The 72,089-nt window shown below is 45.5% G+C and overlaps 2 pseudogenes; both read right to left on the bottom strand.

The window, feature by feature from the left end:
* Nucleotides 1-36,853: 36,853 nt before the first annotated feature.
* Nucleotides 36,854-64,767, bottom strand: LOC111969826 (inhibitor of nuclear factor kappa-B kinase subunit epsilon-like; annotated as a pseudogene).
* Nucleotides 64,768-71,015: 6,248 nt separating this feature from the next.
* The window catches only part of LOC111970562 (SLIT-ROBO Rho GTPase-activating protein 2-like), a 26,752-nt pseudogene continuing 25,678 nt past the window's right edge, over nt 71,016-72,089 (bottom strand).

The following is a 72,089-nucleotide window of genomic DNA, read 5'->3' as shown; positions in this document are numbered from 1 at the left end:
GTTTAGGGTAAATCGTTTTTTGAATGGTAATCAATTGTTAGGTCCCCACAAGGATAGTAAAACAAATGTGAGTCTGCTGCATTGACTTTCTGTGTGTCATCAGCTCAAGTCCTTCACATCCAACAAGACCAGCAGCAGCCTGTCAAACAGCTCGTGACCTACAACTACCCCCACCACACAGTGCACACCTAATTGATTTAGCTCTAGGTCCAACTTACCTTGTACTGAGGAGGCGTGGAGCTGTGTCTTCTGGGAGATGTAGTTTCCTGTGGGTTGCTGTCTCTCTGGTTGCAGTCCAGCTGGACCCGCCCGCCACACTCCTGGTGACAGGTGTAGTTGCAGTCTGACGGACACACAAACAGACCAATCAATGACTGGGTCCACACACAGGGCACCAATTAGAGAGCAGCAATGATAACGCATTGTTCTTGGAACTGAGAGGATTCCATTAATCTGGCCCAGGTGGTGTAGTTTGCACCAGATGAAAACAGATTGCATTAGTTTTGGAACTGGGCTTCTGGGCTTTAGCTAGGTGGTTAGCTTCTGGGCTTTAGCTAGGTGGTTAGCTAGGTGGTTAGCTAGGTGCCCTGTTCTGGCTGATGGTGAAGTTGGCTCAAAAATAAAAGTGATGTCGGCACAGGAGGTTGCTGGCACCTTAATTGGGGAGGACGGGCTCGTGTTAATGGCTGGAGCGGAATTAGTGGAACGGTATCAAATACATTCTATTGACTCTATTCCAGGGATTATTATTAGCCGTCCTCCCCTCAGCCGCCTGACGTGGAGAGTAATGAGTAGGATGCGTTCTCACATGCAAAAGTGATTGTTTTTTATTTCTTTTTAATCTCTTCATCTGCCTTCCCAATAAACTGTTTATTTATTTATTTTTTAAATGCTTCATCTGCCTTCCCAATGAAAACTGTTTTTAATTTATTTTTAAATGCTTCATCTGCCGTACCCAATGAAAACTGTTCGATATGAACAATATTGCCGATACGATATTGCCCGGTCACGTGATGGACCATAGCCCGGTATAACCATGGCCAGTTGAATCAAATCCCCTCATTCATTGTTTGACCATTTGTATCACCTTTGTCTTTGTATGGCGTACTGTAATGCTGACAGAGTGCACTGCTCTGTGTGTGAGTCTATTGAAGAATCACATACTAGCCATGTAGCCAGCAGGCAGAGACCTCTCTCTCAGAGCAGAGGAATGAGTCAAGGTCTAGGGACGTTTTCCAATACAACACACATGTAACAACATCTAACTACGACAGCACACGCATACAAATCATTTCTCTGGGAATAATGATGAAATAGATTCAATGACTCAGGTCTCCAGCATGTGTATTTTCACCATATTTCAGACAAATCTGCTAACGTGCTCCTGTGTTCAGTTTAGTCTTCTGCCTGAGAAACGTGTTCCTGTGTTCAGTTCAGTCTTCTGCCTGAGAAACGTGTTCCTGTGTTCATCAGTCTTCTCCTGAGAAACGTTTCCTGTGTTCAGTTAGTCTCTGCCTGAGAAACGTGGTCCCTGTGTTCAGTTCATCTTCTGCCGGAGAGAACGTCGTCCTGGTTCAGTTCAGTCTTCTGCTGAGAAACGTGCTCCTGGTTCATTTAGTCTTCTGCCTGAGAAACTGTCCTGTGTTCAGTTTCAGTCTTCTGCCTGAGAAACGTGTCCTTGTTCAGTTCAGTCTTCTGCCTGAGAAACGTGTCCTGTGTTCAGTTCAGTCTTCTGCCTGAGAAACGTGTTCCTGTGTTCAGTTAGTCTTCTGCCTGAGAAACGTGTTCCTGTGTTCAGTTCAGTCTTCTGCCTGAGAAACGTGCTCCTGTTCAGTTCAGTCTTCTGCCTGAGAAACGGTGTTCCTTGGTTCAGTTCAGTCTTCTGCCTGAGAAACGGTTCCTGTGTTCAGTCAGTCTTTCTGCCTGAGAAACTTTCCTGTGTTCAGTTTAGTCTCTCGCCTGAGAAACGTGGTCCTGTGTCAGTTCAGTCTTCGCCTGAGAAACGTTCCTGTTTTTCAGTTCAGTCTTCTGCCTGAGAAACGTGCTCCTGTGTTCAGTTTAGTCTTCTGCCTGAGAAAACGTGGTCCTGTGTTCAGTTCAGTCTTCTGCCTGAGAAACGTGTGTCCTGTGTTCAGTTCGTCTTCTGCCTGAGAAACGTGTCCTGTGTTCAGTTCAGTCTTCTGCCTGAGAAACTGTTTCCTGTGTTCAGTTTAGTCTTCTGCCTGAGAAACGTGTTCCGTGTTCAGTTCAATTCTTCTGCCTGAGAAACGTGCTCCTGTGTTCAGTTCTTCTTCTGCCTGAGAAACGTGTTCCTGTGTTCAGTTCAGTCTTCTGCCTGAAAACGTGTTCCTGTGTTCAGTTCAGTCTTCTGCCTAGGAAACGTGTTCCTGTGTTCATTAGTCTTCTGCCTGAGAAACGTGTTCCTGTGTCAGTTTCAGTCTTCTGCCTGAGAAACGTTGTCCTGTGTTCAGTTCAGTCTCTGGCCTGAGAAAGTCTCCTGTTGTCAGTTCAGCTTCTGCCTGAGAAACCGTGTTCCTGTGTTCAGTTAGTCTTCTGCCTGAGAAACGTGTTCCTGTGTTCAGTAGTCTTCTGCCTGAGAAAACGTTGTTCCTGTGTTCACAATTTAGTCTTCTGCCTGAGAAAACGTCTCCTGTGTTCAGTTCAGTCTTCTGCCGAGAAACAGTGTTCCTGTGTTCAGTTCAGTCTTCTGCCTGAGAAACCATTTCCTGTGTTCAGTTTAGTCTTCTGCCTGAGAAACGTGTTCCTGTGGCGCCACCTAGAAGGCTGCTCTCTGTATGCTTTCTACACAGCACTGATTTTGAGGGGAACTATCCCTTTAAGTACAGTACAGTGATGCTCTATGACAGATGTCACTAGATGGTGCCAAAGAGCTAAAATCTCACCGATAGAGATGAGAGAGTGCGTGGCGCGAACAAAATCAACACGGTACACATAGAAAAGACTGTCACTGCTGAACGTGTTTAGATCTGAGGTCAGGGGGAAAGGAGCAGAGGAAAGGAAGAGATTGATCTGTGAAGGGAAGGCGACAGCCTGCTCTCCCATTAAAGCAAAAAGAAGGGTCAACAGTCAGAAGCGACACACTGACAGCTACACAGAAGCACGGTAACGGTAAGGCAAAACATCCTTTCTGGGGGAACCAGTGGGAGCCACAGGGTGGGATGCCGTGCTGATAGGAGGGAGGAGCCTGGGAAAGAGATTCTCAGTGTTGATGGAACTAGAGGTCAGAGAGAGAGAACGAGAGAGAGAGCGCAAGAGATAGCAGGCCAACCCAAACACTCAGAGAGGGGAAATGCATTTTGGGAGGAGACTCTCCCATCCTGTCCTCCTCTTCACATCTCGCCCCTCAGGTTTAGGTGACACCCTATCTGTCCCACTCACGTCAGACAGAACTCTGCTCGTTCCCCAGGGTAGGTCTGGCGCTGCACCTAATCGTCCCATAATAAGGATCCGCTGAGGCCTGTTTGTTTGAGTGTTGATGTGATTTATAGATCTAAGAGGTGAACAACCCTGGCCTGTCAACAGGCTCGGAGACCGAGGTGCAGGAGGGTGGATCCAGTCTGACAGATAGATGCCCCGTCTTAGAGCACAGCGGGATGGAAAGCTGCCTGGGCGTCTGTCTGTTCCGCCTCTTCCTGCCTCTGATACACTGCTGTCAACAGGGGAGGATAATGTACAGTCTGATAATGGTCACACATACTGTATTCACTCTGCACACACACGCGGCATGTTGATGAAGCATCGCACCCTGAAGAGCTCAGCTGGGAGTGCAGACTAAGCCACGTTAAGAAGAGAATAAAAGACACTCTCATAACTCCAGCCTGAAGAAGAAGAAGAAGAAGACAGCAGAACAGGGCTGAACGCAGATGAACGTGACAGCCTCTGTGTCTCTGCAGCACCGAGGGGGATGCAATTAAATGTCCCAAACAGGCTCAGAGTGGATTAGAGGACTCAAAGCCCCCCAAAGACCCCATGAGGTCCTGGTAAGACCCCCAGAACACACATTAGGACTATTAGTGAGTAAACTCCCTACACCCCATCAGTATTAGGGTCTTTACTGTCTAAACCCCTCTGCCGTTGAAACCACACTGAGTTAACTGTACCACCCTCTCTCCTCGCCGCCTTCCCTCTACCCACGTACACCTAGAAATTCAACTCCCACCCCTGTGACCCCCTTACGAATCCTACAACCTTTGTTAATTTACTCCCCCTATACCCCCCCTATTCTACCCTACAGTCTTGCTTGCTGCGAAAGAGACTACCCCCTACCCAGAGGAGCACAGTAAACATATGTTCCTCCTGCCACCATCACCCAGCCGTCTGTCTGTCTGTCTGTCCCACGTCTCAGTCTGCCCTCCTGCTAATCTGGGCAGGATGCAGACTATCTGTACCCTCCCCTGGCCATCACAAACAACCCCATCCCTTCCTCCCCCCTCTTCCCCTCCGTATCGCCTGGCCCAGCCTTGGTCACACACACAGGGCGTCTCGGGTTACAGACGCAGAGATGAGCTGAGATTTTCCGGCTCCTTGAGCATTGTCTCACAAAACTAGACGCAGGGGAAAAATCTATGGCATAGGAGAGAGGAAGGGAGGGGGAGAGAGGAGATGAGTGGTGATGTGAGGGAGAGAGGAAGAGATGAGGAAGAGAGAGAGAAACAGCAGTGGGTGCAGAGATGTGGTCGACGTCCTCTATCTACAATGAGGACGGAGCCCAAGTGCTGAAGTGAGAAGCCTGATTGGTTTGAGCAGAACAATTGATTGACCTCACACTGACTCAGACACGTCTTCCCTCTCTCTACTTCTCCCCCTCTCCTCCCTCCCCCTCCCTTACCCAGTCCCTCCCTCTCTCTCTCCCTCTGCAGGTAGGACAGTAAGACAGTAAAGCAGGAGATTCCATTTTCTCACAGGATTTACCTGAAAACACCCATATCTAACAAAATAATCAAACCTCAAAGCCAGAGCTGGAGTTTCCAAACGCTCTCTACAGTAGAGACAGTGACAGTTGGAAATCCCCCCAGGGAAAAGCCATCAAACTGAAACGACAGAGAGGATGAAAAGAGAGAGTCAGCACTCCTCTACTTTCCTTTTCTCTGAAAGAGTAAACATTCCCTCTCATCCGTGACGGAAAAGTACGGGTATTAAGAGCTGTTGGGCCAACAGTCACCAAAGACACATACATGCACACCTTTCGGTTATTGGTCCAACGCTCTGAGCCACTAGGTTACCTGCCACACACACACACACACACACACACACAACTTCAGGTTAATGATACTGATGAATTACAGATTTGAGGTCTTCATTAAAGTGTGAAACTTCTGAGAGCCAACAGACTGTGTGTATCTGCTGCTAACTGCTCAGACAGACCTCGTCTCCTGTGTCCATACTGGCACAGATCATTCCGTTCAGGTGGTTCACACAGTTTACGGAGGAACCGGTCAGCATTCCTGAAAGTGTTGCACACACACAGATACAGACACACAAACACACACAGTTAGCATTCCTAAGAGCTCACATACTCTATAACCATCCGCAGGTCTCTACCCACTCAGACACAACCTATGCTGTGGCTAGGATTATTGATTAGCTGTATTACACCATTACGCTGCAGTCCATTGATTATTGATTATTGATTGCCATTAGTATTTATCCTGCTACTGGTCACTAGTACTCCTGTTTACATACAGTGCCTTCAGAAAGTATTCAGACCACTTGACTTTTTCCACATTTTGTTAAGTTACAGCCTTCTTCTAAAATGGATTGCATTTTTTTATTCTCAGCAATCTACAGACAATACCCCATAATGACAAAATGAAAACAGGTTTTTAGATATTTTTGCCAATTTACAGTTGAAATCGGAAGTTTACATACACCTTAGCCAAAGACATTTAAACTCAGTTTTTCACAATTCCTGACATTTAATCATAGTAAAAATTCCCTGCCTTAGGTCAGTTAGGATCACCACTTTATTTTAAGAATGTGAAATGTCAGAATAATAGTAGAGAGAATGATTTATGTCAGCTTTTATTTATTTCATCACATTCCCAGTGGGTCAGAAGTTTACATACACTCAATTAGTATTTCTTAGCATTGCCTTTAAATTGTTTAACTTGGGTCCAACGTTTTGGGTAGCCTTCCACAGCCTTCCCACAATAACTTGGGTGAATTTTGGCCCATTCCTCCTGACAGAGCTGGTGTAACTGAGTCAGGTTTGTAGGCCTCCTTGCTCGCACAAGCTTTTTCAGTTCTGCCCACAAATTTTCTATAGGATCGAGGTCAGGGCTTTGTGATGGCGACTCCAATACCTCGACTTTGTTGTCCTTAAGCCATTTTGCCACAACTTTGGAAGTTTGCTTGGGGTCAATGTCCATTTGGAAGACCCTTTTGCGACCAAGCTTTAACTTCCTGACTGATGTCTTGAGATGTTGCTTCAATATATCTACATCATTTTCCTCCCTCATGATGCTATCTATTTTGTGAAGTGCACCAGACCCTCCTGTAGCAAAGCACCTCCACAACACGATGCTGCCACCCCCGTGGTGCTTCACGGTTGGGATGGTGTTCTTCGGCTTGCAAGCCTCCCCCTTTTTCCTCCAAACATAACAATGATCATTATGGCCAAACAGTTCTACTTTTGTTTCATGAGACCAGAGGACATTTCTCCAAAAAGTACGATCTTTGTCCTCATGTGCAGTTGCAAACCGTAGTCTGGCTTTTTTATGGCAGTTTTGAAGCAGTGGCTTCTTACTTGCTGAGCGGCCTTTCAGGCTATGTCGATATAGGACTTGTTTTACTTTTGTACCTGTTTCCTCCAGAATCTTCACAAGGTCCTTTGCTGTTGTTCTGGGATTGATTTGCACTTTTCGCATCAAAGTACGTTCATCTCGTCAAACCTGAGCGGTTTGACGGCTGCGTGGTCCCATGATGTTTAAAATTGCGTACTATTGTTTGTACAGATGAACGTGGTAACTTCAGGCATTTGGAAATTGCTCCCAAGGATGAACCAGACTTGTGGAGGTCTACAATTTTTTTCTGAGGTCTTGGCTGATTTCTTTTGATTTTCCCATGATGTCAAGCAAAGAGGCACTGCGTTTGAAGGTAGGCCTTGACATACATCCACAGGTACACCTCCAATTGACTCAAATGATGTCAATTAGCCTATCAGAAGCTTCTAAAGCCATGACATCATTTTCTGGAATGTTCCAAGCTGTTTAAAGGCACAGCCAACTTAGTGTATGTAAACTTCTGACCCACTGGAATTGTGATACAGTGAATTATAAGTGAATATAAGTGAATTGCAAGAATTATAACCGACTTGCCAAAACTATAGTTCGTTAACAAGAAATGTGTGGAGTGATTGAAAAAAAATGAGTTTTAATGACTCCAACCTAAATGTATGTAAACTTCCGACTTCAACTCTATATGGATTTCCTGCTCCCAGTCACTTTTCATGTATAAACCCACCTCAACAGCTCCAGTAACCCTGCACATTGAATAAGGTACTGGTACTAACCTGTATAAACCTGGATTCTTGTGTTCTTTAACTCTCATTAGTTCTTGTGTCGTTTTTATTCTTACTTTTAATTTTTATTCTATTTCCCATTATTCTTATCACTGCATTGTTGGGAACGAGCTAAGAATTTCAAAAGGTAAGAATTTCACTGTCTCGTATTACACCTGTTGTATCCTGTGTACGTGGCGAATACACTTTGAAACCCCACACAGTCCTCCTCCCTGAGGCTCTGAGCTCTAAACTCCCCCAGCCAGCATAAGGAATCTCCTCCTTGTCAAACAAGCCCTCTGTCTAAAGAGTCACAGAGCCACACCGCACTGTGACATTACTGTACTGAACCTAACTTCCCCTACAGGCACTACTGACGAACTGGACTTTCCCCAGCACAACTCGTATAACCTCTCTCTCTCTCTACTTCCTTCCTTCTCTCTCTATTTGTCTTCCTTGCTCTCTCTCCCTCTCGTTCCTTTTGGGTTCCACAGAACCCCTTCCCCTATAGGGACAGAACACTATGGGGCGATGTGGTACTTCCCTGAGCCGTGCTGTGGTCAGAGCTGGAGAATCCCCCTGCAGTACCTGGAACTCAGGGGGGCTTTTACGAAAGAGGGGAAACACTGATATCTCTCTCTCTCTCTCTCTCTCTCTCTCTCTCATCTCTGCTTGTTCTTCTCCTCGTCCCCCCTATATCCCTGTTTCTCCCTCCCTTCCCTCCGCTCTTCTCCTCCGCCCTCTCCGTCTCCTCTCTTTCTCTCTCTCTCTCTCTCTTCCTCGCTCCTTCCTCTCTTCTCTCTTCTCTTCTCTCTCTCTCTCTCTCCTCTCTCTCTCTCTCTCTCTCTCTCTCTCTCTCCTCTCTCTCTCTTCTCTCTCTCTCTCTCTCTCTCTCTCTCTCTCTCTCTCTCTTCTCTCCTCTCTCTCTCTCTCTCTCTCTCTCTCTCTCGTCTCTCTCTCTCTCTCTCTCTCTCTCTTCTCTCTTCTCTCTCTCTCTTCTCTCTCTCTCTTTCTCTCTCCTTTCTCTCTCCTCCCGTCTCCGGTTGTGACAGTCGCAGGACTTTTATGCTGACACCCCTCTCCTTCCTACTCTGTTCTGTATCTTCCCCTCTTTCTCCCCGCCTCCTTTTCTCTCAGATTCAGCTCCGTCAGCAGACTTTTCTGGTGCCAGAGACTGTAACCTTGAGACCAGCTATGTCCCTCTGTGGTAGCACTGCTACAGTCCTCCACACCTCTCCTCCATCACGGACACTTCCCTGTTCCCATCTCTATCTCTCTCTCTCTGTCTCTCAGTCTCTCTCTCTCTCATACATCCATCTGTGCCCACCAGCCGCTCACCCAGCCTGGATAAAGCCTGAATAAACAGCTCGTGCTCTGACCCGCCTACACCAGCCAAAGTCAACAAACCCTTAAGCTTAACCAAAATGGTCTGCTCTGCCCCTCTGAAGCTCCGGTGTGTGTGTTTGGTCTCTGCTGGATACAGTAACACCAATCTGAATCTCCCTATCCCTCCTTCCTTCCACATTTCTTACAGGCTACAGCTCCCACAGGAGGCCAAACCAAAACACAGAACTGTCCCCGTCTCCCAGGCAACAGAGGAGAGAAGGCCAGGACATTATCTAACAGAACACACATATCACACGCATCTGTGTGCTTGTCTACAGCTGACATCACACAGAGCAGAGAGACCCCCTGAAAACGCAGCTAGCCAAATCACACACAGGGGGGAGATGTTGAGAGAACTACAGATAGCCAATGAAAGGGAGATGTTGTGAGAGATGGATAAAAGGTGTGTGAAATTGTATTTGTCACATGTGCGGAATACAACGTGCTTACGAGCCCATTCCAAACAGTTTTTAATAGTAACAATTCAATAGTAACACAATAGGAATAAAATATACCAGATCAATGTTTTTCAGACAGAATTCATGGTATGAAATGGCACGTGCACACACACACACACACACCAGATATAACCAGCGTGTCAGGGCAGAGGAAGCAGCAGTCCAACGAGAAAAACACACCAACGACTGGAGGCCAGGAGGTTTTCCTGAAGAAAAAAAATATTCTGGCCCCTGGGGCCCCTAGACAGGAGGACACCAGAGACAACAGAAGCAGCAAGTCAACAGTTCTATTTGTAAAGCAGAAAGGGGGACAGCAGGGGAGGTGGGGCCGGAAGATGACGGGATTCCATCCGCCATCTTGGTCAGTTAGTTAGGTCAACACAGAAGCCCTGGTACACAGAATCATGTCAATGACAGCTAGAGGAGAAGAGAAGTCAGCCAGTAATAAAGACTCATTTCAGATAATTCCATGTTTTGATACAATGATCTACGATTAAGTAGAAAAGGAACTGTGGAATCTGAGGGAGCTCTTTAAGCTATTTAAACTGCTCTTAAACGGAGCTATTTAAACTGCTCTTAAACGGAGCTATTTAAACTGCTCTTAAACGGAGCTATTTAAACTGCTCTTAAACGGAGCTATTTAAACTGCTCTTAAACGGACCTATTTAAACTTCTCCACTAGCCCTGATTGATATAGGAGTCTCTAGAGGGCGTGGCATCATACAGGTGTAGTGATGAGTTCTGGTCAGGACCTTATCAGCCCTACACAGACAGGTCTAGAAAAAAGACCCTTCCATTTTTACTTGTTAGTCATTTCGCAGATGCTCTTATCCAGAGCGACTTACAGGAGTAATCAGGGTTAAGTGCCTTGCTCAAAGCCACGTCGACAGATTTTTCACCTAGTCAGCTCGGGGATTCGAACCGGCGACCTTTTGGTAGCTGCCCCAAAGCTCTTGGGGCAGCGTTGAAGTAAATGGTATACACACTCACAAAGGCATGGGTGCACACACAGAAACACTTCAGTCTCTTTTCTTCTTTCCCTATGTAAATCTATCGGTCTGGCTCTGCCTTATTACGTTATTTCTCCTACCATTGTGCCATCTATATTTATCAGTCGAAACAACTGCGTCAGTCTTTCCCTTCTCTGTGAACAAACACGCGCTAGGATCGATGCTAAACTCCATTCCGGGCCCCTAAACTGTCAGCTCGAATATCATATTCCCACAACAGACCACAGGCGGACATCTATAATCTGGTTTTATGGTATCGTCCCATCAGTTTACAGGTCAGGTTTAATATAACACATTTATCATGGGCTGATATTCAGAGACATGCATGACCTGGATGGCCTGTGATAGAATGCTGCCAGTGGAGGGGAGTCAGTTCACTGAACAGTGTGTGGATAAGTCCTATGCCCTGTTTGGGGGAAGAGTTCCAGAAGCTCCACTGTGTTGACGACTGTCTTTCTGTATCCCTCTATCTATTCATCCCCACACATGTACGCGACACAATAGAGAGGGAGAGAGAGAGATCAGAGAGATAGACAGGGAGAGAGAGAGAGATTCAGAGTACCAGCATACAAAATGGTCATTGCAGAGTTGTCCCCTGTGACACACAATGTAACAATACACACACCACCTCCCTCTTTTCTCTTCTGTATCCTTTTCTTCCTCTGCTCTTACCTCTTGTCCAGTCTCCTCATCCTCCTTCATCCCCGTAAATCCTATCATCTTCCACATCTTGCCATCTTCTCCCCACTCTTTCTGACACTCCTATCCATCCCCCATCTTCTCTTACTCCCTCCCTCCCTCCCTCCATACCTGAGGAAGAGTTGATGAGTGATCCATTGGAGCTGGTTCTGCGAAGCATCCGAAGTCCGTCACTCCAGGAGCGAGACTTGGGCAGGCGCCGTAACAGCCTGCCCAAACGCCTGGACACCTGACCGAAACACGCACTGCCCATATCGCCATCCTCACCCCCCAACTCCCCCTCTCCTTCACCACCCACCTCAGCCCTCACACGCAGAGACAAGGATTGAGAAGCTCTTACCTGGCTCACACCCTCACCGCTCTCCCCCGCCTCCCCCTCTCGCTCCCCCTCTACCCGCCGCCTCGTAACCAACGGCGCTACCTGTGCCTGTCTGGGAGCATGGCACCACCCAGCGGGCGCCGTCCTGTACCCGAGCCCAACAGTGCTCCCTGGCGTGTGCCCTCTGCCCCTCTCCTGCCCGCGGCTGAGGGGCTCCCTGTCGGTCCGAGGGCTGCCAGCTCGCCAGCCTCCCCAGTGCCCGCCATCCCAGCGCCACCACTCGCCCAGCTGTGCCACGCTCCGAACCAGCACCCCGTCCACCTCTCGCTTTGCCACCCCGTACACACACACACACCTAACACACACTTACACGGCTCTTACCGTACACATACACACACTCATGATCCGCACCCCTTCCTCCCGTACCACTCCGCTAGTTCACACACACCTCTACCCTTCAAAGTCCTCAAACCTCAGCTTGTCTCTACTTCCTGCCAACCGCTTCCTTACTCCCCACACGTACCACTACCCTCACGCTTCTCCTGTCCCCTCCACTGGGATATCTCTCTCTCATTCACTTGTTTTGTAGCTGACGGACTCCGGGGTTCTCGCGTTCTCTCTATCTCTCAGTGCCTCTGCTGCAGCACCCACACACTCTGCAGCAGCAAACAGCTTAAAGAGACAGAGCCCCAATGAATGCCCCTCTCTCTCTTTCTCTCTCTGTGTGTGTGTGAGTGTGTGTCATAGCCTGATGAACTGAAATGATTCACCACAAAAACATCACAGAGATGGTGGGAAATCGTATTATTGTAAATGACATGCATCGCACCGGCTGTGTGTGTGTGTGTGTTTGTGACGTGTGTGTCTGCGTGCGTATCTTGGTGTATATGATACACACTCTAATGGCTATTAATATGCGCTGGAGAAAAAGAGAGAGGGCTGCCCTACTTCTGAGCCTGAGGAGTTTGGAGACACAGGATGTACCAGCCCTCATCGATCACACACTTCTTTACACTGCATGTAAATGTCACCATTAATTAACATTTTCAAAAAACATACGCAGCCACACACTCACGCAAACAGACACACACAAACCTATATGACATAATAATCTATATTATACACTAATATTGAGTTGCACATCCCCCTTTTGGACTCACTTGTGTACTAAACCGGTAATACCATGAATCCCGGGGTGAGACAAGGATGGTGTGACGATATGCAAATCTGGAGACCCTCCAACCCTAATAAAGGGCCTCAATGCCAAAATCCCGCAGTATCCCTTTAAGCACTGGTCTCTGCGGTAGCTGAAACGCCTGCTGTGTGCCCTCTCCTCCTCTCTTTAACATCCTTTAAGACAAGGCAGTTCACACACACCTCTGAGCAGTCCCAGGACCTGTCAAGGGCACCCTAAATTTAGACTGAGTAAAACTCCCCACAGATTCTTCACACATAAGGAAACTGCCACCAGCCTAAACACACACACACACACACACACCACACACACACACACACACAACACACACACACACACACACACACACACACACACACACACACACACACACACACACACAACACACCACACAACACACACACACACACACACACCACACACACACACACCACACACACACACACACACACCACACGTTAGTAACAATATAGGAGGCTCCTTACGTTGAAAACAAATCACTTGTTGATATTTACATTTAAGTCATTTACAGACGCTCTTATCCCAGAGCGACTTAACAAATTGGAATTCATACATATTCATCCTGTCCCCCCGTGGGGAATGAACCCACAACCCTGCGTTGCAAGCCGCCATGCTCTACCAACTGAGATAGCATCCCCCGGCAGCCATTAAACATCAACCAACTTCCTTATGTTTTATAGTTAACCCTAACACTAGCTCCATGCCCAACCCTGCTCAAACCCTGAAGCCCTAACACTAGCTCCATGGCCACACCCTGGCTCAACCCTTAACCCAACACTGCTCCAAATTCCACCCCTGCTCAACCCAACCCTAACACTAGCTCCATGTCCACCCTGACTCAACCCCTAAACCCTAAACACTAGCTCCATGTCCACCCTGGGCCTCAACCCTAACACCTAACACTAGCTCATGTCCACACCCCTGGCTCAACCTAACCTAACACTAGGGCTCCATTGTCCACCGCTTGACTCAACCCTAAAACCTAACACTAGCTCCATGTCCACCCTGCTCAACCCTAACCCTAACACGCTAGCTCTATTACCACCCTGGCTCAACCCTAACCCTAACACTAGCTCCATGTCCACCCTGGCTCAACCCTAACCCTAACACTAGCTCCCTGTACACACCCTGGCTCAACCCTAACCCTAACACTAGCTCCATGTCCACCCTGACTCAACCCTAACCCTAACACTAGCTCCATGTCCACCCTGGCTCAACCCTAACCCCAACACTAGCTCCATGTCCACCCTAACTCAACCCTAACCCTAACACTAGCTCCATGTCCACCCTGGCTCAAACCTAACACTAGCTCCATGTCCACACCCTGACACTAGCTCCCTGGCTCAACCCTAACCATGCATGCCATACACTCATCATTTTATGAGGCCCCCGAGTGGTGCAGCGGTCTAATGCACTGCATCTCAGTGCTAGAGGCGTCACTACAGACCCTGGTTTGATCCCGGGCTGTATCGCAACCGGCCGTGATCGGGAGTCCCATAGGGTGGCGCACAATTGGCACACTGTCGTCTGGGTTAGGGGAGGGTTTGGCCGGGATAGGCCGTCATTGTAAAATAAGAATTTGTTCTTAACTGACTTGCCTAGTTAAATAAAGTCTAAATAAAACTTTTTTTTTTTTTTTAAATCATGAAGGGGTGAATTGAAAGCTCAGAGTCAGCAACTTCTCTATGACTGACACATACAACCGACCTGCACACACTTTGAAAATATCTTCCTGCCTGGCTGGCCCAATGTTGAACTCTCAGCTCAGACGAGACTAGCGTGGTCAGGAGGGGTTATGTTAGACATTTGTAGCTATGCTGGTGGCAGTGGTATGTTAGTACAGGAAGCTAAGAGATATTAACACACTCTACTTCCTCTGCTGGAGTCCATGGAACTTTGAGAAAGAAACCCCCAGTCATACTACTATGGCTGCTGCTGAGGACAAGGCCAGCACTGTGTAGGAGATGGGGGAGGGCATAGGGTTTAGGGTAGGGAGCATAGGAAAGGTACACGGTATATGAAGGGTAGGGGAGGACAGAGGTTATACTGTAGGGAGGGCATAGGAGGGGAATATGTAGAGTATGGAAGGTGATTTACCTCCATAAACGAGATCCCAACGGAAAGAGCTTTGTAAGGCATAACGCAACAGTGACACACATCGCTACAGGCCAAAATAAACAGGCTCACTGCACGAGAAGGGCGGTTGATCTCCTATTTTCTCTGCTTTCAGTTTCCGTTCTGTATTTAACTAATTGATGGTTGTTTCTGCTCAAATGTCCCCTGCTTGTCTACCTGCATGCTGTGTTATCGGTGGCAGTGTCACTCCACATCTTTTCCTGTGGGAGCAGCTTGACCAGAGACCGACCCCAACACTGCCTGCCTAGAGAGAGAGAGAGAGAGAGAGAGAGAGAGAGAGAGAGAGAGAGAGAGAGGAGAGAGAGAGAGAGAGAGAGAGAGCAGAGAGCAGAGAGAGAGAGAGAGAGAGAGAGAGAGAGACGGAGAGAGAGAGAGAGAGAGAGAGGAGAGCAGAGAGAAGGAGAGAGAGAAGAGAGAGAGAGAGAGAGAGAGAGAGTAGAGAGAGAGAGAGAGAGAGAGAGGAGAGAGAGAAGCAGAGAGGAGAGAGAAGAGAGAGAGAGAGAGACGAGAGAGAGAGAGAGAGAGAGAGAGAAGAAGAGAGAGAGAAGAGGAGAGAGAGAGAGAGAGAACCAAGAGAAGAGAGAGAAGAACAAGAGAGAGAGAGAGAGACAACAGAGAGAGAGAGAGAGAGAGAGAGAACAAGAGAGAGAACAAGAGTGAGAGAGAACAAGAGAGAGAACAAGAGAGAGAGAGAGAGAGAAGAAGAATGCAAAAATCTAAGAAATAAATTGAGAAACCTATCCACAGAGACAAAGAAAACCTGAGCCTACGCCTTCACTATGGTGAAACACTAAAACAGCACAGAAATACACGAAAGAAAAAGAAGGAACAGCACGTCAGAAACTAGCTCAATGTAATTGAAGATTCCATAGAATCTAACCACTTTGGGGAAAATGTGAACTTATTTAACAAACAACAACAGGAAGAGACATTTATCTAAAACCACTTCTCCAATCTATTTTGACCCTATAACAAAGAACAAATAGCAAAAACATATGGATGATCAATTACAACTCTTAGAATCAGCTATTAAAGACTACCAGAACCCACTGGATTATCCAACTACATTGATTAAACTACAGGACAAAATACAAACCCCTCCAACCCAAAAAGGCCTGTGGTTTTGATGGTATCCTAAATGAAATTATTAAATATCCAGACCACAAATTCCAATTGGTTACACTTAAACTCTTTAACATCATCCTCAGCTGTGGCATTTTCCCAATATTTGGAACCATGGACTGATGACCCCAAAGGAGACAAATTTGACCCCAATAACTACAGTGGGATATGACTCAACAGCAACCTCGGGAAAATCCCCGGCATTACCATAAACAACTTCAACACCTCAGTGAAAATAATGTTCTGAGCAAATAACAAAATTGTCTTTTTACCAAATTACCATACGACAGACCACGTATTCACCCGGTACAACCTAACTGACAAATTGACAACCTATTTGACAAACAAAACAAAAGCAAAGTCTTCTCATGCTTTGTTGATTTAAAAAAATACTTTTGACTCAATTTTGCACAAGGCTCCGCTATAGAAATTGATGGAAAACGGTGTTTGGGGAAAAACATATAACATTATAAAATCCATGTACACAAACAACAAGTGCGCTGTTAAAATTGGCCAAAAAACTATTTTCTTTCCACAGGGCCGTGTGGTGAGACAAGGATGCAGCTTGAGACCCACCCTCTTCAACATGTATATCAACGAATTGGAGAGGGTATTAGTACAGTCTGCAGCACCCGGCCTCACCCTACTAAAATCTGAAGTCAAATGTCTACTGTTTGCTGGTTACCTGGTGCTTCGGTCCCCAACCAAGGAGAGCCTACAGCAGCACCTAGATATTCTGCACAGATTCAGCCAGACCTGAGCCCTGACAGTAAATCTCAGTAAGACAAAAATAATGGTGTTCCAAAAAAGGTCCAGTCGCCAATACCACAAATAGAAATGCCATCTAGACACGGTTGGCCTAGAGCACACACAAAAACTATACATACCTTGGCCTAAACATCAGCGCCATAAGTAACTTCCACAAAGCTGTGAACGATCTGAGAGACAAGACAAGAAGGGCTTTCTACGCCATCAAAAGTAACATAAAATTTGACATCCCAATTAGGATCTGGTAAAAAATAGGTGAATCAGTTATAGAACCCATTGCCCTTTATGGTTGTGAGGTCACCAACCAAGAATGCACAAAATGGGACAAACACCAAATTGAGACTCTGCATGCAGAATTCTGCAAAAACATCCTCCATGTGGAACGTAAAACACCAAATAATGCATGCAGAGCAGAATTACGACGATACAGGCTAATCAGAATAGAGCATTTAAATTCTACAACCACCTAAAAAGGAAGTGATTCCCAAACCTTCCATAACAAAGCCAAAACCAGCAAGCTGGTCCTGGGGCTCTGTTCACAAACACAAACAGACCCCACAGAGCACCAGGATAGCAACATAATTAGACCCAACCAAATCATGAGAAATCAAAAAGATAATTACTTGACACAGTAGAAAGAACTAACCAAAACAACTAAGCAAACTGGAATGTTATTTGGCCCTAAACAAAGAGCACACAGTGGCAGAATACATGACCCAAAATTAAGGAAAGCTTTGACTATGAGGCCGCCATAGCCAGACCCGTCTCTTGAGAGAAGACAGACTATGTGCCCACTGGCCACAAAATCAGGTGAACACTGAGCTACACTTCCTAACCTCCTGTTAAATGTATGACCATAGGGACACATATTTCTCTCAGATTACAGACGCAAAAATAATTTGAAAGACAAACTTACATATCTACTAGGTAAAATACGTCAGTGTGCTATCACAGCAGGAAGACGTGTGACCTGTTGCCACAAGAAAAGGGCAACCAGTGAATCACAAACACCATTGTAAATACAAACTATACAGTGCATTCGGGAAGTATTCAGACCCCTTAACATTTCCACATTTTGTTACATTACAGCCTTATTCTAAAATGTATTAAATCGTTTTTTCCCCTCATCAATCTTCACACAATATACCATAATGACAAAGCAAAAACTGTTTTTTTTAATACATTTTTTCCAATTTATATTTAACAAAAAAATGAAATATCACATTTACATAAGTATTCAGACCCTTTACTCAGTACTTTGTTGAAGCACCTTTGACAGTGATTACAGCCATGAGTCTCCATGGGTATGACGCTACAAGCTTGGCACACCTGTATTTGGGGAGTTTCTCCCATTCTTCTCTACAGATCCTCTCAAGCTCTGCAGGTTGGACGGGGAGCGTTGCTGCACAGCTATTTTCAGGTCTCTCCAGAGATGTTCGATCAGGTTCAAGTCCAGGATCTGGCTGGGCCACTCAATGACATTCAGAGACGAAGCCACTCCTGCTTTGTTTTGTCTGTGTGCTTAGGGTCGTTGTCCCGTTGGAAGGTGAACCTTCGCCCCCAGTCTGAGGTCCTGAGCGCTCTGGAGTAGGTTTTCATCAAGGATCTCTCTGTACTTTTTTTACTTTCATCTTTGCCTCGATCCTGACTAGTCACCCAGTCCCTGAAAAACATCCCCACAGCATGATGCTGCCAACACCATGCTTCACCGTAGGGATGTTGCCAGGTTTCCTCCAGACGTGACGCTTAGGATTCAGACCAAAGTGTTCAATCTTGGTTTCATCAGACTAGAGAATCTTGTTTCTCATGGCCTGAGAGTCTTTAGGTGCCTTTTGGCAAACTCCATGCCAATAAATCCCAAATAGTTACATAATTAATAGCACAAACTTCCCTTCATTTTAACGGACCTAGAAAGTTAGAACCAAGCCCCCCTTCTCGTCCACTGTACATAGCACCCTCCTGACGCCCACACACCCCAGCACCCTATATACATGGTCCAGTGTGAGCTGAGCCCGCACCAGCCTCAGCAGCACAGTTCTGGTGTCAGTACACCCCGTCCCCTGCATCTCATATTTCCTGATCTTCCACACTGCCGTTTTTGCCGGCCCCAACAGGTAGTTTAGTAGGCAGCCCGTTGGTTACGCTATACCAAGGCCCTCCAATGTACAGGTCATGTCTTAAGTGTAAAACTAAGAATGATTCAATAATCCATGCTTTCTGGGGAATTCTATAAAGTCCAAAAGTAATGGGCGGAGCTAGAAAGTTGGCTGTCAGAAGTATTACAATGTAAAATTACTTTTAATCCGTCTGTCTATATATTTCAAGACATGACCAATTGGAGGTGAAGCGAGATACCCGATGGGATGGACTATTCTCTTCTCATCCCTCATCTTGAATAAAACGTATATACAACATTTGGAAATCAATCAATCCGCCATCATTAACACAATAGAAAAATCAAATTATTTAAATATTGAAACAGCATCGGCGACCGAGAAAAACGAATTGGTACAATTTAAGGCAAACAATGTGTTAAAGTGTGTGTGTGTGTGTGTGTGTGTGTGTCATCTTTACTGTTAAGGCAAGGCTGCAAGTTCTGCCAACAAAATATAATCTACCACTCTGGTACCCTGCAAACCATGACCCATTTTGTATTCTACATGAGTCAAACGTAATGGACTATGAATGGCTGCTGTTCATACAAGGATTTGTACATTGTTAGACATTACCGCCTTATCGACCTGATAGCGCTGTGAGACTAGTCTCCCCAACAGCACACGTTAATAAACATTGTTGTGTAAGGGGAAGCTGGTGTGATGTTGTTGTTGATTTGTTTTCCTGTGGGCCAAACACGCCAGATATTGTTGTTGTGGGTGGAGGCCAGGGGGAGGTGCTCCTTTTGGAAGTGGGCTGCTCATTTGATGGCTACATGGCCTTTACCGACAAGCTGCTTAAAATACCAGCCACTCGTGGCACGCTTGGACAGCCTCGGGTGTAGGCGCAAGCTGGTGGCGCTGATATTTGGCAGTCTCGGCCACGTACACAGACTTGCAGATTGCGGGCCTGACAAAAACTAGGGCAAATCAATTGGCTAGGTACTGCTCTGTTTCAGCTGTTGTGGGCAGCCTAGCCGTTTTGAGGAGGTGCCTTTGAAATGTTTGGATAATTTTTTTGTAAATTTGATTGGTGGATTCAAATAAAGCATTTTGTGTGTGTGTGTGTGTGTGTGTGTGTGTGTGTGTGTGTGTGTGTGTGTGTGTGTGTGTGTGTGTGTGTGTGTGTGTGTGTGTGTGTGTGTGTGTGTGTGTCTCAGTCACCAGATCTCAACCCAATTGAACACTTATGGGAGATTCTGGAGCGGCGCCTGAGACAGCGTTTTCCACCATCAACAAAACACCAAATGATGGAATTTCTCATGGAAGAATGGTGTCGCATCCCTCCAATAGAGTTCCAGACACTGTAGAATCTATGTCAAGGTGCATTGAAGCTATTCTGCCGGCTCGTGGTGGTCCAACATACTATTAAAACACTTTGTGTTGGTGTTTCCTTTATTTTGGAAGTTACAGTGACTTAAGAAAAGTATTCACCCCCATGGACTTTTTCCACATTTTGTTTTTGTTACAGCCTGAATTTAAAATGGATTAAACTGAGATTTTTTTAAAAACAGGTCTCCCCCACACACACACAATACCCCAAAATGTCAACATTTTATAATATTTTTACAAATGAATTAAAGATGAAAATCAGACATGTTTTGAGTCAATAAGTACTTAACCCCTTTTCTATGGCAAGCCTACATAAGTTCAGGAGTAAAACTTTGATTAACAAGTCACATAGTAAGGTGAATGGACTCACTGCAATAATAGTGTCTAACATGATTTTTGTATGACTACCTCATCTTTGTACCTCATACATACGATGATCTGTAAGGTCCCTCAGTCGAGCAGTGAACTTCAAACACAGAATCAACCACAAAGACCAGGGAGGTTTTCCAATGCCTTGCAAAGAAGGGCACCTACAGAATTGGTAGATGGGTAAAAAAAAAAGATACAGGGGTCCTTTCTAACTCAGCTGCCGGAAAAGAAGGAAACCACACATGGATTTCACCATGAGACAAATGGTGATTTTAAAACAATTAGAGAGTTTAATGGCTGTGATATGATCAAAGTGAGGACGGATCAACAACATTGTAGTTACTCCACAATACTAACCTAAATGACAGAGTGAAAAGAAGGAACTCTGCACAGAATACAAATATTCCAAAACATGCATCCTGTTTGCAACAAGGCATTAAATCAATACTGCAAAAAAATGTGTCAAAGCAATTAACACTTTGTATTCAGGACAAAAGGTTATGTTAGGGGCAAATCCAATACCACACATTACATTACTGAGACCCACTCTCCATATTTTCAAGCATAATGGTGGCTGCATCATGTTATGAGTATGCTTGTACTCGTTATGGACTGGAGAGTTTTTCAGGATAAAAAAATAAATGTAATGGAACTAAGCACAGACAAAATCCTAGAGGAAAAACCTGCTTCAGTCTGCTACAACCATTTTCAGGTCATAGATTTGAAAAAACAGTACCTCGACCACTCAGGAACATTCGCTGTCTTCTTGATAAGCAACTCCAGTGCAGATTTGGCCTTGTGTTTTAGGTTATTGTCCTGCTGAAAGGTGAATTCCAAATATAAACTATATTTTGATTTGTTTAAGACTTTTTTGGTTAATACATGATTCCATATGTGTTATTTCAGAGTTTTGAGGTCTTCACTATTATTCTACAATGTAGAAAATAGTAAAATTAAAGAAAAACCCTTGAATGAATGAATAGGTGTGTCCAAACTTTTGACTGGTACTGTATGTGTAGTTCTATGACAGCGACCTCAGAAACCTTCAATTAAAACTTCATCTGACGTCTGACTGCTCTCCCAGTCTTAATCGCCTGGCAGAAGCTGCCTCATCTGGGATTAACAACCCACTGCAGTCACTATAACATAACAGAGAGAGGGAGCGAAGAGATATACAGACAGAGAGAAGATGGGATAGAGAAAGAGAAAGACTAGAGGAAGTGGAGAGAGAAAATGGAGGTGGAGAGGAAAAGAGAAGGAAATAGGGAGAGGAAAAGGGGGAAGAGCGAAAGGAAAGCCAGTGAGGATAGCGGGGGAGAGGAGTGATCCTAAACTAGCCAGATTAGTGTCGTAGAGCCAGACATAATGAGATGTTTAATGTCTGTCATAGGTCTTATAGGTCTCTGTCTGTCACCAGCCTTTTAGACTGGATGTCTGCTCTAAGTATTATAGTTGTCTGTCTGTCTGCCATGGATAACATCACCACTTCCTGTTGAACTCGAAACGAGGGAGAGCTCAGTTTGGTTTTTTGGGAAGTTTTGAAAATTCTATTGAAAAAGTTTGGTTATTAGCTAGCTACCCTTGTTGTCTTTTTCAATCTTCCTTGCGACCTGCCCTGTCTGGGACTGCGAGGAGTAACAGTGTAACCTACGTTGTTACCATGACAAAGACCAAAGCCAGCGGGAGTACCGTTGAGGACAGTGGTGTCTCTCTATCAAAGGTGGAGGATCTTTGAAACAAACAAACAGTTATAGAAGTAATTGTTAGAACAAGAAAATAGCTTCAAGTGTTTTGTCTAAACACTGGTGGAGTCAACTAATAAAAGAATGGAAGACCTGACCAGAGAAGTCCAGGACCTGAAGAACAGTTTGCAGTTCTCCCAGGGTCAGGACGATGAGTTTAAACAGGAAAATGGCAAGATGACAGCAATCTGTAAGTCATTGAGAGAGGACATCAGTTCTGTATGTGACTCCATGATACTGACAGAGGAATCAGATTATCTCGAGGCACAATCAAGGCGGAATAACATGGTTGTGGACGCAATTGCAGAATCTCCACATGAGACCTGGACGGAGTCTGAGGACAAAGTGAGTCAAATGACCTCTGAGAAATTGAAGATGGACCACAGGAAGATTGAGGTGGAGCGCACACACAGGACTGGAAAACCCACCACCGGCCCTGGTGACAGGCCCAGGCCGATAGTAGTCAAGTATAAGGTTCACGAAATCAATATCTTGCTAACATCAGATAACATTCATATATTAGCCATTTCTGAGACTCACTTACATAATTCATTTGATGATACAGCAGTACAGTGCCTTGCAAAAGTATTCACCCAGGCAAGGAGGGCAACAAAGAGACCAAAGATAACCCTGAAGGAGCCGCAAAGTTCCACAGCGGAGATTGGAGTATCTGTCCATAGGACCACTTTAAAGCCCAGCTCTGTGAAGTGTACGGCTTACGGAAGAGTGGCCAGAAAAAAGCCATTACTTAAAGAAAAAATAAGCAAACACGTTTGGTGTTCACCAAAAGGCATGTGGGAGACTCCCCAAACATATGGAAGGTACACTGGTCAGATGAGACTCAAATGTAGCTTTTTGGCTATCAAGGAAAATGCTATGTCTGGCGCAAACCCAACACCTCTCATCACCAAAGAACACCATCCCACAGTGAAGCATGGTGGTGGCAGCATCATGCTGTGGGGATGTTTTTCATTGGCTGGGACTGGGAAACTGGTCAGAATTTAAGTAATGATGGATGGCGCTAAATACAGGGATATTCTAGAGGGAAACCTGTTTCAGTCTTCCAGAGATTTGAGACTTGGATGGAGGTTCACCTTCCAGCAGGACAATGACATAGTGCTATGCATACTGCTAAAGCAACACTTGAGTGGTTTAAGGGGAAACATGTAAATGTCTTGGAATGGCCTAGTCAAAGCCCAGAGCTCAATCCAATTGAGAATCTGTGGTATGACTTAAAGATTGCTGTAGACCAGCGGAACACATCCAACTTGAAGGAGCTGGAGCAGTTTGGCCTTGAAGAATGGGCAAAAATCCCAGTGGCTAGATGTGCTAAGCTTATAGAGACATACCCCAAGAGACTTGCAGGTGTAATTGCTGCAAAAGGTGGCTCTACAAAGTATTGACTTGGGGGGGGGTAAAGAGTTATGCATGCTCAAGTTCAGTTTTTTTGTCTTATTTCTTGTTTGTTTCACAATAAAAAAAAATATTTTGCATCTTCAAAGTAAGTAGGCATGTTGTGTAAATCAAATGATACAACCCCCCCCAAAAAATATATTTTAATTCCAGGTTGTAAGGCAACAAAATAGGAAAAATGCCATGGGGGGTGAATACTTTCGCATGCCACTGTAGCTATACAAGGATATAACATCTATAGAAGAGACAGGAATGCTTATGGGGAGGTGTGGCTGTATATACTGTATATAAATATTCAGAGCCATATCCCTGTAATGGTTAAAGAAGATCTTATGTCAAGTGTTATTGAAGTGTTGTGGTTGCAGGTTCACATCTAAAGCCTTTTCTTTTGGGGTATATATTGCTATAGGCCACCAAGTGCTAACAGTCAGTATCTAAATAATATGCGTGAAATTCTTGATAGTGCATGTGATGTAAACAGAGAGATCTACTTTCTTGGGGACCTGAATATTGACAGGTTTTCATCAAGCTGTCCGCTCAAGAGGAAGCTTCTTCCTGTAACCAGTGCCTGTAATCTGGTTCAGGTAATTAATCAATCTACCAGGGTGTTTACAAACACTACAGGAAAAAGATCATCCACATGTATTGATCACATTTTTACTAATACTGTAGAACTTTGTTCTAAAGCTGTATCCGTACCCATTGGATGCAGTGATCACAATATAGCTAACTTTGGAGTACTTTAAATGAAATTATGGGCAGAAAGACAAATTCAACTCCATCTTTCATCGAATCAGATGGCTTATTCATCACAAAACCATTTGATGTTGCCAATTCTTTTAATGATTACCTCATTGGCAAAGTGGGCAAACTTAGGCAGGACATGCCAACAACGAATAGTGAGCCATCGTGCTCATGTATAAAAAAAACTAATAATGAAAGAAAAACATTGCAAGTTTGAATTTTATATTTTTGTAGTTAGTGTGTGAGAGGTGGAAAAATTATTGTTCTCGATCAATAATGACACACCTCCTGGCATTGACAACTTAGATGGAGAGCTACTGAGGATTGTAGCGGACTATAGCTACTCCTATCTGTCATATATTTAAGCTGAGCCTAAAATAAAGTTCGTCCTCAGGCCTGGAGGGAAGCCAAAGTCATTCTGCTACCCAAGAATGGTAAAGCGGTCTTTACTGGTTCTATCAGCAGACCTATCATCTTGCTGCCAGCTCTTCGCAAACTGTTGGGAAAAATGGTGTTAGACCAAATCAGAAAGAAATGCCGCCAACATACATGGCAACTCTGCTTCTGGCTCCTAAGCAACATTGCAGTATTTAGTTTTTTGTGTGTTATTTCTTACATTAGCGCAGAACGTTTATTTATGTTATTACATACAGTCGGAAAGAACTTTTGGATATCAGAACGGCGGTAACTCACCAGCATTACGATCAGGAATACAACTTTCCCCGAATTGGATTCTTTGTTCGTACCCCCCAGGGCAATTAAACTTATCCAAGAGGCTACTCTAAGACGCTGCCGGCGGAGAAGAGGTATTCGGAGTGGATTTCTAGTCCGACTCAGGAGGCGTGCACACCATCCACCGCTTCCAAGTATATTACTCGCTAATGTCCATTCCAAAACTGGACAATAAAGTAGACAAGCTCAGGGCGAGGATCTCCTTCCAAAGAGACATCAGTGACTGTAACATACACTGTTTCACAGAATCATGGCTCTCTCCGGATTTACTGTCCCCGTCCATACAGCCAGCTGGGTTCTCAGTACATCGCTCAGACAGGAATAAAGAACTCTCCTCGAAGAAGAAAGGTGGTGGTGTATGTTTCATGATTAACCACTCATGGTGTGATTGTGAAATAAATCTCTTCGGTTATAGTCACAGCCGTGTACATTCCCCCTCAAGCCGATACCACGACGGCCCTCAAGGAACTACACTGAACTTTATGCAAACTGGAAACCACATATCCTGAGGCCACATTTATTGTAGCTGGGGATTTTAACAAAGCAAATTTGAGGAAAAGCTACCAAAGTTATATCAACACATTGACTGTAGTACTGGAAAAACACCTGACCACTGCTACTCCCCCATTCGGGATGTCTACAAGGCCCTCCCACGCCCTCTCTTCGGCAAATCAGATCACGACTCCATTTTTCTCCTCCCTTCCTATAGGCAGAAACTCAAACAGGAAGTACCCATGCTAAGGTTTATTCAACGCTGGTCTGACCAATCAGAATCCATGCTTCAAGAATGTTTTGATCACGCAGACTGGGATATGTTCCGGGTAGCCTCTGAGAATAACATTGACGTATACACGTGTAACCGGTGTGAAATGGCTAGCTAGTTAGCAAAGTGCGCGCTAATAGCATTTCAATCAGTGACGACACTCGCTCTGAGACGTTGCTCTTCAAGGGCCGCAGCTTTTGTGGAGCGATAGGTAACGATGCTTCGTGGGAGGCAGTTGTTGATGTGTGCAGACACTCCCTGGTTTGAGGCCAGGTAGGGGTGAGGAGAGGGACGGAAGGAAAACTGTTACACACAGACACAGTGACTGAGTTCATCAGGAAGTGTATAGGGGATGTTGTTCCCACTGTGACTATTAAAACCTACCCAAACCAGAAACCGTGGATAGGTGGCAGCATTCAAGGCAAAACTGAAAACGCGAACCAATGCATTTAACAATGGCAAGGTGACTGGGAATATGGTTGAATACAAACAGTGTAGTTATTCTCTCTGTAAGGCAATCATACAGGCAAAACGTCAGTACAGAGACAAAGTGGAGTCGCAATTCAACGGCTCAGGCACGAGATGTATGTGGCAGGGTCTACAGACAATCACGGATTACAAAAGGGAAAACCAGCCACCGACATTTTGCTCCCGGGACAAGCTAAACACCTTCTTCGCTTGCTTTGAGGATGGCACAGTGCCACCGATGTGGCCCGCTCCCAAGGACTGTGGGCTCTCGTCCTCCATGGCCGACGTGAGTAAGACATTTAAGCGTGTTAACCCGCGCAAGGCTGCCGGCCCAGACAGCATCCCTAGCCGCGTCCTCAGAGCATGTGCAGACCAGCTAGCTGGAGTGTTTACGGACATATTCAATCTCTCCCTATCCCAATCTGCTGTCCCCACTTGCTTCAAGATGTCCACCATTGTTCCTGTACCCAGGAAAGCAAAGGTAACTGAACTAAATGACTGTCGCCCCGTAGCACTCACTTCTGTCATCATGAAGTGCTTTGTGAGGCTAGTTAAGGATCATAGTATATACTGTATTCTATTCTACTGTATTTTAGTCAATGCAACTCTGACATTTCTCGCCCTAATATTTATATAATTCTTAAGTGCATTCTTTTACTTTTAGATATGTGTATTGTTGTAAATTGTTAGATACTACTGCACTGTTGGAGCTAGGAACACAAGCATTTCACCCCACCCTCAATAACATCTGCTAAATATGTATATGTGACCAATAACATTTTATTTGAAATACAATGCTACTTCTCTGTAAACAAATTAACAGCAGACTTTCAGCATGCTTATAGAGAAGGGCACTCAACATGTACTGCACTGACACAAATGACTGATGATTGGTTGAAAGAAATTGATAATAAGAAGATTGTGGGAGCTGTACTGTTAGATTTCAGCGCAGCCTTTGATATTATTGACCATAACCTGTTGTTGAGAAAACATATGTGCTATGGCTTTTCAACCTCTGCCATATTAAGCATTCAGAGCCATCTATCTAATAAAACTCAGAGGGTTTTCTTTAACCCTTTGACACATACCAACAAACAGGTGTGATCAATCTACAGTATTTCCTGCAGCGTACACTCAAACCGTTATGATTAGAACGTTTATTTTGAACGTCCAGTTATGATTGACGCAACAGTCAGCGTTTGAGCTGGCCACACTGTTTTTTCACAGAAACAAACACTTTCCTTACAAAGTTATGTCCTGAATGTGACCAGTTTATTTTTTAGATGGAATGTTCAGACATTCACAGAAGTAGAGACAGCATAACACAATAATCCAAACCGGAAAATGTAGGCTAAATTAGTCCTAGCTCTAACTGAGGAAAGATTGAAGTAACACAGGTCATATTTAGCTAACTCTCGGCTGACAGAAAGCACAATATGAATTAGCTAATAGCAATTACTATTTACAATTCATCACATCATCACAAACTGGAGCATGACTTGCCCTCCTTCACGCAGAGTGTGCACAGACTGGTAAACGACCTGCGTTATTACAGATTGTGTAACAGCAGCCTTCCCACTGGCACTGTCAAGCTATAGCACATCGCCCATAGGCACACTCCAAACAGCTCCGATTTTCAGCTCACCCGCAATACCATCTGCTAAACATGTGTATGTGACCAATAAAATTAGATTTGATCTAAATAATTAAATTTTTCTAAAAATCAAAAGTAATCCGACGATGGGTATTTCTTGCGCACCAACCAAAGATAACTAAAGAAGACAAGATGAGTTTGGTCTGTTTGCATGTTGAAGGGGTCTTTCGTCTACGATCATTCACTACTCGAAAGTTGAGTGAACCATTCCTTCACTTCATTTTGTTATAACATCTTTAGTCTGACAGACATTTGTGACACCCAGAATGCATTGTATAATGTCAACAAACATGGCGCCACACATACCTGGAAAATAGCTTAGCATTAGCTCATCGTAATCAGTACAACCTTCAGAAAAGTATTTTAAACACATCATCTATTCAACAATCGGAATGCATGATTTGTTACCAATACTTGAAAACATGTGAATGAAACAGTAAACACATTATGCAGAAAATAAGGCACTTTGTCCAAAATTATTATTTGTAAGGAAAACAACAATGAAGGCAATGCGAGTGCCAGCCAAAAAATGTGCCAGGGGGAAAAGGTTTGTGCAAGACTGTGCAAATGTCTGCATACTTGATTTGCGGAATCACTGGGAAGTGCTTGAACTCTCATCAAAGAGAGACGTTTGTATGGCTCAGTAAAGCCTCAAACATAAATTGGCAACAGTGAAAGGGGCTACTTCTATGTGAATTAATGAGGAGGTGGAACCACAATTCAAACTGTTAGAAAATAAAACTTGTTGGAAAATAATGAACTGTTCTGTTGCGTAACAATCACATTTTGGAACAGTGAGTGCATTCTGACATCACGTGCATAAAACAACTCACACTGGGGCGACCGTTAGAAATATTTGGAACACTCGTGAAAAGGTTAAATGGAAGCTTTTCTAATGTCAAACATGTAAAGTGTGGTATACTGCAGGGCAGCTCTCGAGGCCCTCTACTTTTTTCTATTTTTATCAATGACCTGCCACTGGCATTAAACAAAGCATGTGTGTCCATGTATGCTGATTATTCAACCATGTACGCATCAGCAACCACAGCTAATGAAGTCACTAAAACCCTTAACAAAAGAGTTGCAGTCTGTTTTGGAATGGGTGGCCAGTAATAAACTGGTCCTGAACATCTCTAAAACTAAGAGCATTGTATTTGGTACAAATCATTCCCTAATTCTAGACCTCAGCTGCATCTAGTCGTGAATGGTGTGGCTGTTGAACAAGTTCAGGAGACTAAATTAACTGGCGTTACCTTATATTGTAAACTGTCATGGTCAAAACATATAGGTTCAATGGTTGTAAAGATGGGGAGAAGTCTGTTGGAACACAGAACTAAGGATGAGAATTGTACTGCAGGCCATATGATTCCCAGGAAGTGCTCTTCCAAGGGGACTAAACAGAGGGTTAATTTATATAGGCTATGTATTTAACAATACCAACAAAGACGGAACACTTGAGATAAATTAGAGTGAGAAAAGAGAGAGAACGATGGTTGTTTATGGTTATGAAAGTCTCAGCCACAGTTCCCTGTTATTAGCTGTGTGTGTGTGTGTGTGTGTGTGTGTGTGTGTGTGTGTGTGTGTGTGTGTGTGTGTGTGTGTGTGTGTGTGTGTGTGTGTGTGTGTGTGAAACTACACTGACCTAAAGACCCAGCCATAATATTTTTTTAGCTTGAGGGGCCAAGTTCATTACCACTACAAATACCCCCAAACACACCATTCAACCCTTGTTCCCTAGCCAAGAACTCCTCCCACTCCATTGTTCCTGTCCATTGATAATGCATTTTGTGTGGCTTCAGTTGAAGACTAAGGATAGTTAAAGTAAGAAACTGTACACACACACACACACACACACACACACACACACACACACACACACACACACACACACAAGATGAATACATAAAGAGGGATTAGTGTGTCTAGCCCGAACTGCTCTATGAGATTATAACCTGCGTGTTATGGAGATTATAAACAATTGCACTATATGGATCTAGAATAAAGCACTGTCAACAACTCCACACATAACACTCAGAGTTGCTAGAGTGTTGATCAGTAGCTATAGCGTGTCCCTGGTCTCGCTCCAGTCAGCTCCTGTTGATAGCACATTAAATCAGAGAGCACTGCAGTACTGGGCTCTCTCTCTCTCTCTCTCTCTCTCCCCTTCTCATTCCTCTATCCCTCATCCACTCTTCCGCTCTTTTACTCTCCCTCCTCCCTCTCTCTCTATTATTTTCTCCCCCTCTCCTCCCTCCCTCCCATTTTGTCCTCGACTCTAACTATCCTTTCTCGCTCTCGCCCTATTCCCTCGCTCTCGCCCTATTCCCTCGCGCTCGCCCTATTCCCTCGCTCTCTCCCCTTTGTTTCCTTTCTCCTCATCAACACTTCTCCTCCTTTCTTCCTCCAGCTCTTTTCACTCTTGCTTTCAGCTCTTCCCTCTTTCCAGTCTTCATCCCATCCAATTCATCTTCTCGCTCGCTCGCTCTACCCCACCCCCCCTCCCTCGTTTATATTGAAGTCCTCTGCAGTCGCAGCTCCCCATGACAGAGGGCTGCTGACACACTGCCAGCTCAGCACGCACACACACACACACACACACACACACACACACACACACACACACACACACACACACACACACACACACACACACACACAACACACACACACACACACCACACACACACCACACACACACACACACACACACACACACACACACACAACACACACCACACACACACACCCACACAACACACACACACACCACAGAAAGTGCCAGGTCAAACACGCTTGCTTGGTCTAACCCTCTGCAGCCCAGAACAGTGCAGGTGTGTGTTATATCATTCTAATCGATGACCTGTTCTCTCCTCTATGCACCCGGTAGGACAACCCAATTATGTCATTGGAGCATGCTGACATAGCACCTACATAGAGCCTACATAGGGCCTTCATAGGACAGAGAAAGAGTGGAGGTGGTCATGGAAGAGTCAGTGGCGGATTGTTGTTGCATTGTGGATCTAGAGCAGAAAGTAGTGTGTGAGGTTATGTGTGAGAGAACAGTTGTGATAGAGTAGTCTACAGTAAGACTAAATGTAGGGCAGATGACACCTGCGCCATGTCTGTTTACCCCTCCTGTTAAAACACACACACACTATGAAGGCATGGGCACACACATGCCACCCCTACCCTCCAGAGCAGTCACACGTGACAAGATAACTGTGACCAAAAATACCCCGTACAGATGTGACAATGGCAATGTCCTACAGTAACAGTACTGACACGTTCACTGCAGTAGGCCATTAATATTATGCACACACATACGAAACACTGTTAACTCCCTAAACTAACTTTGTCGCTCCCATCATGTCGCTCTCTCTCTCTGCATCTCTCTCGCTTTAATGGGCTTTATTGGCATGGGAGAAATATGTTTACATCGCCAAACCAAGCAAATAGATAAGAAACAAAGTGAAATAAACAATCCAAAAGCTGTGCTTGCAAATCTGGCTGTGACACAGATGCGAGGGAGGCTGGAGGAGGAGAGGGGGACAGAGAGACGAGGGAGGCTGGAGGAGGAGAGGGGGACAGAGAGGCGAGGGAGGCTGGAGGAGGAGAGGGGGACAGAGAGGCGAGGGAGGCTGGAGGAGGAGAGGGGGACAGAGAGGCGAGGAGGCTGGAGGAGGAGAGGGGGACAGAGAGGCGAGGGAGGCTGGAGGAGGAGAGGGGGACAGAGAGACGAGGGAGGCTGGAGGAGGAGAGGGGGACAGAGAGACGAGGCTGGGAGGACAAGATAATGAGGTTTCCATAGGAGGCTGCTGGCTGCAGCTCTGAATGCTTGGCAGAGTCACACTAACGCACTCTCTCATACATACACACACACACACACATTTTCTCTCTCTCTCAGAAGTGTACATATGTAAGATGCTCTACAGACTCTCAGTAACATTTCAACTATTTACTATCCCTGTCCCTGTCCCTAGCCCTTATCCTAACCCTAAACTTAACCCTTTTCATAATCCTAACCTTAAAGCAAGCAGTTGTTTATCAAAATATAGCCTAGTTTGTTGATAGTATGACCATCTGTAGAGCATCTACAGATGGGCTATCCAGACTATCCAAATAAAGTGTGACCAATTGCTATTCTAGTCCTGGCCTGACAGTGCCCTTAACATTAAACCGGTCACAACAAGAGCCAGCAGCATCCACCTTGGAATGAGGTCGATATCCAAGCCTCAACGCCAAACCATGACGTCACAGCACACCCGTCAAAGCAATTATGCTATAGGTAACGGAAAAGCAATCAACCACAAACCATCTCTATCATCTGGTAGTAAAGCAACAGATGGCAAATCTTCCTCTGGCAGAACTGGGAATTTATTTGTCTTCTACTGTCCTAGCCTAGAGGCTAGCCTACTTACTTTTACACTTGAGAGCCTGCTGAGCACTGATCCGCTGGTTACAGACGTCGCACCAGTCCTGAGTCACGGTTCTGGTCCAAAACTTGTGTCCCTCTCCTGTCTCCGACCGCACGCGCGCGTCCTCCTGTTCCTGGGAGCCAAATATTGACCAGACCTCCCTTCGGTGGGATTCTGTGCGCGCGAGTTTAACGACCCCTGTCCTTCCCTGTGTCAACCGCTCCAGCGGCGGTCCCCCGGTGTCCCCTTTGGTCACCAGCCCGGTGGTCTGACCATGGGGGCTGTGGGATGCGCGCCTTCTGACCGGACGGTCCTGATGTGAGTGTGCTCCCATGTGTCCGTTTGTTGGCGCGCTTGATCTGTCACACTTGACATCTGTCATCTGTGTGTTAGCTGATGTGCTTGACATAACATTTGTGAGGATCTTCAGGGAACTCCTTCGATCACGGGTTGAGTCATTCCCGTTGCCGCTCCGTCCGATTTGACCAGTGTCCTCCCTCGCCGCTGTCGTGTCTCCCTCGGTGTCCCCACAGGCATGGCTGCTGCTGTCGCTCTCTCTGTCTGAACTACGTGGCACCAGCCCCGGCTGAGCCTCACACCTTACCCCGGCTGCGGCTCCTTGTTGTCTCGGGGTCAGGGACGGGTTTAGTGGGGATCCTGTGACTGCTGATACAGCCGAAACCGAACCGCACTCCCGCGTCACGGAGCTCTTCCCGAGGATGATCTCCACGGAGGATTTCCACGGTAACGTTATTTTATTCCTCCCGGTGGCCTTTAGTTTATGAAAGACTAGCTGGTGGTCGGGAGCCGGGCGATGTTGTCCTGGTCCTACCACTCTTACTGAAGCCATGGCTCTGTGTATGTGAGTGAGTGTGTGCGGTGAATGTAAACTCTAAATGGAAGCACCAGCCAAGGCACGCATGCAGCCAGTGTGACGCCTACGATACGATGAATCTATAAACGTTTAAATGCCACCGGCTAGAGAGGCACGAGCACTCTTAAAGCGGCCGCGCGCCTAATCCAGGGATTAATCGGTGATTTCTGATTTGGCATGAGGCTAACCAGGGATTAAACTACTACTACTAACCTACTTCTAGGCCTACTGTTACAGAATTGCATGACAATGTAGCAGACCTGAGTTCGTATTTGAGTACCTTGTATTTTAAATACTTTTGTCTGTGTATTTGAATATTTTTTGAAATACAGCCCAAAACAATTACTTTTATTTGAGTATTTGAATTGTTATTTGTAAAAATCGAATAGTAAAATAGAAAATACTAAGTCAAATACTTATTTCAAATAGGCTACTATTTTGCAAATACCTGGGTTAAATACATGGGAGTCTATTTGAGTCAATGTATTTGAGTATTTTCAAATACTTTCCAAGTGTATTTCTGAATATATTAAAATATTAAACTACTTGTCTTTTCAAGTACAATACATCTGAATATTTACTTGAATGTATGTGAAAGTAATTTAGATATTTGAAATAGTATTTGAACCCAAGTCTGCAGTTTAGACTAACCAGGAAATAAACTACTACTACAGCGTCTACTGGCCTCCTACTACTATTACAGTAGGCCTACTACGACAGTTTAGGCTAAATAAGATTAAATCACTACTACAACACTATATTACTACTGCTACTACAGATGAAGGTGACAGAGGCCTATTTTGAACCATTCTTTCCAATAATTTACAAAATAAAAATGTCTGACTAAGCCCAAAGACAAAAAAACCATGATCTTTTGAACTTTTTCTGTTGGAATTTGCCTACATTTAATTTATAAACACGGGGCTTCCCAGGCAGCGTCAGTGAGTGACATCATGTTACACTGTCATATTTAGAGCCTGTGGGAGGTTGGTTCTAGCAAATATTATAATGCAGTCTTAGGTACAATACAGAATAATGCAAACAGAAACAGAGGATAGTACAATAGACAGTACATTGTGTCTTTTAAATTACGGTGAGGAAAATTATGAAAATCTCCATGTCACAATACATCATCTGCGTTATGAGAAACCACGATGTTCCCACTTTCACTTTCGCATTCTGACAGAGTATTTAGTTCATATTGTGAAGAGTTCAGTGGTTTCTTGTTTGATCTGGAAAACTTCTCCCATTGTCAACTTACTCTTTATCGGTCATCCTCAAACACGTTGGCACTGAGTGAATTTAGGAGGTTGTACATATTCAGTACTTGTACAATGAAGTCACCGTGATGTCCTGAATATGAAAGTGTGTGTTGCGATGTGTTTATCTAGTTATTGACCTGGTCTGATTCGAGAGGGAGGCAGTGGTTGATTGTGAATTTCCCTGGATTCTCCCCGTTTCTCAAGTGAAACATGTTTCACACAAGCCAGAAGAAAACATAGCAAGTAGATGTGTCTACAGACTACAGACTATGCACTGTCAGTGTTCTCTCTATATATAGTGCATTCGGAAAATATTCAGACATTTTCCACATTTTGATACGTTACAGCCTTACTCTAAAATGGAAAAAAAAAAAATCTACACACAAAACCCCATAATGACAAAGCGAAAACAGGTTTTTACAAATGTTTGCAAATGTATTAAAAATAGAAAATAGAAATACCTTATTTACATAAGTATTCAAACCCTTTGCTATGAGACTCGAAATTGAGCTCAGGTGCATCCTGTTTCCATTGATCATCCTTGAGATGTTTCTACAACTTGATTGGAGTCCACCTGTGGTAAATTCAATTGATTGGACATGATTTGGAAAGGCACACACCTGTCTATATAAGGTCTCACAGTTGACAGTGCTTGTCAGGGCAAAAAACAAGCCATGAGGTCAAAAGAATAGTCCGTAGAGCTCCGACAGGATTGTGTCGAGGCACAGATCTGGGGAAGGGTACCAAAATATTTCTGCAGCATTGAAGGTCCCCAAGAACACAGTGGCCTCCATCATTCTTAAATGGAATAAGTTTGGAACCACCAAGACTCTTCCTAGAGCTGGCCCCCCAGCCAAACTGAGCAATCGGAGGAGAAGGGCCTTGGTCAGGGAGGTGACCTCAAAGAGTTCCTCTTTGGAGCACTCCACCACATCAGACCTTTATGGTAGAGTGGCCAGACGGAAGCCATTCCTCAGTAAGAAGGCACAAGACAGCCCTCTTGGAGTTTCCCAAAAGGCACCTAAAGACTCTCAGACCATGAGAAACAAGTTTCTCTGATCATGACACCAAGATTGAACTCTTTGGCCTGAATGCCAAGCGACACGTCTGGACGAAACCTGGCACCATCCCTACGGTGAAGCATGGTGGTGGCAGCATTAAGCTGTGGGGATGTTTTTTAGCGGCAGGGACTGTGAGACTAGTCAAGATCAAGGGAAAGATGAACGGAGCAAAATACAGAGAGATCATTGATGAAAACCTGCTCCAGAGCGCTCAGGACCTCAGACTGAGGCGAAGGTTCACCTTCCAACAGGACAATAACCCTAAGCACACAGCCAAGACAATGCAGGAGTGGCTTCAGGTCTCTGAATGTCCTTGATTGGCCCAGCCAGAACCTGGAATTAAACCGATCGAACATCTCTGGAGAGACCTGAAAACAGCTGTGCAGCAACGCTCCCCATCCAACCTGACAGACCTTGAGAGGATCTGCAGAGAAGAATGGGAGAAACTCCCCAAATACAGGTGTGCCAAGCTTGTAGCGTCATACCAAAGAAGACTCGTGGCTGTAATCGCTGCCAAAGGTGCTTCAACAAAGTACTGAGTAAAGGGTCTGAATACTTATGTAAATGTAATATTTCCGTTTTTTAAAATTTGTAATAAATGTGCAACAATAAAAAATAAAAAAAGACTTTTAGCTTTTTCATTATGTGGTAGATTGATGAGGGGAATTAAAAAAATAAACAATTTTAGAATAAAGGCTGTAACATAACAAAATGTGGCATAAGTCAAGGGGTCTGAATACTTTTCCAAATGCACTGTATTTAATCCCCTCGTGCTGCATGTCTGAAGGCAGCTGATGTCACTCACTGGATGTCCTCCCTCGTGACGTAGGGCAATCACAACATACACAAATCATATGATTTCACATGTCCACTGGTTCATGAATGGGTTTACTCATGGTATACACATACTAATGAGTATGATGAGTCCATCTGTCTCTGTCCTCTTCTCTCATCACAAAGCAGAACAGAGACAGATGTCAATATTTATTATGTTCGTTTCTCATTAGGAATTCTTCAGTTAGCGTTGTTACTATGAGATTAGAGGAGAAAGGTCGGCGACTTCCAAAGCAGCTGAGTTAGAGACATCCAACTCTTACTAGAGCAGTCTATCATATCATGGCAGTCTAGTAAAAATACTACTATAGCTAACACTGAAGACAATTATGAGGTTCACATTTGGAGTCTCTGTCCTTTCCTCCTTCTCCTCGCTCTCTGAGTCAGTGTGTGTGGTTGCCTGGTCACAGTCCCATGGGTCTGGGTCGATCAGGCTCCAGCATGGTTGCAGAGTTAACAGCTCCAGAACTGCAGGAGACAAATAGTCACGTCTTAATGAGTGATACTACAGTTTGTCCTTCAGATGAAACAACTGAGGGGCCAACTATGCGTAATCTCGCAGGGATAGGAGGTTAGCGGTAGAGTTAAGGGTTAGGGTTTAGGCGCTAAACTTAGGCGTTAGGGGTTAAGGCCACTGACCACTCAATGATGATGCTGTTGTTGCATGGCAACTATCACCACTATCTTAAATCTTCCCCTTTAGCCGGTGCATCCTGGACACACAACAATAAAAACACAGGGTTTTACACACACATGCAGGAAGGCAGGCAGCCAATCACTTACGCACGCACATATGTATGTAAACTGACACACGTAGTTACGTACACACACACACACACACACATTTGTTTTACTATCCTTGTGGGGACCAATCAATTGATTCCCATTCAAAATCCTATTTTCCCTAGACATAACTAAGGGTCTTCACGGGCTCAAAAAGTTGGACCCGTTCCAAAATGGACCTGGGGCTTTCTCACCCGGACCGCATAAATACATATTTTATATATAAAAGACCCGTTCCGAACGGACCCGAGGACAACTACACCCGTTCCGTATACACCTGGTCCGATCCAAACAGAGTGAGGGAAGCAGCAGAAAATATATTCTGGGAAGGCTTTCCACTAGATGTTGGAACATTGGAAGCAAGTCCCCGCAGCATTCAGCCACGAGAGCATTAGTGAGGTCGGGCACTGATATTGGGCGATTAGGCCTGGCTTGCACTCGGTGTTCCAATTCATCCAAGGTGTTCGATTGGGTTGAGGTCAGGGCTCTGTGCAGGCCAGTCAAGTTCTTCCACACCGATTCTAACAAAATATTTCTCTATAGTCCCGTTTAACTCAGTTGGTAGAGCATTGTAGCGCCAGGGTTGTGGGTTCGATTCCCACAGGGGACCAGTACGGAAAAAGTATTAAAAGTCACTCCGGATAAGAGTGTCTGCTAAAATTACTAAAATGTAAAAAATAAATAAAATGTATGGATCTCGCTTTGTGCACAGGGTCATCATCATGCTGAAGTGCCTTCCCCAAGCTGTTGCCACAAAGTTGGAAGCACAGAATTGTGTCGAATGTCATTGTATACTCCAGCATAAAGATTTCCCTTCACTGGAACCATGAAGAGAAAAAAACATCCCTCCACTAAACTTTACAGTTGGCACTAGGCATTGGGGCAGGTAGCATCCGCCAAACTCAGATTAATCCGTCGGACCGCCAGATGGTGAAGTGCGATTCATCACCCAAGAGAATGCGTTTCCGCTGTTCCAGAGTCCAATGGCGGCGAGCTTTACACCACTTCAGCCAACGCTTGGCATTGAGCATGGTGATCTTAGGCTTGTGTGCGGCTGCTCGGCCATGGAAACCAATTTCATGAAGCTCCAGACAAACAGTTCTTGTGCTGACGTTGCTTGCAGAGACAGTTTGGAACTCGGTAGTGAGTGTTGCAACTGAGGACAGAAGAATTTTACGCGCCACGTGCTTCAGCACTCTGCGGTCCCTTTCTGTGAGCTTGTGTGGTGTACCACTTCGTGGCAGAGCCTTTGTTGCTCCTAAACATTTCCACTTCACAACAACAGCACTTACAGTTGACCGGGGCAGCATTAGCAGGGCAGAAATTTGACAAACTGACTTGTTGGAAAGGTGGCATCCTATGACAGTACCACGTTGAAAGTCACATATATATATATATACACATACACATATATATAAATATATGTGTATATATATATATATAAATATAATGTATGATTACGTAGTATCTGTCTTGACTGCATCAAACCGGGACAAGCTAGCTAACGCTTTCTCATCCTAACAACTCCATTCAGAATATTTCTCATCCTAACAACTCCATTCAGAATATTTATAAGATTTATATTAGATTTATAATATTTATATTATAATATTTATATATTATGATTATAATATTTAATATTTATATATTAAGAACAGCCTACCTGTTGGCTCTTGATCGTTGCATCCTTCAACTTTTAATTCCATCTGCTATTGATTAGACATCTCCTAACTTTTATCACACACGGAGGCTCTATGACTGCAGCCTATTGCCGTTTCGATGACTTACGATTGGCCACTCTCGTGAAAGGCAAGGATCTCTTTCATCTGTATGGGTTCTTCAGGACAAGTCAGTTAAAATTACACATACCTGAGACATTATTTAAAATTCTGGATCCGGACCCGCTCGGGTCCCAGATCGGGTACAGGTGGATCCGTGAAGACCTTTAACCCTTGAAATATTTACTACCAAATTCCAAGAATCTTCAAACAATATACAGTAAAGTCAACTTGGAAAATCATCAATCATCTGTTGAATAAGAAAAAGGCTTCTACAGCTATCCCATCTCAATTTAATGTTGGAAATAAGACAGCTATTGTTCCTAAATCTTTGAAAAGTGCCAAAATTGTCGCCCTCTATAACTCTGGGGATCTAAGATATTTGACAAATTATGGACAAATATCTGTACCTCCATGTTTTTCTAAAATCCGAGAAATAATTTGTTTCTCTGGAACCATTCAGAAAACTTGGCCATGCCTGAGTTGGCTTCATTGATTAGTGAATCAAAATTGTAGTCACTGGTAAGAATAATAAATGTTGTTTAAAAAAAAAAAAAAAAAAGAGAGCCGGAATCTCAATTGGTGTTCTAGTTGATGAAAAGTTGTCCTGGAAAGATAAACACTTTGTCTGCAGCAACGTGGTGAAGTCCGTCGGGATCATCAGGAAAATAAAATGTGTTCATCAGGCTTGTTTTCTAACACGCTGACCACACCGCCCACGTCGCAAGCGCTGAAAATAAATGTACATACATGTTATTCAATCACTGCACCTACACAGCTTGCGCGTGTCTGCGTAGCCAGACGCTAAAATAGAACTTGGTTCTCTTTGTGACGCTTGATGCACTGCAAGGGGCGGCAGGTAGCCTAGTGGTTAGAGCGTTGGACTAGTAACCGAAAAGGTTGCAAGTTCGAATCCCCGCGCTGACAAGGTACAAATCTGTCCTTCTGCCCCTGAACAGGCAGTTAAACCCACTGTTCCTAGGCAGTCATTGAAAATAAGATTTTTTTCTTAACTGACTTGCCTAGTTAAATAAAGGTAAAATAAAAAAAGTCCCACCTCTCCCATCTCCTCACTGGTTTTTAGGAGCATATACCCACGTAGGTGATTGAAAGATGAACTGAGGTACACACTCCAGTCCAGTTGGGGGTGGTAATGCACCTTAAAGTTGGTTGCCAACCGCCATATAAAGTCCAAAGAAGAAGAAGCCTGAAGGAGGAGAGATTAAAAAATTTCAAATTCCAATTTTATTAGTCACATACACATGGTTAGCAGATGTTAATGCGAGTGTAGCGAAATGCTTGTGCTTCTAGTTCCGACAATGCAGTAATAACCAACAAGTAATCTAACCTAACAATTCCACAACTACTACCTTATACACACACACAAGTGTAAAGGGATAAAGAATATGTACATAAAGATATATGAATGAGTGGTGGTACAGAACGGATAGCATAGACTGCAGTAGATGTATAGAGTACGGTATATACATATGAGATGAGTACTGTAGGGTATGTAAACATAAATGGCATAGTTTAAAGTGGCTAGTGTCATGTATACATAAAGAGCAAGATGCAGTAGCATAATAGAAGTACATACATATACATATGAGGAGGTAAGTAGGTATGTAAACATTTATTAAGGCATTGTTTAAAGTGCTAGTGGTACATTTTTACATAATTTCCATCATTCCCATTTTTAAAGTGCTGAGTTGAGTCAGTATGTTGGCACGGCCGCTAAATGTTAGTGTGGCTGTTTAACAGTCTGATGGCCTTGAGAGTAGAAGCTGTTTTTCAGTCTCTCGTCCCTGCTTTGATGCACCTGTACTGACCTCGCCTTCTGGATGATAGCGGGTAACAGCATGTGCTTGGGGGTTGTTGTCCTTGATGATCTTTATGGCTTCCTGTGACATCGTGTGTGTAGGTGTCCTGGAGGCAGGTAGTGTTCCCCGCTGATGCGTTCTGCAGACCTCACTACCTCTGGAGAGCCTTACGGTTGTGGGCGGAGCAGTTGCCGTACCAGGCGGTGAACAGCCGACAGGATGCTCTCGATGTGCATCTGTAGAAGTTTGTGATGCTTTGGTGACAAGCCGAATTTCTTCAGCCTCCTGAGTTGAGAGGCGCTGCTGCCCATCTTCACAACGCGTCTTGTGTGGACCAATTCAGTTGTCCTGATGTGTACACCGAGGACTTAAAACTTTCCACCTTCTCCACTACTGACCCGTCGATGTGGATAGGGGGCTCCCTCTGCTGTTCCTGAAGTCCCAACACAATCTCCTTGTTTGTTGACGCTTGAGTGTGAGTTATTTCCTGCCACACTCCGGGGCCCTCACCTCCTCCCTGTAGGCCGTCTCGTCGTTGTTGGTAATCAGCCTACCACTGTAGGTCATCCGCAAATCTGTTATTGAGTTGAGCGTGCATGGCCACGCAGTCGTGGGTGAACAGGTACAGCAGAGGGCTCAGAACGGCACCTTGTGGGCCCCAGTTGTGAGATCAGCGGGGTGGAGATGTTGTTACCTACCCTCACCACCTGGGGCGCGCCGTCAGGATCCAGGACCCAGTTGCACAGGCGGGTCGAGACCCAGGTCTCGAGCTTGATGACGATTTGGAGGTACATGGTGTTTAAATGCTGAGCTGTAATCCGATGACAGACATTCTCACATGGGTATTCCTCTTGTCCAGAGGGTAGGGCAGTGTGCAGTGTGGTTGCGATTGCGCGCCGTCGGACCTATTGGGTCGGTAAGCAAATTGGTGGCTAGGGTGTCCGGTAGGTGTGAGGGATATGGTCCTTGACTAGTCTCTCAAAGCACTCATTGATGACGAATGAGTGCTACGGGCGTAGTCGTAGCTCATACTTTAGCTTTCTTGGAACAGGAACAATGGTGCCCTCTTGAAGCATGTGGGAACAGCAGACTGGGATAAGGATAGATGTTAATATGTCCGTAAACACACCAGCCAGCTGGTCTGCGCATGCTCTGAGGAACGCGGCTGAAGCCGTCTTGGCCTGCAGCCTTGCGAGGGTTAACACGTTTAATGTATCCTCGGGCTCCTTTGCAGTGAAGGAGAGCCGCACGGTTTTGGTAGAGGACCTGCATGCATCATATCTGTCCTGCTAAAGCGGGCAAAAAAGTTGTTTAGCCTGTCTGGGAGCAAGACATCCTGGTCCGCGACGGGGCTGGTTTTCTTACTAGAAACAAACTGGGTTTACCCTTTTAAATGTGGATTAATTGTCCCAGTAGAAGACCTTGTTATTTTACCTGAAATGCACATCCCAATGTTTATATCCCAGGACAAATAAACAGCAAGCTAGCTAGCTAAATTGCCAAAAATGTTTTAACGCTTATAGTTGATGAATATAGTTGATTCAGAGTTCGTTTTGATATTTCAACCTGCGTGTCCTGATCGCGTCTGTTGCGGGTGGACAAAATCAAAATGCGAGCGATGGTGCACGTGTACGCAGTGCGGTCAGCATGTAACACTATACTACAGCTTTATTTACCCATATCTCATTTACTGCAATATTGTCTGGGCCAGTACATATGGTTCCTACCTACCTAAATGATTCATCACACAGAATACATTTGCAAGACTAGCCACCTCTAACTCTCCCTTCTGTTTAAGAAACTCATATTGTCTATCTACAACATTAATATACTCCAATTATGCACTTTCATCTACAAATACCAATTAGTCTGTTTTGTCTTTCACTTGTTTTTCTTTGGTGCAAATAAAACCTAAAACCCTAACCTTAACCCAAAACCCATAAACCTAACCCTAATTGTTACCCTAACCCCTAAGCCTAAAATAGCCTTTTCCCTTGTGGGGAAATGCCCACACTTGTCCCAATTTTCCTTGTTTTACTATTCTTTTGAGGACTTCCGATCCCCACAGGGATAGTAAAACCAAAAACACACGTACCTGATGAACATGTGGTCCTTGTCCCTGGGTGTTTCTATGGCCTCCCCCTGATCCTGTCTGTCCTGGCTGAGCTCTGAGCAGGACTTGGTCCAGGGCCTGAGGAGAACGATGGTCAATGTTACCTTCAAAGCCACCTATTGGTGTGGGGTTGATGCTAGAGATTAGTTGTAAGGGGTTAAAGACTAAGGGTCAACCTCCCCCATCAATATATATATATATACAGTGGGGAGAACAAGTATTTGATACACTGCCGATTTTGCAGGTTTTCCTACTTACAAAGCATGTAGAGGTCTGTCATTTTTATCATAGGTACACTTCAACTGTGAGAGACGGAATCTAAAACAAAAATCCAGAAAATCACATTGTATGATTTTTAAGTAATTAATTTGCATTTTATTGCATGACATAAGTATTTGATCACCTACCCCAACCAGTAAGAATTCCGGCTCTCACAGACCTGTTAGTTTTTCTTTAAGAAGCCCTCCTGTTCTCCACTCATTACCTGTATTAACTGCACCTGTTTGAACTCGTTACCTGTATAAAAGACACCTGTCCACACACTCAATCAAACAGACTCCCAACCTCTCCACAATGGCCAAGACCAGAGAGCTGTGTAAGGACATCAGGGATAAATTGTAGACCTGTACAAGGCTGGATGGCTACAGGAAATAGCCAAGCAGCTTGTGAGAAGAGCAACAACTGTTGGCACAATTATTAGAAAATGGAAGAAGTTCAAGATGACGGTCAATCACCCTCGGTCTGGGCTCCATGCAAGATCTCACCTCGTGGGGCATCAATGATCATGAGGATGTGAGGGATCAGCCCAGAACTACCACGGCAGACCTGGTCAATGACCTGAAGAGAGCTGGACCACAGCTCAAAGAAAACCATTAGTAACACACTACGCCGTCATGGATTAAAATCCTGCAGCGCACGCAAGGTCCCTGCTCAAGCCAGCGCATGTCCAGGCCCGTCTGGAGTTTGCCAATGACCATCTGGATGATCCAGAGGAGGAATGGGAGGAGGTCATGTGTCTGATGAGACAAAAATAGAGCTTTTTGCTCTAAACTCCACTCGCCGTGTTTGGAGGAATAGAAGATGAGTACAACCCCAAGAAACACCATCCCAACCGTGAAGCATGGAAGTGGGAACATCATTCTTTGGGGATGCTTTTCGCAAAGGGACAGGACGACTGCACCGTATTGAGGGGAGGATGGATGGGGCCAATGTATCGCGAGATCTTGACCAACAACCTCTCCCTCAGTAAGAGCATTGAAGATGGCGTGGCTGGGTCTCCAGCATGACAACGACCCGAAACAACAGCAGGGCAACTAAGGAGTGGCTCATAAGAAGCATCCTCAAGGTCCTGGAGTGGCCTAGCCAGTCTCCAGACCTGAACCCAATAGAAAATCTTGGAGGGAGCCGAAAGTCCGTATTGCCCGCGACAGCCCCGAAACCTGAAGGATATGGAGGAGTGGGACAAAATCCCTGCTGCAGTGTGTGCAACCTGGTCAAGAACTACAGGAAACGTATGATCTCTGTAATTGCAAACTAAGGTTTCTGTACCAAATATTCAGTTCTGCTTTTCTGATGTATCAAATACTTATGTCATGCAATAAAATGCAAAATAATTACTTAAAAATCATACAATGTGATTTTCTGGATTTTTGTTTTAGATTCCTCTCTCACAGTTGAAGTGTACCTATGATAAAAATTACAGACCTCTACATGCTTTGTAAGTAGGAAAACCTGCAAAATTGTCAGTGTATCAAATACTTGTTCTCCCCACTGTATATATATACACAGTTTAAGTCAGAAGTTACATACACTTAGGTTGGAGTCATTAAAATTCGTTTTTCAACCACTCCACAAATTTCTTGTGAACACACTATAGTTTTGGCAAGTCGGTTAGGACATCTACTTTGTGCATGACACAAGTAATTTTTCCAACAATTGTTTACAGACAGATTATTTCACTGTATCACAATTCCAGTGGGTCAGAAGTTTAAATACACTAAGTTGACTGTGACAGCTTGGAACATTCCAGAAAATTATTCATGGCTTTAGAAGCTTCTGATAGGCTAATTGACATCATTTGAGTCAATTGGAGTGTACCTGTGGATGTATTTCAAGGCCTACCTTCAAACGCAGTGCCTCTTTGCTTGACATCATGGGAAAATCAAATAAATCAGCCAAGACCTCAGAAAAAAATTGTAGACCTCCACAAGTCTGGTTCATCCTTGGAAGCAATTTCCAAACGCCTGAAGGTACCACGTTCATCTGTACAAACAATAGTACGCAAGTATAAAACACCACGGGACCACGCAGCCGTCATACCGCTCAGAAGAGGACACATTCTGTCTCCTAGAGATGAACATACTTTGGTGCGAAAAGTGCAAATCAATCCCAGAACAACAGCAAAGGACCTTGTGAAGATGCTGGAGGAAACAGGTACAAAAGTATCTATATCCACAGTAAAACAAGTCCTATAACGACAATACCTGAAAGGCTGCTCAGCAAGGAAGAAGCCACTGCTCCAAAACCGCCATAAAAAAGCCAGACAACGGTTTGCAACTGCACTCGGGGACAAAGATCGTACTTTTTGGAGAAATGTCCTCTGGTCTGAGAAACAAAAATAGAAATGTTTGGCCATAATGACCATCGTTATGTTTGGAGAAAAATGGGAAGCTTGCAAGCAGAAGAAACACCATCAACCGTGAAGCATGGGGGTGGCAGCATCATGTTGTGAGGGTGCTTTGCTGCAGGAGGGTCTGGTCACTTCACAAATAGGTTGGCCAATCATCGAAGGAACGGAAAATTATGTGGATATATTGAAGCAACATCTCAAGGCGTCAGTCAGGAAGTTAAAGCTTGGTTACAAATGGGTCTTCCAAATGGACAATGACCCCAAGCATACTTCCAAAGTTGTGGCAAAATGGCTTAAGGACAACAAAGTCAAGGTATTGGAGTGGCCATCACAAAGCCCTGACCTCGATCCTATAGAACATTTGTGGGCAGAACTGAAAAAGCGTGTGCGAGCATTCTTAAAATAAAGTGGTGATTCTAACTGACCTAAGGCAGGGAATTTTTACTAGAATTAAATGTCAGGAATTGTGAAACTGAGTTTAAATGTATTTGGCTAAGGTGAATGTAAACTCCGACTTCAACTGTTTAAAATATTTTGTTGATTTGTTTAACAATTATTTGGTTACTACATGATTCCATATGTGTTATTTCATAGCTTTGATGTCTTCACTATTATTGTACATTGTAGAAAATAGTAAAAATAAAGAAAAACCCTGGAATGAGTAAGTGTGTCCAAACTTTTTACTGGTACTGTATGTAAATTAGATCGTTTTTAGTATTTTTATAATTTAGCAAACATTTCTAAAAACCAGTTTTTGCTCTGTTATGAGATGTAAAAAATATATACATTTTAGAATAAGGCTGTAATGTGGAAAAAGTCAAGGGGTCTGAATACTTTCCAAAGGCACTGTATATATTATTATTTTTTAAAGCCCAATGCAGACGTTTTTATATAAATATCTAACTAATAGATTTCCATAAAAATGGGCAAAATAGCTTTAAGCAACAACAACAAGCAAGAATTTTGCTAGGACTGTCTGAGTGGGGAGGGGAAAACTGAAACTAGCTGTTACGGTTACTGTTACAGGTTTGGAACTCTGACATTCGTCGATTAACCAATTTACTGCATGGTGATGTCACCATGGAAAGCCGAAACTCCTGCCCATGCAAACCTGCTGATTAGAAGGTCCTTTGTAGATTGTATTTTCAACCAGCAACTATCAGGACATAACACTGAAAAAAATACACACTTTTACAGTTTCCTCATCCGTTGTACAATATGATATAAAACACAGGTAAAACTGAATTTGGACTGAACTGGGCCTTTAAGGGTCCATTTTTCCCCCATCAATATCTTTAAAAAAATACAAAAATATTATAGTTAAGGGTCAACCTTGTTCTGGCGCTCCTCACATATCTCCAGGTCCCCCATCAGCCCTCGGGAGAAATTGCCCAATTCTGACAGCCTGCACTGCATCTCATGGAGAACACTAACAAATACACAAATAAAGAAAAACACAATAGCATGAAGAGAGGAACAAAGTTGATATCTCTAAACGGTGTGTGTATATGTGTTAGTGAGTGTGTGTGTGTCTGACCTGCTCCAGGTAAATGCTGAGGCCAGCAGGTCTCGGTACTTCTGTAGAAAGTCCTCTCTAAGGAGACACTTTACACGCTTTATATGGGACAACAGGCTGATCCTGGGACAGACAGAGAGAGGTGTTACACATACAGTACCAGTCAAAGCCTGGACACACTTACTCATTCCAGGGTTTTTCTTTATTTTTATTATTTTCTACATTGTACAATAATAGTGAAGACATTAACACTATGAAAAAACACATATGGAATCATGTAGTAACCAAATAAGTGTTAAACAAATCAAAAATATATTTTATATTTGAGATTCTTCAAAGTAGCCACCCTTTGCCTTGATGACAACTTTGCACACTCTTGGCACTCTCAACCAGCTTCACCTAGAATGCTTTTCCAACAGTCTTGAAGGAATTCCCACATATGCTGAGCACTTGTTGGCTGCTTTTCCTTCACACTGCGGTCAAACTCATCCCAAACCATCTCAATTGGGTTGAGGTCGGGTTATTGTGGAGGCCAGGTCATCTGATGCAGCACTCCATCACTCTCCTTCTTGGTCAAATAGCCCTTACACAGCCTGGAGGTGTTTTGGGTCATTATCCTGTTGAAAAATAAATGATAGTGGGACTAAGCCCAAACCAGATGGGATGGTGCATCGCTGTAGAATGCAGCGGTAGCCATGCTGGTTAAGTGTGCCTCATCCATGCTTCACGGTGGGAACCACACCTGCGGAGATCATCTGTTGACCTACTCTGCGTCTCACAAAGACACGGCGGTTGGAACCAAAAATCTCAAATTTGGAATCATCAGACCAAAGGACAGATTTCCACCGGTCTAATGTCCATTGCTCGTGTTTCTTGGCCCATGCAAGTCTCTTCTTCTTATTGGTGTCCTTTAGTAGTGGTTTCTTTGCAGCAATTAGACCATGAAGGCCTGATTTACACAGTTCCCTCTGAACAGTTGATGTTGAGATCTGTGTCTGTAACTCTGAAGCATTTATTTTGGGCTGCAAATTCTGAGACTGGTAACTCTAATGCACCTATCCTCTGCAGTAGAGGAAACTCTGGGTCTTCCTTTCCTGTGGCGGTCCTCACGAGAGCTAGTTTCATCATAGTGTTTGATGGTTTTAGCGACTGCACTTGAAAAAACTTTCAAAGTTCTTGACATTTTCTGGATTGACTGACCTTCATGTCTTAAAGTAATGCTGGACTGTCGTTTATCTTTGCTTATTTGAACTGTTCTTGCCATAATATGGACTTGGTCTTTTACCAAATAGGGCTATCTTCTGTATACCACCCCTACCATGTCACAACAACTGATTGGCTCAAATGCATTAAGAAGGAAAGAAATTCCACAAATTAACAAGGCACACCTGTTAATTGAAATGCATTCCAGGTGACTACCTCATGAAGCTGGTTGAGAGAATGCAAGAGATGTGCAAACGGTCATCAAGGCAAAGGTGGCTACTTTGAAGAATCTCAAGTATAGAATATATTTTGATTAAAAAACTTTTTGGTTACTACATGATTCCATATGTGTTATTTCATAGTTTTGATGTCCTCACTATTATTCTACAATGTGGAAAATAGTAAAAATAAAGAAAACCCTTGAATGAGTAGGTGTGTCCAAACTTTTGACTGTGTGTGTGTGTGTGTGTGGTGTGTGTGTGTGTGTGTGTGTGTGTGTGTGTGTGTGTGTGTATGCATGCATGCATGCATGTATGTATGTATGTATGTATACACACACACATTTTCCTTAGAAACAACGCTGACATACTCACTTCTCAAACTTGTATCTGCTCATCATTGAAGAGAAGCGCTAGAACAACCAACATAGATGTAATAAGCACACAATACACAGGAGCACATGTTAGACATGCAAGGACACACACACACACACGTACTTCTAGTCAGTTGGTCTTTCGGTACTGTTGGTGAATGGCCATGATTTTCTCTAGAAGGACCTCCATCTTCTGGATGCTGTAGAGGTCAGAGTTCACATCAGACACCATTTTAACCCCAGCTCTCTGCACACTACAATCCCTTGGCCAGAGCCCTTGAATAGATTCGTCTATAGGAGTGGAATAAGGGATAGATATAAACATTATGAAGAAAGTCTCACCTCTTGTCCTCAGCCAGCACTCAGAGTGTGTGGTCAGTTCTAAGTGAAGTGTTGTAAACGGTCTGGAACTCCCGGATCGCCCGGTGTACACTGGCAGGTTCTCCCTGATCTACATGGAGAGAAAAGGACAAACAACACCATCTCTAGAGAGACAGCCAAGACCAAGGACCATTCCCCAGTCAGTTTCAACCTCAGGTTGTGTGGCACCTTAATTGGGGGGGGGGGGGGGGTAATCAGGGCAGGCTTGTGTAATGACTGGAGCGGAATTAATGGAATGGTATCAAACACATGGTCTCCAGGTGTTGATGCCATTCCATTGACTCGGTTCCGGACATTTATATGAGCCCTTCTCTCTTCAGCAGCCTCATGTGGTTGCAACCTGATATCTCTCACCAGTCGCAGCTTCTGGATGTTTTCAAGAGCTGTAGTGTCAATGTTAACTGGCTCTGCAAGAGGAGAGGATGGAGGACAGGATGAGAGGAGACAGGAGGCAGGGTGATAGATACATGAAAGTATTGCTACAACAGGTTTAGGTGTCATTGCTCGCAATGTTACAATGACTGAGATTGTAAGTGTTCGTATGCGACCGTGTGTACGTGGTCTTGTCACTCACAGTGTGTGTAGCCTTGCTCAGAGCTGTGGCAGGACTGCAGTCTCGTGTTGACCGTGCTGATACCAAGTATCACGTCGCCACACTCCCTACGCACCTTCTCACTGGGAGTGGGGGACGGATGGACAGAGAGGAGAGCATCATCATGGCTGATTGATGGGATGTTTCTGGTTTGTTCTAACCGTGTGGTGTGTGTGTGTGTGTGTGTGTGTGTGTGTGTGTGTGTGTGTGTGTGTGACTCACATGTAGCTGTAGTATCCGTGTAAGAGCACCTCTCTGTCTGTTTGTAAGGAACGCATTATCCTCAGGTACTGCTGGACCACTCCTACGATCGCCTAGACAGAGGAGAAAAGAGGGATGAGAGGGAGGAGAGGATGAGAATGGGAGAGAAAAAAGGGGGGGGGTTGATTAATAAGAGTGATTTATTTACTAAATAGAAAACCCCCACCATCAACAGATCATTCAGAGAGTTTTAACTGTCTCTTCCAGTTGGTCAAACACTGCTGGATCCTATGATCGACCTGTGTGTGGAGTGACACACCTACCTTGCAGAAAGAGCAGTCAGCCACAAGGTCAAACCGGGATGGGATAATGGGCATCTCTGCTACAGAAGACAAAACACTTTTTTTTTTACAGGTTTTAAATCAATTAGAAAAACATGTGTGTCTGTGTGGGGTAGCGATGGGGGCCACAGTAGTGGCTAGGGGATGGTGAATGTTTTAGTTTTTTTTTGGGGGGGGGGGGGGTTAGTGATTTAATGGTCTGGGCCAAAGGGGCCAGGAGGATCAGCTTACATTCTCTGTAAGGGAGTTCAGCGTGTGTCTCTGGGGCGCGGCTGAGCAGCAGTAGGGGCTGGGAGGGCGAGGTCGGGGGGAAGTCGACCATCTTCATGGAGCCCTCCAGGGAAAGGTCATGACCCAGGTACAGGAAGTGCTGTTGCTCCAGCCCCACCCCCGTCTGACACGCCACCTCTTCACGGAAGATGGCCGCCCTGGGAGACGGGAGAGGTGTGGGGGCACAGGTGGGTGTGAGTGAAGACTGGCAAGTGTGTGTGTGTGTGTTTGGGTGTATACTCACGTGTTGTGGTGGTGAATGTATATGCGGTGAGTTGTGGCCTGTTGCAGGGAGAACAGATGGACTGAGACTCTCTGTAATATGTCTGTGGTGGCAGAAAAGAACTGGTCAAATGCCCAACACTTCTCCTGGTCAGCCTCCAGTATCCCAGCTAACACTGGCACCAGTTGACCACTCAGACCCCTACACACACAGAGGGGAGGGGGGAGAAGAAGTGGAAGAGTGAGAGGAGAGGGATTTGGAGAAGAAAAAAAAGAGTTGTCCCTCAAATGTCTGACACAAACACACACAAACAAGGTACTGACTGAGAGAGCTGGCAGCTCTGTGGCAGGTGGTAGCTCCACTCTATAGGGCCGTCGTCAACCCTCTGGACTCCGGCAATGGCCCCAACCGGCTTCTCTGTGGTGATCTTATACCTACACGGCACCGACAGGGGGAGAGTGGGAGCAGAGAAGGAACACACTAGCGTTTTATTGTCCCGTTTCATCTGGTGTTGTGTTTTGAGGAATCCCAAATCAATTAAATAGCAATAACTTGTTCATTTTAATGTAATTACAGGTTGCCCATAGTAATTACATACACACCAACTGTTGGAGCTATGAAACACACAACACACACAGACTTACATGGTGGGTTTGTTCCTGCGGGGTCCTCCGTAGGGTGTGAAGGGTAAAGTACCGGCGGCAGCGTGGTAAAACGTCACTCCAATACTCCACAGGTCAACACTCACACCATAGGCCTTTCGCTGGGGTTTCCGCAGCACTGCACGCTCATATATGTCTGGGTGCTACACACACACACACACACACACGCTAAATTACACAGCCTGCCCTAAATACCATAACCTGCCCTAACTTATGTTATCTGCTGAGGCTTAGGAAACACTGCACGCTCAGACAGGTCTGAGACAACATTCGACGTAATCTCTCCTCTCCGTCCTGTTGTTCTTGTCTATAACTTGTCTGTACTTTGTCAAGTATTTGTACGTTTTATGTGAACCCCAGGAAGAGTAGCTGCAGCATGTGCAGTAGCTAATGGGGATCCTAATAAACTACGCTGTCGCTTACCTTTCCCCTCTTCTCCCCATAGTCTCCCTGTCTTCTCTCCTCCACTACCTCTCCTCTTCACTCCCCTCTGTACTGTACTCCTCTCCTCCCTCTCTCTCTCTCTCTCTTTCTCTCTCTCACCAGGTATTCCTCTGTTCCGTAGAGGGAGACAAACTTCTCATCGTCCTCTAGTTCTCTGGCCGTTCCAAAGTCTGTTAGCTTATAGATGGACCTCCCATCCTCTCCCACCTGACGAATGATGTTCCCAGGCTTAATGTCCCGATGCACCACCCCGTTCTCACGCAGATGGTTCATCCCGTGCACTAGAGGAAATAGGACGAATGGTTCAACCAAATGATGGGCGGGGGCACCTTCTCATCCCCCGGCTCCTAACCTCTCTACGCCTCCATCCATCCACACACACACACACACACACACACTCACCTACACAATGTAGTACTATGAGGAACTCTGGTTCTGGTAGACCGAAGACGTTCTCTGGCTCCACCAGCAGACTGAGCAGACTGCCTCCTGAACAATACTCCATCACCAACACACTCTGTTTACTCTTCAGCTACAGACAGAGAGACAGATAGAGGGGGGGGGGTGGGGGCATGACTAATCGAGTTTGATGAAGGTAAAAAACTTGTTTGTTGCTACCCATCTTCTCCTCCTGCCTCGGTTCCTCTCCTCCCTCCTCACCTCCTCCACGGAGAAGAGCTTGACAATGTTGTTGTGGTTGAGTCTCCTGAGCATCTCGAACTCTCTCATCTGAACATTGTATGGACGACTGTAGCTCACCAGGTTAAACACCTTCACCGCAACCTGCTGCCCTGTCTTCTACACGGACACACACACACACCCCAAGTTAGTTATCAAAAGTTAGCGATCGCATGACATCTCACTCACCCTTTGTTGTGTTTGATCTAGACTGAACTCAAATGTAAACGCAACATGTAAAGTGTTGGTCCCATGTTTCATGAGCTGAAATATAAGATCCCAGAAATGTTCCATGTGCACAAAAAAGCTTATTTCTCTCAAATTTTGTGCACAAAATTGTTTACATCCCTGTAAGTGAGCATTTCTCCTTTGCCAAGATAATCCATCCATTTGACAGGTGTGGCATATCAAGAAGCTGATTAAACAGCATGATTATCACACAGGTGCACCTTGTGCTGGGGACAATGAAAGGCCACTCTAAAATGTGCCGTTTTGTCACTCAACACAATGCCACAGATGTCTCCAGTATTGGTGAAGCTTGCAATTGGCACGCTGACTGCAGGAATGTCCACCAGAGCTGTTGCCAGAGAATAGAATTTTAATTCCTCTACCATAAGCTTCCTCCTCTGATGTTTTAGAGAATTTGGCAGTACATTCAACCACCCTCACACCGCAGACCATGAGTATGGCGTTGTGTGGGCGTGCGGTTTGCAGATGTCAACGTTGTGAACAGAGCGCCCCATGGTGGCGGTGGGGTTATGGAATGGGCAGGCATAAGCTATGGACAACAAACACAGTTGCATTTTATCGATGGCAATTTGAATGCAGAGATACCGTGACAAGATCCTGAGGCCCATTGTCATCCCATTCATCCGCCACCATCACCTCATGTTTAAGCATGATAATGCACGTCCCCATGTCGCAAGGATCTGTACACAATTCCTAGAAGCTGAAATTGTCCCAGTTCTTCCATGGCCTGCATACTCACCAGACATGTCACCCATTGAGCATGTGTGTGATGCTCTGGATCGACGTGTACGACAGCGTGTTCCAGTTCCTGCCAATATCCAGCAACTTCGCACATCATTGAGGAGGAGTGGGACAACATTCCACAGGACACAATCAACAGCCTGAGCAACTCTATGTGAAGGAGATGTCGCGCTACATGAGGCAAATAGTAGTCACACCAGATACTGACTGGTTTCCTGATCCACACCACTACCTTTTTTGTTTTGCAATCTGTGACCAACAGATGCATATCTGTATTCCCAGTCATGTGCAATCCATAGATTAGGGCCTAATGAATTTATTTCAATTGACTGATTTCTGTTATGCTGATGAATGGAGACCCAAAAGCGACGTAATAGTAACAGAGTCTTTATTCCAGTATTAAACAAATAATGATTCTCCTGGATATAATCAATGGTAATCCAAAACAGGAAACTGAAATCCTCTCGTCAATAGAGAGGAACGACTGGAGACGCGACCACAGACTGCAGGTCGCTTCAGGAAGGCACAGGCCGTAGCTGACATAGACACCTGCTCACACGCAGCATCTGAAGAAGGCAGAGAACACACCAGGCGGAACAAGGACACAGGAACAGCAAACATCAAACAAGAATCCGACAAGGACAGGAGCGAAAACAGAGGAGAAATAGGGACTCTAATCAGAGGGCAAAATAGGGGACAGGTGTGAAAGAGTAAATGAGGTCGTAGGGAGAATGAGAAACAGCTGGGAGCAGGAACGGAACGATAGAGGAGAGAAAAGAGAAAAGAACCTAATAAGACCAGCAGAGGGAAGCACAGGGACAAGACATGATCAAAGACAAAACATGACAGTACCCCCACTCACCGAGCGCCTCCTGGCGCACTCGAGGAGGAACCCTGGCGGCAACGAAGGAAATCATCAATCAACGAACGGTCCAGCACGTCCCGAGATGGAACCCAACTCCTCTCCTCAGGACCGTAACCTCCCAATCCACTAAGTACATGGTGACCACGTCCCCGAGAACGCATGTCCATGATCTTCCGTACCTTGTAAATAGGAGCGCCCTCGACAAGGACGGGGGGGGAGGGAAGACGAACGGGGCGCGAAGAAAAGGCTTGACACAAGAGACATGGAAGACAGGGTGGACGCGACGAAGATGTCGCGGAAGAAGCAGTCGCACAGCGACAGGATTGACGACCTGGAGACACGGAACGGACCAATGAACCGCGGAGTCAACTTGCGAGAAGCTGTCGTAAGGGGAAGGTTACGAGTGGAAAGCCACACTCTCTGACCGCGACAATACCTAGGACTCTTAATCCTACGTTTATTTGCGGCTCTCACAGTCTGCGCCCTGTAACGCAAAGTGCAGACCTGACTCTCCTCCAGGTGCGCTCACAACGTTGGACAAAAGCCTGAGCGGAGGAACGCTGGACTCGGCGAGCTGGGACGAAAACAGAGGAGGCTGGTGTAGCCAAGACTATCTGAAACGGGGATAGCCCGGTAGCAGACGAAGGAAGCGAGTTGTGAGCGTACTCGCCCAGGGAGCTGTTCTGCCCAAGACGCAGGGTTTCGAAACGAAAGGCTGCGTAATATGCGACCAATCGACTGATTGGCCCTTTCTGCTTGACCGTTAGACTGGGGATGAAACCCGGAAGAGAGACTGACGGAAGCACCAATCAAACGACAGAACTCCCTCCAAAACTGTGACGTGAATTGCGGACCTCGTCTGAAACGGCGTCTAACGGGAGGCCATGAATTCTGAACACATTCTCAATGATGATTTGTGCCGTCTCCTTAGCGGAAGGAAGCTTAGCGAGGGAATGAAATGTGCCGCCTTAGAGAACCTATCGATAACCGTAAGAATCACAGTCTTCCCCGCAGACGAAGGCAGACCGGTATAAAGTCTAAGGCGATGTGAGACCATGGTCGAGAAGGAATGGGAAGCGGTCTGAGACGACCGGCAGGAGGAGAGTTACCTGACTTAGTCTGCGCGCAGTTCGAACAAGCAGCCACGAAACGGCGCGTGTCCCGCTCCTGAGTAGGCCACCAAAACCGCTGGCGAATAGAAGCAAGCGTACCCCGAACGCCGGGGTGGCCAGCTAACTTGGCAGAGTGAGCCCACTGAAGAACAGCCAGACGAGTAGAGACAGGAACGAACAGAAGGTTACTAGGACAAGCGCGCGGCGACGCAGTGTGAGTGAGTGCTTGCTTTACCTGTCTCTCAATTCCCCAGACAGTCAACCCGACAACACGCCCTTCAGGGAGAATCCCCTCGGGGTCGGTAGAAGCCACAGAAGAACTAAGAGACGGGATAAGGCATCAGGCTTGGTGTTCTTATTTCCCGGACGATAGGAAATCACGAACTCGAAACGAGCGAAAAACAACGCCCAACGAGCTTGACGTGCATTAAGTCGTTTGGCCGAACGGATGTACTCAAGGTTCTTATGGTCAGTCCAAACGACAAAAGGACGGTCGCCCCTCCAACCACTGTCGCCATTCGCCTATGGCTAAGCGGATGGCGAGCAGTTCGCGGTTACCCACATCATAGTTGCGTTCCGATGGCGACAGGCGATGAGAAAAGTAAGCGCAAGGATGGACCTTATCGTCAGACTGGAAGCGCTGAGACAGAATGGCTCCCACGCCCACCTCTGAAGCGTCAACCTCGACAATGAATTGTTTAGTGACGTCAGGAGTAACAAGGATAGGGGCGGATGTAAACGCTTCTTGAGGAGATCAAAAGCTCCCTGGGCGAACCGGACCACTTAAAGCAAGTCTTGACAGAAGTCAGAGCTGTGAGAGGAGCAGCCACTTGACCGAAATTACGAATGAAACGCCGATAGAAATTAGCGAAACGAGAAAGCGCTGCAACTCGACACGTGACTTAGGGACGGGCCAATCGCTGACAGCCTGGACCTTAGCGGGATCCATCTGAATGCCTTCAGCGGAAATAACAGAACCGAGAAAAGTGACAGAGGAGACATGAAAGGCGCACTTCTCAGCCTTCACGTAGAGACAATTCTCTAAAAGGCGCTGGAGTACACGGCGAACGTGCTGAACATGAATCTCGAGTGACGGTGAAAAAATCAGGATATCGTCAAGGTAAACGAAAACAAAAATGTTCAGCATGTCTCTCAGTACATCATTAACTAATGCCTGAAAGACAGCTGGAGCATTAGCGAGACCGCAACGCAGAACCCGGTATTCAAAATGCCCTAACGGAGTGTTAAACGCCGTTTTCCACTCGTCCCCCTCTCTGATGCGTACGAGATGGTAAGCGTTACGAAGGTCCAACTTAGTAAAGCACCTGGCTCCCTGCAAAATCTCGAGGCTGACGACATAAGGGGAAGCGGATAACGATTCTTAACCGTTATGTCATTCAGCCCTCGATAAACCACGCAGGGGCGCAGAGTACCGTCCTTCTTCTTAACAAAGAAAAATCCCGCTCCGGCGGGAGAGGAAGAAGGCACCACGGTACCGGCGTCGAGAGAAACAGACAGATAATCCTCGAGAGCCTTACGTTGGGAGCCGACAGAGAGTATAGTCTACCCGAGGGGGAGTGGTCCCCGGAAGGAGATCAATACAACAATCATACGACCGGTGAGGAGGAAGGGAGCTGGCTCTGGACCGACTGAAGACCGTGCGCAGATCATGATATTCCTCCGGCACTCCTGTCAAATCACCAGGTTCCTCCTGAGTAGAGGGGACAGAAGACACAGGAGGGATAGCAGACATTAAACAATTCACATGACAAAAAACGTTCCAAGATAGGATAGAATACTAGACCAATTAATAGAAGGATTATGACATACTAGCCAGGGATGACCCAAACAACAGGTGTAAAAGGTGAACGAAAAATCAAAAAGGAAATGGTCTCACTGTGGTTACCAGATACTGTGAGGGTTAAAGGTAGTGTCTCACATCTGATACTAGGGAGAAGACTACCATCTAAGGCGAACATGGGCGTGGGCTTCCCTAACTGTCTGAGAGGAATGTCATGTTTCCGAGCCCATGCTTCGTCCATAAAACAACCCTCAGCCCCAGAGTCTATCAAGGCACTGCAGGAAGCAGCCGAACCGGTCCAGCGTAGATGGACCGACAAGGTAGTACAGGATCTTGATGGAGAGACCTGAGGAGCTAGCGCTCACCAGTAGCCCTCCGCTTACTGATGAGCTCTGGCTTTTACTGGACATGACATGACAAAATGTCCAGCAGAACCGCAATAGAGGCAAAGGCGGTTGGTGATTCTCCGTTCCCTCTCCTTAGTCGAGATGCGAATACCTCCCAGCTGCATGGGCTCAGTCTCTGAGCCGGTGGGAGGAGATGGTTGAGATGCGGGAGAGGCAAACACCGTTAACGCGAGCTCTCCTCCACGAGCTCGGTGACGAAGATCTTACCCGTCGTTCTATGCGGATGGCGAGTGCAATCAAAGAGTCCACGCTGGAAGGAACCTCCCGGGAGAGAATCTCATCCTTAACCTCTGCGTGGAGTCCCTCCAGAAAACGAGCGAGCAACGCCGGCTCGTTCCAGTCACTGGATGCAGCAAGAGTGCGAAACTCTATAGAGTAATCCGTTATGGATCGATCACCTTGACATAGGGAAGCCAGGCCCAGGAAGCCTCCTTCCCAAAAACTGAACGATCAAAAACCCGGATCATCTCCTCTTTAAAGTTCTGATAATCGTTAGAACACTCAGCCTTGCCTCCCAGATAGCTGTGCCCCACTCCCGAGCCCCGACCAGTAAGGAGTGATATGACGTAAGCGATCCGAGCTCTCTACATAGAGTACGTGTTGGCTGGAGAGAGAACACAATATCACACTGGGTGAGAAAAGAGCGACACTCAGTGGGCTGCCCAGAGTAACATGTGGGTTATTAACCCTAGGTTCCGGAGACTCGGAAGACCAGGAAGTAGCTGGTGGCACGAGACGAAGACTCTGAAACTGTCCAGAGAGATCGGAGACCTGAGCGGCCAGGGTCTCAACGGCATGACGAGCAGCAAACAATTCCTGCTCGTGTCTGCCGAGCATTGCTCCCTGGAACTACGGACCAGTGTTGAGAGAATCCATAGTCGCTGTGTCCATCTTGGTCGGATTTCTTGCTTGTTATGCTGATGAATGGAGACCCAAAAGCGACGTAATAGTAACAGAGTCTTTATTCCAGTATTAAACAAATAATGATTCTCCTGGATATAATCAATGGTAATCCAAAACAGGAAACTGAAATCCTCTCGTCAATAGAGAGGAACGACTGGAGACGCGACCACAGACTGCAGGTCGCTTCAGGAAGGCACAGGCCGTAGCTGACATAGACACCTGCTCACACGCAGCATCTGAAGAAGGCAGAGAACACGACAGGGCGGAACAAGGACACAGGAACAGCAAACATCAAACAAGAATCCGACAAGGACAGGAGCGGAAAACAGAGGGAGAAATAGGGACTCTAATCAGAGGGCAAAATAGGGGACAGGTGTGAAAGAGTAAATGAGGTCGTAGGGAGAATGAGAAACAGCTGGGAGCAGGRACGGAACGATAGAGAGAGAGAAAGAGAAAGAACCTAATAAGACCAGCAGAGGGAAGCACAGGGACAAGACATGATCAAAGACAAAACATGACAGATTTCATTGTATGACCTGTAATGGACATTGGTGCGTTTATATTTGTATTCAGTAAAGTTTGCTTATACTCTGATGTACTTTAACAGTGCGTGTTCGCGCTGATGTGTGTAATTTGGGGAGATGCTGGCGCATATAATGGTACATGGCGTATATCAGGGTCAGTGATTCTCAATGTGGACCCTGGGAGCCAACTGTGTGTGCCGGATGTGGCTCTGAGGATCACTTTGACACCTATCATACTACTGGAACTGCAGACAATCAAACTTTATTGGTGTGGTGGCGGTTCGTCACGGCTGTGCTGTGACTGGGTCAGAGACGGTAGGAGATAGTGATAGAGAAGAAAGTGAAGCAAGTATGGAGCACAGTGGTACAAATAAAGGGGGGGGGGCAAGAAAGAGAAAATGAAAGCGGGAGAGAAAGGGTGTAGGGGTTTGAAGGGGAGCGAGAGGTCTATGGAGGCAGAGAGGAGGCGGGAAAGGAAGTTTGAGGAGAGCAACAAAGTTTCCAACGCTAGCAGCAGAGAGGAGGTAGAGAGTGCCGAGGAAGGGCAAGACAAGTCGCGAGGGGGGCAGGGAGGTGAAGAGGAGCATTAAGGGATTCTGAAGTTTAGGGTGGAAGGGGGAGTAGGGGCGATGAGTCCGATAAGGTTGACGGCTGTGACAAAAGAGTTGATTGGGGAAGTTGTCAATGCTAAAGTGTTAAGAGATGGGAGTTTGTTGGTGTTCTGTCAGGACATGGCGCAGAGGGAAACAGCTCTGAGCAAAGCAAATAGGGAAGTCTAAGGGGGTGTGGAGCAGCTGGACTGATCGAGCAGGGAAGCAGTGGATTAAAGGGGTGATAACAGGAGGGCCTGTGAGTGTCAGTAATAAAAGAGAAAAGTTGAGAGGAAAAGCTCTAGTGAATGTTCAAAGGTTGCCAGCAACAAGGGGTGGAGTGAGAGGAGACAGCCCGTCTATTCTGTTACACTTCCAAGGACCGGTTACTGCCAAATAAAGTAACCATAGGATATACGAGTTATTATGTGAGGGCTCATGTACCGAAGCCTTGAAGACATTATAACTGCCAGAGGTTTGGGCATGTGGCAACAGCCTGTAGAGAGAAAATGTGCCAGGTGTGGAGGGGCATGAGTATGAGAAGTGTGGGGATGGTGAACAGCCTACGCGCTGCAGCTGTGGGGGTGCTCATAGCGTGGCATACAGTGGGTGTGAGGCAAGGAAGCAGGTAGCGGAGGTGCAACAAGTGCGAGTGGAGAGAAGGGTGTCATATGCTGAGGCAGTGAGGGTGGTCCAGGTCCAGGGAGATACAGGTTCCAGGGAGACATGGGTTGGAGCATCAATATGGATATTGACATAGATAAGAGAAAGCTGGTGACGTTCATAGCAGGAGCTATCAATAGCACTGCTAAAGTAGAGTCTAAAACAGAGAGGATTCAGCTAATAGTGAAGGCTGCTGGGAGACATCTGAGTATGACAGGGTTGACCTGGGAAGAGGTTCCAGATGACCTCAATCAGCCGAGGGTGGAGTCATGTATTACTGGATCTTAGTTATGGCGGTAAGTACTACAATGGAATGCTCGAAGCCTGTTGGCTAATGGGCAGGAGTTCAAGCAGTTCATTGTAGATATGTCCAGCTAAGCCTGATGTGATTTGTGTGCAGGAAACATGGCTCAAACCGACTGTGGAGTTTATCATCTGTCTCTTATACACATCTAGATGTGTATAAGAGACAGGAAGGGCAAAGTGGGATCAGTTTCAAGAGCTGAGTGAGGTGATGGCTCGGGTGGATATGAGATGGGATGTGGATAGTATGAATAACTGGGTGAGAACAGCGTTAGTGGGGGCAGCTACTGAGGCTATACCTAAGAGTTCAGGGAGGAGGAGGAAAGCAGTCCCATGGTGGACGGAGGAGTGTGGGGGCAATACTTCCTGGAGAGCAGGGTGCTAGTATCGCCACATCGGAGTGGGTTCAGGAAGGGTAGGGGAACTATGGACCCAGTGTTCTGCTTAGAAGCAGAGGTCAGGAAGGCTCAGGTGAACAAGGAGACTGTTGTAGCTGTCTTTTTTGATGTGGAGAAGCCATGATATAATGTGCAAGGAGGGGTTGTTAATCAAGCTTGATTATTATGGGGGTAGGAGAAAGATAAAGGATTTCCTGTTCGGAAGGTCTATCCAGGTGAGGGTGGGGAAGTCTCTATCAGGCAGCTACCTGGTGGATAACGGTACACCGCAGGGGAGCGTGATTAGTCCTCTATTGTTCTCAATCATGATCAATTATGTTTACTCTAAGGTACGGCCGGATATTGGGAGGTCGTTATTTGCGGAAGGTACAGGAAGCAATTGATGAGGTAGAGTGGTGGGCATTAATTTGGGGGATTCAGGTTCTCTGTAGAGAGAACTCAGTGTTCTTTACCAGGAGGAAGAGGGTGGACACAAGCTTTGGGTGGGTGGGTAATACCCAGGCGAAGGAGATGGGACTGTATGGGAGTTTAGTCCATCGGTAGCTATTCCTGTAAATCAACCATGGCTACTCCCGCCTCCAGTAGTTGATCTAGAAGTGTTGGAGAGACTACAGGAAGATAGGGAGGGTGTTGATCCATCTGATTTGTTTAAGAGACGTCTGGATACTGTGTATCAGGATTTTGTGGCCATTTACATAATGGTTCAAAAGATCCAAGGACAAGACATACTGGGTCAGGATTTGTAGTGCAGGAATGTGGGGTGGCAGTCAGGAAACGTATTACAGATCATCTGGCTGTATATACAGCGGAGCTGATGGCCATTCTGTTGGAATTGCAGCAGGAGGAGGAAGTCAAGCCAGACAGACTAGTTGTTGCTCTGATTCATGTGCAGTGTTGATGAGTCTGCAGTCCTTTAGCTCACGTAGCAGACAAGACCTGCTTTATGAGGTGCTACAAACCCACGGCAGGATTAGACAGATGGGCATACAGACAAGCTTTACTTGGGTCCCAGCCCATGTGAGGGTGGAGGGGAATGAGGCAGCTGATATACTGGCTAAACAAGCACTTAGTAGTGGGAATGTTGATGTTGTAGTTTTAATGAGAAAGGCAGAGGCAAAAAGCCTGATATGGACAGTGATGGTGTAGAGATGGCAGGAGCAGTGGAATAGAGATAATAAGGGCAGGCATTTATTTCAAGTACAGATGAAAGTCGGGGAGGGGAGGACGGCAGGAAGGGAAAGAAGAGAGGAGGCTATTTTTACAAGATTAAGGGTGGGACACAGCCAGTAGATTAAGGGTGGGACACAGCCAGTAGATTAAGGGTGGGACAGAGCCAGTTGAATAAGGGTGGGACACAGCCAGTAGATTAAGGGTGGGACACAGCCAGTAGATTAAGGGTGGGACACAGCCAGTAGATTAAGGGTGGCGACCCAGCCAAGTAAATTAAGGTGGGATCACAGCAGTAGCATTAAGGGTGGGACCAGCCAGTAGATAAGGATGGGACACAGCCAGTAAGACTTAAACGTAGTAGTGGCAGCGCCAAGTACGTCTCAGTTCATAGGAGCTGCGGGACCACCAGCTGTATGTAAGCAAATATTACAGGGTGTCCGTGCTACAGCTAGCCTGTATGAAATCAACGGTTGGGTGTACAATCGGAATGCGCCATGCAGATTAAGCGGGTGGGACCCAGTGCCAGTAGTTTAAAGTCTTTAAGGGTGGGACCCAGCCAGTAGATTAAGGGTGGGACACAGCCAGTAGATTAAGGGTGGGACACAGCCAGTAGATTAAGGGTGGGACACAGCCAGTTGAATAAGGGTGGGACACAGCCAGTAGATTAAGACTTTAAATATGATAGGAAAGCATCCAACAGGAAAGTGTGATTATTGACAGGAAACAGAGACCGTGGAGCATGTATTGGTACAGCGTGGGGAGTATCAGAGGGAAAGAGAGAGGCTGACATCTAGTATGAGGGAGAAGTGGATACAGGAAATGAGTTCAGAGTATATTGAGTAGCACATAATTAGATATAGTCTCAAATATGTTGTTATCTTTAAGAGCAACAGGCCTGGCGGGTAGTTCTTGAGGCGTCACTACAGACACCTTGGTTTCGAATCCAGGCTGTATCAAAACCGGCCGTGATTTTGAGTCCCATAGGGCGCAGCACAATTGGCCCAGCGTCGTCCGGGTTTGGCCGGTGTAGGCCGTCATTGTAAATAAGAATTTGTTCTTAACGGACTTGCCTAGTTAAATAAATGTTACATTTAAAAATATATATGTTCTCCCTGTCTCTGGCCCACACTCCAGTACAATAGGTGGTAATGTACCATAACGTTGGATGCCAAGCGCCTATAAACATGGCCGAAGAAGAAGAAGTGTAACTGCAATCTTTTTTGTAAGGGGGAGTTTGGAGTCCTACCTTGTTGCGGGCCTTATAGATGCTGGCTGTGGCCCCGTGCCCAAGCACATCTTCCAGTGACCACAGGTAGTTGGCTGTGCTCACAATCATTTTCTCTGTCATTTTTGGAGGAGTCTGGTTGGCTGAGGTATGGAATGTAGGCTGTGTGTCAAGAACAGAAACACTTTCTCTTCAGAATGAAACCTATTGACAGGAAATTAAGAATGAAGGCGTTCATATAAAGTCAGAGGAAATGTGGACTTCGTTCCTGTCAGAAAGGTAAACAGGTGAACGAAGTTCTCAAATTGTCAAGTGAATAGAGAGACTACCGGTTACATTATATGATACTGTCATGAAACAGGCAGGGAGCGGGTATCGAACCCTCAACCTTCTAGCCCGAGGTCCGGCGCGCTATCGACTGTGCCGCAAAAGCATGCTCGTGCGGCAGAGTCGATTTCCGCGCTTATAAACCCAGGGTCGTTACAATACATACAACTGCTTCGAATCATACGTCTATGGTACCGTTGATACACATCTGTTGCAGCCGGGGATACAATGTAAAACGTTCTCAGACGAGACCCGCCAGGTGTTGTCACAACTGTGATGGGATTTCTGACAGGGCGGTGTTAAACACAGAAAATAGACACAGAAAACTATTTTCTACACAACACTGCAGACAATTGTAAAATACATATTTGAAAACGGATAGGAAAGTATTGCCAATTTTGTCCAAAATAAAGGCTCGATTAATTGAATAAAAGTATCCTACCAGCCTCGATTCTCCCCACAGTGGTGAGAAGTGACAAACAACTTCGAACTAACGTTATTCGATTGCACACATTTCTCTGACGTTTCCCAACAAATCCGATGACAATTCCCAATGTATTGTCCGTCACTGAATGGGGTTATGTTTGAAGATTTCAGTGGAAATACGGTTTACTCTGCCCAAAATCTGTCCATGAAAACGAGTTGAATCATTTTTGTATGGAGATCAATGACAGAGTGTCGAATTTGCTTGACAAAAAAATGTAATTGCTTATTTGATAGAAGTTTCGTAATGGTTAGGTTGTTATGAGTGAACGAAACCAACTCAATTGTACCTTGTTGTTCAGACGCGTACCTGCCCTTTCATTGGCTAGAATGGTCCCACCTCGTCCCTGCCTTCCACCTTTGAGGACAGGTATTTCTATTGTTAGAGCGATCACTCGACTATCTTATCAATATAATGAATACTCTTTGATTCTATGCAAGTTTCGGTGCAGTGCTGCAACATCCGAATTTTGAACCAGCCGGCTTTGGTGACATTTAGTGGTTTATATTGTCTACTACATCGCTCTATACTGTAGGGTTGCCTCCCACAAAGCTCCTTGGTCTTGATTTCCCGAGACCACTACCACATCGATAGGTTTTCAGGTTTCACAGGGCCTACTGTAATTTATTGGACATTTCCATTTTGAAAATGAAGGAAAGATAATAATATTCATATTGATTATGATGTCCAGGCCTGGACTATTAGAGAGAACTGTGAGGGTGTTCCTTGAGGTTTCCTATACTAAATGATCTCCTGACCCCTAATAAACATATGTTGCCTATCTATGGTAGGCATAGGCGGAAATCCCAGGGGGGACGGGGGGGACACAACCCCCCCATCCTGGGAAAAATATGATTTGTCCCCCCCAATATATCACTGTAAACATAACTATGTAATTTCAATAATATTAATAATACGCAATGAAAGCACTTGTGCTGATTATAGACACTTAATAGCGCCTTTTTAAGTTTCAAAAGATTGCGACCACCCCGCCCTTTGCCTCACAATGGTTTGATCCACTGCCAGTTCTTTAGCTGGCAAGGTAATAGAGGGTTCGTATCTACTGTCCGAAAGGCACTCAATGTACGTAACTGACGTGAGGTAATCCAGTCAATCGGCACCATAGCAATGTTTACATTTTTATGTTGGCAGGGTTCACACACTAGCTGAATTTGCAGAGCTAGCGCGCAAACATTAACTAGCAAGCTAGCTAGTACCTATTCCATTWATGTGGCGTCGTCAAAGATGGAATATTTGCTATCGTGAGTTTATTCCAAGATTAGCATGCAGCTGTAGTGCTTCAAAGTCCCTGTGATAAAGTTAGCGATAAACTGAAGTCCAAACTGAACAGAACTACACTCTCTTATACCATTGTCTTAAATATATTWAATGGTCTCGTTGCAAAAGCAAAATTGTCGCTAGTGAATTTTTTTTTTTTTTCACCTTTAACCAGGTAGCAAAGATTATAGCAAAAACCACAGAAACGGAATTGGTGCTCGCTAGCTTTGCAAATTCAGCTATTGTTGGAAGCCTGCCAATATGAAACAAACTAGGTTAAAATTTCAAAACGTTGCAGCATGTGTTGTGTAAATGTGTGTGTGTGCAGCTAGACCGGTCAGCCAGCCAGCCAGCCAGGTAGAAAAATGTCAGAAAAAAGTAAAAAGACGGACATCAGAGTATTTTTCAGTACACCAAAACGCAAAGTAAGAACTCTAGTAGCCTAATATCTCAAAGACCAGTTGATAAAATGTTCATAAGAAAGAAGTGAAATGCTAATGGAAATGTTTCACAATGATGTCATTAGGCAGAGCAGGCAACAGATGGCACACAGACAGCAGAGCTGGGGACAGATATGCAGGGACAGACTGGCAGAGACAGGGAGTCTCAGGTAAGTTTGTTGAGTCTTTGTTTGGCAACATTATGAAAGGTTCTCAATTTTTTTGATTTGTAAAATAGGGACATAATTGGAAAATGCCATGGATACCCCCACTCTCAACTTAAACTGGTGACTGAACCAAGATTTGTTTAAGGCAATGGTATTGCTGTTGTGATTAATTGTGTAGTTTTGGGTACCGGTAGTTAGGAGTACAGCAAACACCTTATTTCTTTTCTAGGAGACAGACTGTGAGTCAGTGAGGGTGGTGAAAGGGAAAGAGCCAAGGAGAGAGACTTCAGAGGACAGTGTCACAGCCACGGCAGGACCAGGTGTCACCCTTGTTGCCAGCAGCACCAGTATAGGGGACAGTGGCACAGCATCGTCCAGTTACCTCAGTGATGACACAGAACCATATCAGCCACACCCACAATTTATAGAACCGCAAACTCTTGCAAACAGAGTGTTGACGTTTCAAGAGAGAGGAACACTGCACTGATAAGGAACACTGCTATAACTATTATTATTAGTAGTATTATAATGATTTAAACAAGTTGGGACAACCCTTCAGTTAACTACTGTACCTAACAATTATCCAGTAGTAGTGATTATGGTCCCTCAATATACATTTAACATATTACAACATAGTCTATGTGTTACAGCACTACTTTTGGTGTCCCCCTCAGGAATTGCTCCTGAGAAAATGTCATGTAATTGTCCCCTCCAAGGTTGATATCAGATTTTCGCCCCTGAAGGACGTCTCAAACCACATCCTGATGGAGGAGACGAGAAGGAAGCCGTTTTGGAAACAGTCTTATCACTTTCAGCTGCCTGGTAGACTACACCATATACTTCCTCACCATCTCTTCGTTGACACAGACGCCGTGTTTCCTCCCTCTCTCCGTAACACAGCCCTGTGGATGCAGCACTTCTGAAGACACAAGTGGTGAATGCAAAAAGTCTCATCCTATGAGTGTTTGTGAGAGAGAGAGAGAGAAAAACAATGAAAAGACAGAACCAGATGCATTGCAATCCATCGTCGTCGTCCCCGTCACTGTCATCACAATCTCCCCGCCAACGCAGAGACTTTTTATAGCAAGCGATGTTTATTTAAAAAAAAGTCTACTACAAGAACTAGACATAGAATTATATAAGACCTATTTGATTAAACTACTATTGCTATTACTGTACAATATTGTACCAGAAAAACAGTGTACCTCTGTAATGTACAACATTGTATATACAAAGTACATCTTAACATAGGATTCTCCGGTAATACAGAGACAACTATAAATATATTTGACATTACAGCCATTTTTTTTTTTTAGGTCTTGTGTTTTCAAATGGGCAAGAAATGCATATTTAACAATAGTTAAATCAGAATAAAAATCATCCTCACTCAAATCAGCCCGTGAGCACACTGTAATGTCAAGTGTGCGATGATTGATTGGAGATGAACTGATACTGCGTTGTGGAGACTGAGGCTCCTAACTCCTATACAGCGAAGCCAGGTGAACAAAGACTCTAACCACAAAGCATCACCCATGAGTGTGTGTTCGTATGACATGTGTGTTAATGCCTAATCGCCCCAGTGGCCAAAGATGAGGTAAGGGGAGCAACCCTATGTAAAATACATCGTGAAATACATCTGAAAATACACACAGAGATAAAACATTACATTTAAGAATTCAACCACCTGTTACATAGCATTTGGGATTGCAATAATACAATTATATACCTGGGGTTTGCAGGGTGGGGAGGAAGGGACTAGACAGAGGGAAATGTGTAAGGAAAAGGTGCATGTCTGTGGGAACAGCGGGAGAATGCTAGGAGAATGAGAAATGTACAGAGATAGGAGGGTGATAGGGAGAGGGGGAAAGACAGAAATGTCTGCATGGTTAACTGGTTGTTCTGCCCTTCTCCCCTGAGGGTTCTCTGAGCCCTGTCATTGAAGATCTCAGACCGGGTGTTAAAGCTGTCAATCACTAGAGCATCCCGCCTCCCACTGACCAATCAAAACATTCTGTCACCTCCCCCTTGACAAATCACAGTTCGGACTACAGAAAATGCAAATGATCTCACAGTGACAGACAGGACAGGACTGTTTTGACATTGACCACGTGATGCGACAGTCAGAGTTGTGTAACAGACAGTTAGGGAGTCACAGCAGAGGTTCTCTTAAAGACGAGCACAACAGAACAGACCTCAGGGCTGTTGCTTTAACTCATGTCATTGGGTTATATAAATCCAATAAATGATTGGATGCTGGTCCGCCATGATACACACCAATGCTATTGGTAGAGGAACAACAGAGTGACACTTTTCCAGAAATGGCTGAAATGACTGGGACTGAGTACTAGTCAGTCACACAAACATTAAGCCTAGTGAGCAGTGATGCTGGTAACAGAGTGGCTCTGGTGACACAGGAAGTGGCTATGCTGTCTGTGGTGTCCCCTTCCTGTTGGTCCCCCTGTCCCCAGAAAGCTGCCATTAGTTGGTTCCCTTCATGATGCACAGTTAATGGGCAAATCCACTTAAAAACTATATTTTGGTATTTGTTTCATTAGTCCACTGTTGATACAGTCCCAAAATGTTTTGAAGGTCAACAGTCAAGTTTTCAAGATATTGGGAGTTTCAAGAAGAAAAGTGTCACCGGCCACATCATCCCGATGACGCAAAATATCCTGGAAAATGTTTTGAAGGTCAACAGTCAAGTTCGGGACTGTATCAACAGTGGACTAATGAAACAAATACCAAATTATTCTGGGGGGAGTGGGTTGTCCCTTTAAGTTCCAAGAGCTGTGAAGAGTCACTGACAGACACAGTTCAGTATTACATATTCTGAGGATTAACTAACAACTGGAAAAAAAGAAGCATAATGTAATTATTCCGAATGTGCTTGACGAGGTTTGTTTGTGCTCGTGTCTAAACAAACTCTTCCACCTCACTGAGATTCCTCATCTGCACTTTTCCAGTTAGCATCATGATTATTAAACATATACACAGATAAAGAACATGTTTGCGGATTTTGTTTGGAGTCATAATTTGCGTGCAGCTGGTCGAAGAGGTGCATTGCTTGTATTGTAGATAGATTCAGTCAGTCAGTCAGCACTGCGACTGCTGTGGCCCCAGCATGCGAGGAGAACCTGAAAAGGCATTTAGCTGCCACAGAACACACACACACGTCATGCATGCATGCGTGTGTGTGTGTGTTCTACTTCTGTAATAGAGTGTATATTAATGCCGGGAATATAAGGGTGAGAGAAGCAGCAGGCCTGGCATGCTGCTGAGTTGATGAGTCTCTGTCAGACTCTTATTGCTAAAGACAGGGTGGTTATTGAGCAAGGCCACGTCGTGCCCTTATGCACCAGCAGGAGGTGCTGCTGGAAAGCCAGACAAGCGTTGCACTATGTTGGTTGTACTGAATGTAGAACAGGGCTATTCAATTCTGATCCTGGAGAGGGCCCGTCACTACTGCATTCAATTCTAGGGACTCCTTCCCACCTGGGAAACAGGTGATTGGACTCTCTGGCAAATCAATGACATTAGTTGGTCAATCAATTTCCAATTAGTAAAGAGAATCAGCATTACTTTGGCCACTGAGGGCCGCTAATTGAAAAGCCCTGATGGAGAGTCTAGGAGAGTACAGTAGAAAAGACCCTAGTGTAAAGCAACTCTACTGGTTAGCGTTTTGTGTTATAATGAATCCCCACGACACGCCGCTTGCTGCCCAGACAACTAGGAGGATCAGAGATGTAACCTAGCTCTCTCCTCCTCACATAGAAACAGGCATTCCCCCTGCACTCTCAACTCCAGTGCTTTTCTATCTGAGATATAGCCCGGCTTTTCACCCGGAGTTGCTTTATCCTCTGGTCCTCTCCTCATCTCTGTCCCTCCATCTGTCCACCCATCCATCTATCAGTCCAACTCTCTCTCTCTCTTTCTGTCCAGGCTGGCAGATCCAGTCTTGCCCCAGTCTTGAAGCAGCAGAGTGAACATGTCACGGAGTTTCTACAGAGTTAGTTAGTGTTCTCTGTTCCACAGTCGGTCTGTGTGTTCTCAGAGAGTGTGGAATCCAGGAGTCCCACTGCCACACACACAGACAACCAGGTGAACCACTCCTCCCGTCCACTCCAGTATTCTCAAGGTTAGTTGGGGATAAATGTCCTTAAATGTCCCATCTATTTAAAATCAAACAGTGCTCTCACTCAAGAGTAAGGTATGCCACACACACACACACCTCACACAGGCACACCTCACACCAGTATATACAGTACAGGCGCCATATCTCTTTTTGTCAGGCTGTTTGTCCATTTTGATGCCTTGATTGATTTTCTGTATTAGTCCGTGTCAGTCAGAAGGTAGGTGTGATGACTGAAGCTCCCAAGAGGGGGCAGAGTTGAGTCTTGGATGCTTTACATATGGTTCGGGGGTTTTCCCCATAAATGGTTAAGAGTTTGCGAGGGTAAGCTGATCCAAGATGAGAGCAAATCCCACTTATCACTGGGTGAGGGAGATGGGGACAGGGTTGTGGATCGAAGGGGAGGTGTGTGTGTGTGTGTGTGTGTGTGTGGTGTGTGTTGGTGTGTGTGTGTGTGTGTGTGTGTGTGTGTGTGTGTGTGTTGGTGTGTGTGTGGGTGGGTGTGGGTGGGTGTGTGTGGGTGGGTGGTGGGTGGGTGGGGGTGTGGTGGTGTGGTGGGTGAGAGTGAGTGCCCTCAGGCGGGGCAGGACTTGTCGTTGGCTGGGGTGGGGTGGAGGGTAGGAGGGGTTGGGGGGACAGTGGTGGTTGGGGAGCCCATAGCCGGACTGCCGCCTCCTCCACCCTTGGGGAAGACCACCGGCTTGGGCCGCGTGGCTGGAGGACGAGGCTCTCGGAAGGAGGGAGTGGAGAAAGCGAGGGCTGAGGAGGCGAGAGAGGAGGACGCGGAAGAGGGCAGGGGGCTCCTGGGCTTGGAGGGGCGGAAGGAGGAGGGGACGTCGCTAGCGGACGAGGCGCTGCGTTGGAGGGGGTGTGAGTGTGGAGACCCTGCACCCTCGCTGTCCCTCAGCAGACGGGAGTGGAGGGGACTGGAGGGCTCGGACGCGCCGCCACCCCCACACACACCCTTCAGCTGCTCCAGTGTGTCCAGCACCACGTCGGGGGTGTGCGTGTGCTTGACACTGCTCTGCCTCTCCAGCTCTTTCAGCTCACTCAGAGCAGAGCTCATAGCCGCCTCGATATCCTAAAACAGGAGATATCGGACAGATACAAATCAGAATACACACGCGCACACACACATTTGGCTGAGAGGTGAGGGGTCAAAGGTGAGAGGTGCGGTGTCAGAGGTCAGAGATGGGCGCACCTGTGAGGTGGGCTCCATCTGAGCGATGACCTCAGGATCCAGGGGCCGGTGGTTGCTGAAGCTCTTAGAGCGGCCCGTGGTAGTCGCCTTGCAGAACTGAGGGCTCTCCACCTACACAACAAATAATAGTCATTGCAATCAGCAATAACAATAATTAACAGAGAACAGTGGAGGCTGCTGAGGGGAGGACAGCTCATAACAATGGCTGGAATGGCATCAAACAACATGGAAACCCCGTGTTTGATGTCTTTGATACCAGTCCATTGACTCCATTCCAGCCATTATTATGAGTCGTCCTCCCCTCAGCAGCCTCCACTGACAGATAATAATACCCAACAACTGAAAAAGAACGATAGTACGGTACTAATAGAAGCTATGTTTTTGACGCTACCTTGGTCTTGAGAGAAGAGTGACGCGTGATTGAGGAGTTGAGGACA

This window comes from Salvelinus sp. IW2-2015, linkage group LG11, assembly GCF_002910315.2.
Source record: "Salvelinus sp. IW2-2015 linkage group LG11, ASM291031v2, whole genome shotgun sequence".
NCBI classification, from domain to species: Eukaryota; Metazoa; Chordata; class Actinopteri; order Salmoniformes; family Salmonidae; genus Salvelinus; species Salvelinus sp. IW2-2015.
Note: the sequence above shows the minus strand (reverse complement) of the source record. Positions and strands in the feature narration are given on the sequence as shown.